Here is a 71,370-nt window from a genome sequence, read left to right as displayed (position 1 = left end):
ACGTGAATCATCTCTGGCTCGGCAGGGCTGACGTGGAGCTACTCAGACTTGGCCAGCATGACGTGAAGAGATTCAGGAACAGCGGCCATCTTAGTATATGGCCCTGGAACGGTGGTCACGGCAAGACCAGATCCTGGGACGGTGGTCTCGGCGGAGCGAGACTCTGTTCGGGCGGCCCTGTTGGCAGTACGTGCTGACATCAGCGGTGGATCTGTCATGTTGGAAATAAGTCCTGGACGCCCATAGACCGATCTGGTGGCAGGCTTTATGGTTGGCGTGATGTGAAGATTCTCAGGCTGGGCAGGCGTGACGTGAAGATCAGGCTGAGGGGATACTGCGGGTTCACAGAGCTCCTTCTCCTCCATGCCCACAGTAAACGGTGAACCGCTCAACAATAGGGTCTGGTCTATATATTGCTCTAATGTCCCATGAGGACCATGGTCGGGCATCAATGACCGGAGCGGTTCAGATAATCCTCCGCGGAAAAAGATCATTAAGCACTTGGTGCTCATTAGCGTGAGATGTGCCAGTTCAATAAAATCTGTGACGTAGTCTTCGATGGACCGATTCAGTTTTCTGTTACGAAACTGCTCCGAGACTAGAAGGTGAGATCCAAATGCAGCTTTATTATATGGGGCAATCCAGACACGTAATCCAAAGAACAGGCAAGAGGTCAAAGCCCAGGTAGGCAGTCCAAACAAACAAACAAACAAAACAGGCAGGGGTCAGAGGCAAAAGAGTAATCCACGGAACAGGCAAGAAATCCAAAAACCAAGAGACATGAAACCAGGGAAAACGCTCGGAAATGCAGTGCAACAACATACAGAACTTCGCAGTGAGTGATGGGGTGAACCAGGCTTATATGGGGTGAACTAAACAAGAAGATGAGATACAGGTGGAATGTGATAACGAGTGCTGATGAGTCCATGCAGAGAATAATGGGAGATGTAGTCTGTGAGTGAACATGAAAGTCTGGTGTGGAGTGCCCTCTGGTGGCTCTCAAGGGCACTCCAGCTAGTGACCATTACAACGCCATTTTGCCTCCTGGGTCTTTCTGGTAGAAATGTTGTGAACAAAATATTCTAGAGCAGGTGTGGGAAAAGTTTTGAGAAAAACAGTAACAAATATACAAATAAATAATAATAAAATAAGATTTAATAAAAAATATATATTTTTAATGAATTAATTGATAATAAATAAATACAATTTTATGTAAATAAAAAATAACTAAATATAAACATTTGATTAAAATAAATAAATTGATAAAATAAATAACATTTGATTTAAATAAAACATAAATCTAACAGAAAAGAATGCAATGTAGCATATGTGTATAAATAAACAGTGATGTGATTGCATGTAGGGGAGAGCCGGGACGATTGAAACGCGGGACGGATGAAACATTGCGATTTTCTTGAAAACCACTCACGTCATGTACGTCATATTTCTTCAGCACGTATAACACGCAATGCCTACCAGACCCGCGAAAACATTTCTTCTTTACGTCATGCCGTTTTGGATTTAAAGCCGGAAAGCTGTTTTTGAGTGCAGTAAGTGAATTCTTTCGTGCGGTACTTTTTTTTGACTGACAAGTTGTATTTATTGTTTCATGTGCCATTGTAATGATAATACGGCAGGTGTATTAGTACTGTAACACACCCTTAAGTGTGCAATATCAAAGTTTTTTAGTTTAAGGGAAAAACAGGTTTAACTGTCGGGATGCGCTGTCGGGACGGTTGAAACAGCGCCTCCTGCCAGTTAAACCTGGTCATAGGAAAACCGCTGTTAAGGCTATTCAACTAGTAAACACTCGATATGACTCAAGGAAGAAGTATAAGATAATTAATTGTAAACGGATTTGTCTGTCTTCGTCAAAATAGCCTATTAGAAAGATTACACAAAATGCGCATAGGCTTATCGTCTATGTTTAATGGGTGATAGAACAAAATGGTTAAAATGAGCCTTTAAATTAAAATAAATGACAAAATATGTTTGTAACAATATGTACACAAGTTACTTGTCAGGTATTGTTCATAAAAACAAGCATTAGATAAATAGTTTCCGTTTAAACTGTTATGTTTCATCCGTCCCACCCCTGTGTTGCAACCGTCCCGCTCAGGCGGGACGATTGAAACAAAGCACAACTACCGATCAAAGTCAATTTTTACTTAAATCATTCTATATTTGTACCGAATAACACATGATACTAAGAGAACACATATGTGAGTTGTTGATCACACACACAAAAAAAATCGATCTGTAACCTTATCGTAGAAAATGACGTTTATCTGAAAAGTGTTTCAACTGTCCCGCCTCTCCCCTACCCTCTAAAAAATGCTGGGTTGTTTTAACCCAATTTTGGGTAAAATATGGACAAACCCAGTCGTTAGGGTACATTTTTACATTACATTTTTAACCCAAACTTTGGGTTTGTCCATATTTTACCCAAAATTGGGTTGAAACAACCCAGCATTTTTTAGAGTGTATATTGATATTATATTTATCAAGAAGTGTCTTTATGCTTATAAAGTTAGTATATTATTCATAATTAACTAGAAAAACTTCATAAGTATGAGAGAGACAAACTTTTGTCACATTTCCATTTCTCCTGCTATTCAGGACTTTTAATCTGTTAGGATTAAACATATTTGGAGTTTGTTTCTCCAAACACTGAATCAGCATGATAAGCAGATGAGTGTTTATCACTGAAACTTCAACATGAGAAGAACTCATTTTGAGGAAGAATGGATCATGACAGACCCTGGAGAAACTCTGTGACAAATAAAGGAGAGCAATAAATAAAAGACGTATAAGGTTTTTTTAATATTTGGGTATTTTCATTGTTCTTTTGTGTTTTATCCAAGGGTTTATGGCAGGGATAGGGAACTCCGGTCCTGGAGGGCCACTGTCCTGCAGAGTTTAGCTTCAGCCCTGATAACAACTCACCTGCCTGTATCTATCTAGTAATCCTGAAAACATTGATTGCCTCGTTCAGGTGTGTTTAGGTTGGAGCTAAACTCTGCAGGACAGTGGCCCTCAAGGACCGGAGTTGCCTATCCCTGGTTTATGATGTTATATCTTAATGTTTCAATGCAACTTCATTTTGAATAGGCTACATTTTGTTAAAGTTTTATATGAAGAAATCCTGATGTTCTTGTTTGACTTGTTTCAACACACCAACTTGATCAGAAGCTCCGCCTCCTTGTTATTTCTGTTTTCTGCCATAATAAATTTGTCTCGACAAAAGCAAAAAAGAAACAGCGATCAGTGGAGTACGAAGGGAAAAACTTCACAGAAGAATTTGAGAAGTTTGTTTCTGAACAAGTTTGTTTCTGATCTTTGTGATTCTCATGGTGATTCATTTTTGAAATCGTCATTCAGAAAGTGAAAGTAAAGTTTAGATTTATGGTGCTCAAGTGATAATGGCTTCGGCAGCTGAAGATGGTTATATTTGTCCTGTGTGCTGTGACATCTTCAAGGCTCCTGTTATTTTATCCTGTAGTCACAGTTTCTGTAAAGAGTGTCTTCAACAGTTCTGGAGAACCAAGGAATCTCAGGAGTGTCCTGTCTGCAGGAGAAGATCCTCAAGAGATCCTCCTCCAGTTAATCTTGCGTTAAAAAACTTGTGTGAGTCGTTCCTGAAGGAGAGAAATGAGAGGCGTTCATCAGGGTCTGAGGAGATCTGCAGTTTACACAGTGAGAAACTCAAGCTCTTCTGTCTGGAGGACAAACAGCCTGTGTGTTTAGTGTGCAGAGATTCAAAACAACATGACAATCATAAATTCAGACCGATCTGCGAAGTGGTCTCATCATATAAGGTAAGACAAATGTTTATTGATTCACATATAAAGAACCGTAACGAGTCATAAATGCAGATCGTTCCGGTTACTAACGTAACCTCGGTTCCCTGAGATAATGAGTATTGTTTCAGTAACTGACGCTTATGGGGAAAACTTAGTTTTTCCCCGAATACTGAAGCCTGATTGGTTCACATCAGTGCACCTGCACAGAAAAATTTCTTTTCAGTCCGCCAAAACGGACGGGTCCGACTGCCTATTTAAGTCCACTGAAAGATATTTTCGTCCGAATTTTTCTACTTAGGAGTGGCAGTGTCGACTTGCGTGCAGGAGCAGTAGCACAACAAACCAGGCAATGGTCGTTCTCGTTATCTCCGGGAACCAAGGTAACTGTAACGCAGGGTGAACTCAAGAAACAAAGGGAGAGCTGGATCCAAATGCAAAATAATTTAATGAAGGAGCAGGGGACCAGGGCGGAGCAGGGGAACAGGGCGGATCAGGGTAACAGGGCGGATCAGGGTAACAGGGCGGAACAGTGGAACAGGGCGGAGCAGGGGAACAGGGCAGAGCAGGGTAACAGGGCGGATCAGGGTAACAGGGCGGAGCAGTGGAACAGGGCGGAGCAGGGGAACAGGGCGGATCAGGGTAACAGGGCGGATCAGGGGAACAGGGCGGATCAGGGGAACAGGGCGGATCAGGGGAACAGGGCGGATCAGGGGAACAGGGCGGAGCAGTGGAACAGGGCGGAGCAGTGGAACAGGGCGGAGCAGGGGAACAGGGCGGATCAGGGTAACAGGGCGGAGCAGTGGAACAGGGCGGAGCAGGGGAACAGGGCGGAGCAGGGGAACAGGGCGGAGCAGGGGAACAGGGCGGATCAGGGGAACAGGGCGGATCAGGGGAACAGGGCGGAGCAGGAGAACAGGGTGTAAAAGGGGAACAGGGTGGAGCAGGCAGAGCAGGGGAACAGGGTGTAAAAGGGGAACAGGGCGGAGCAGGGGAACAGGGTGTAAAAGGGGAACAGGGTGGAGCAGGCAGAGCAGGGGAACAGGGCGGAACAGGGGAACAGGGCGGAGAATGCAGAGCAGGGGGACAGGGTCGAACAGGGGAACATGGCGGAACAGGGGAACAGGGCGGAGCAGGCAGAGCATGGGACCAGGGCGGAACAGGGGAACAGGGCGGAGCAGGGGAACAGGTCGGAGCAGGGGAACAGGGCGGATCAGGGTAACAGGGCGGAGCAGGGGAACAGGGTGTAAAAGGGGAACAGGGCAGAGCAGGGGAACAGGGTGTAAAAGGGGAACAGGGTGGAGCAGGCAGAGCAGGGGAACAGGTCAGAACAGGGGAACATGGCGGAACAGGGGAACAGGGTGGAGCAGGCAGAGCAGGGGAACAGGGCGGAGCAGGCAGAGCAGGGGAACAGGTCGGAACAGGGGAACATGGCGGAACAGGGGAACAGGGCGGAGCAGGCAGAGCAGGGGAACAGGGCGGAGCAGGGGAACAGGGCGGAGCAGGCAGAGCAAGGGAACAGGTCGGAGCAGGGGAACAGGGCGGAGCAGGGGAACAGGGCGGAACAGGCAGAGCAGGGGAACAGGGCGGAGCAGCGGAACAGGGCGGAACAGGCAGAGCAGGGGACCAGGCCGGAACAGGGGAACAGGACGGAGCAGGGTAACAGGGCGGAGCAGGGGAACAGGGTGTAAAAGGGGAACAGGGCAGAGCAGGGGAACAGGGTGTAAAAGGGGAACACGGCGGAGCAGGTAGAGCAGGGGAACAGGTCGGAACAGGGGAACATGGCGGAACAGGGGAACAGGGCGGAGCAGGGGAACAGGGCGGAGCAGGGGAACAGGGCGGAGCAGGCAGAGCAGGGGAACAGGTCGGAGTAGGGGAACAGGGCAGAGCAGGGGAACAGGGTGGAGCAGGCAGAGCAGGGGAACAGGGGAACAGGTCGGAGCAGGGGAACAGGTCGGAGCAGGGGAACAGGGCGGAACAGGCAGAGCAGGGGACCAGGCCGGAACAGGGGAACAGGACGGAGCAGGGGAACTGGGCGGAGCAGGCAGAGCAGGGGACCAGGGCGGAACAGGGGAACAGGTCGGAACAGGGAACAGGGCGGAACAGGCAGAGCAGGGGAACAGGGCGGAGCAGCGGAACAGGCAGAGCAGGGGACCAGGCCGGAACAGGGGAACAGGGCGGAGCAGGGGAACAGGCCGGAACAGGGGAACAGGGCGGAGCAGGGGAACAGGGCGGAGCAGGCAGAACAGGGCGGAACAGGCAGAGCAGGGGACCAGGCCGGAGCAGGGGAACAGGGCGGAGCAGGGGAACAGGGCGGAGCAGGGGAACAGGGCGGAACAGGCAGAGCAGGGGACCAGGCCGGAACAGGGGAACAGGGCGGAGCAGGGGAACAGGGCGGAGCAGGCAGAGCAGGGGACCAGGCCGGAACAGGGGAACAGGGTGGAGCAGGGGAACAGGGCGGAACAGGCAGAGCAGGGGACCAGGCCGGAACAGGGGAACAGGGTGGAGCAGGGGAACAGGGCGGAGCAGGCAGAACAGGGCGGAAAAGGCAGAGCAGGGGAACAGGGCGGAGCAGGCAGAGTAGGGGACCAGGGCGGAACTGCAGGCAGAGCATGGGACCAGGGCGGAACAGGGGAACAGGTCGGAGCAGGGAAACAGGGCGGAGCAGCGGAACAGGCATAGCAGGGTAACAGGGCGGAACAGGGTGAAACAGACGGAGCAGGGAAACAGGGCGGAATAGGGGAACAGGGCGGAACAGGGGAACAGGGCGGAGCAGGCAGAGCAGGGGAACAGGGCGGAGCAGGCAGAGCATGGGACCAGGGCAGAACAGGGGAACATGGCGGAACAGGGGAACAGGGCGGAGCAGGCAGAGCATGGGACCAGGGCGGAACAGGGGAACAGGTCTGAGCAGGGGAACAGGGCGGATCAGGGGAACAGGGCAGAACAGGGTGGAACAGACAGAGCAAGGGACCAGGGAAGGAGCAGGGGAACAGGGCAGAGCAGGGGAACAGGGCGGAACAGGGCAGAGCATGGGACCAGGGAGGAACAGGGGAACAGGTTGGAACATGTAGAGCAGGGGACCAGGGCGGAACAGGCAGAGCAGGGGAAGAGGGTGGAACAGGCAGAGCAGGGGACCAAAGCGGAACAGGGCAGAACAGGGGAACATGGCGGAACAGGGCGGAGCATGGGACCAGGGAGGAACAGGGGAACAGGTCGGAGCATGTAGAGCAGGGGACCAGGCCGGAACAGGCAGAGCAGGGGAACAGGGCGGAGCAGGAGAACAGGGTGTAAAAGGGGAACAGGGTGGAGCAGGCAGAGCAGGGGAACAGGGTGTAAAAGGGGAACAGGGCGGAGCAGGGGAACAGGGTGTAAAAGGGGAACAGGGTGGAGCAGGCAGAGCAGGGGAACAGGGCGGAACAGGGGAACAGGGCGGAGAATGCAGAGCAGGGGGACAGGGTCGAACAGGGGAACATGGCGGAACAGGGGAACAGGGCGGAGCAGGCAGAGCATGGGACCAGGGCGGAACAGGGGAACAGGGCGGAGCAGGGGAACAGGTCGGAGCAGGGGAACAGGGCGGATCAGGGTAACAGGGCGGAGCAGGGGAACAGGGTGTAAAAGGGGAACAGGGCAGAGCAGGGGAACAGGGTGTAAAAGGGGAACAGGGTGGAGCAGGCAGAGCAGGGGAACAGGTCAGAACAGGGGAACATGGCGGAACAGGGGAACAGGGTGGAGCAGGCAGAGCAGGGGAACAGGGCGGAGCAGGCAGAGCAGGGGAACAGGTCGGAACAGGGGAACATGGCGGAACAGGGGAACAGGGCGGAGCAGGCAGAGCAGGGGAACAGGGCGGAGCAGGGGAACAGGGCGGAGCAGGCAGAGCAAGGGAACAGGTCGGAGCAGGGGAACAGGGCGGAGCAGGGGAACAGGGCGGAACAGGCAGAGCAGGGGAACAGGGCGGAGCAGCGGAACAGGGCGGAACAGGCAGAGCAGGGGACCAGGCCGGAACAGGGGAACAGGACGGAGCAGGGTAACAGGGCGGAGCAGGGGAACAGGGTGTAAAAGGGGAACAGGGCAGAGCAGGGGAACAGGGTGTAAAAGGGGAACACGGCGGAGCAGGTAGAGCAGGGGAACAGGTCGGAACAGGGGAACATGGCGGAACAGGGGAACAGGGCGGAGCAGGGGAACAGGGCGGAGCAGGGGAACAGGGCGGAGCAGGCAGAGCAGGGGAACAGGTCGGAGTAGGGGAACAGGGCAGAGCAGGGGAACAGGGTGGAGCAGGCAGAGCAGGGGAACAGGGGAACAGGTCGGAGCAGGGGAACAGGTCGGAGCAGGGGAACAGGGCGGAACAGGCAGAGCAGGGGACCAGGCCGGAACAGGGGAACAGGACGGAGCAGGGGAACTGGGCGGAGCAGGCAGAGCAGGGGACCAGGGCGGAACAGGGGAACAGGTCGGAACAGGGAACAGGGCGGAACAGGCAGAGCAGGGGAACAGGGCGGAGCAGCGGAACAGGCAGAGCAGGGGACCAGGCCGGAACAGGGGAACAGGGCGGAGCAGGGGAACAGGCCGGAACAGGGGAACAGGGCGGAGCAGGGGAACAGGGCGGAGCAGGCAGAACAGGGCGGAACAGGCAGAGCAGGGGACCAGGCCGGAGCAGGGGAACAGGGCGGAGCAGGGGAACAGGGCGGAGCAGGGGAACAGGGCGGAACAGGCAGAGCAGGGGACCAGGCCGGAACAGGGGAACAGGGCGGAGCAGGGGAACAGGGCGGAGCAGGCAGAGCAGGGGACCAGGCCGGAACAGGGGAACAGGGTGGAGCAGGGGAACAGGGCGGAACAGGCAGAGCAGGGGACCAGGCCGGAACAGGGGAACAGGGTGGAGCAGGGGAACAGGGCGGAGCAGGCAGAACAGGGCGGAACAGGCAGAGCAGGGGAACAGGGCGGAGCAGGCAGAGTAGGGGACCAGGGCGGAACTGCAGGCAGAGCATGGGACCAGGGCGGAACAGGGGAACAGGTCGGAGCAGGGAAACAGGGCGGAGCAGCGGAACAGGCATAGCAGGGTAACAGGGCGGAACAGGGTGAAACAGACGGAGCAGGGAAACAGGGCGGAATAGGGGAACAGGGCGGAACAGGGGAACAGGGCGGAGCAGGCAGAGCAGGGGAACAGGGCGGAGCAGGCAGAGCATGGGACCAGGGCAGAACAGGGGAACATGGCGGAACAGGGGAACAGGGCGGAGCAGGCAGAGCATGGGACCAGGGCGGAACAGGGGAACAGGTCTGAGCAGGGGAACAGGGCGGATCAGGGGAACAGGGCAGAACAGGGTGGAACAGACAGAGCAAGGGACCAGGGAAGGAGCAGGGGAACAGGGCAGAGCAGGGGAACAGGGCGGAACAGGGCAGAGCATGGGACCAGGGAGGAACAGGGGAACAGGTTGGAACATGTAGAGCAGGGGACCAGGGCGGAACAGGCAGAGCAGGGGAAGAGGGTGGAACAGGCAGAGCAGGGGACCAAAGCGGAACAGGGCAGAACAGGGGAACATGGCGGAACAGGGCGGAGCATGGGACCAGGGAGGAACAGGGGAACAGGTCGGAGCATGTAGAGCAGGGGACCAGGCCGGAACAGGCAGAGCAGGGGAACAGGGCGGAACAGGCAGAGCAGGGGAACAGGGCGGAGCAGGCAGAGCAGGGGACCAGGGCGGAACAGGGGAACAGGGCGGAGCAGGGGAACAGGGCGGAGCATGTAGAGCAGGGGACCAGGGCGGAACAGAGCAGAACAGGGGAACAAAAAAAATACTTTTTCACTGCATTATATGATCATAACACTGTATTGTCTTCTCTTCACTGTAATCTGGTGTTTTATGTATTTTTGTTCAACTCTAGGAGGAACTCAATACAGCACTGGAGTCCTTACAGGAGAAACTTAAACGCAATGAAAAAATGAAAGGAGAGTTTGAGAAAACAGTTCAACACATCAAGGTGAGGAAACAGAAATGAGAGTCATTTTCATTACAGCTATTGGATCACTATATACAGTTATGATTTGATATAATGGATTCCAGTTTATTATTTCTGTGAATGACTAGCAGCAATCTGCTTCTCGATCCGTTTTATGTCGGGTATCTGAGTTTATCTTGGATATTAATGATGTGTGTCGATTGAGATGATTGAAGTGAATGTAATGTGATTTCAGACTCAAGCTGAGCACACAGAGCGTCAGATTAAACAGCAGTTTGAGAAGCTTCATCAGTTTCTCAGAGATGAAGAAGAAGCTGCAGTCACTGCACTGAGGGAGGAAGAGGAGCAGAAGAAGCAGATGATGAAGGAGAAGCTGGAGGAGATGAACACACACATCTCAGCTCTTTCACACACAATCAAACACATGGAGGAGATGATGGAAGCCAATGACGTCTGCTTTCTGAAGGTCTGATCTCACATCATTGGTTGATTGGTTGATGATTGATTGAGTTCTTGATGATAATGGTGTGTTTGTTCTGCAGGAGTTTCCAGTCTCAATGGAAAGGTGAGTGATCTGCTCCTGTCTCTGGTCTCTCTGGTTCTGACCCAAAGCCACTGCAGTTCTGACTCCTGAATGTTCTTCCAGAGTCCAGAGCTCACAGCCGGATCCACAGATGGCTTCTGGAGCTTTGATTCATGTGCCACGATACTTGGGCAACCTGCCGTTCAGAGTCTGGAAGAAGATGCAGGACATCGTCCAGAACAGTGAGTCTGACTGCAGGAGATCTGAGCTGGACATGATGGAGTTACAGGCTCTTCATGACACACACTGATGATAGATAGATAGATAGATAGATAGATAGATAGATAGATAGATAGATAGATAGATAGATAGATGGATGGATGGATGGATGGATGGATGGATGGATGGATGGATGGATGGATGGATGGATCTCATTGATTTATTGTTGTTTAACTTTCCCAAAGTATCAGTTTCTCTTGATGGACACAAATGTCTGAATCCCATATTTAATGTTTGTAGTTGATGTCGTTAAACACTGATGATAAAAATGAATGTGAAAGCCAGCGCTGACAGTGATCAGAGTAAAATGTATTTGATCAACAGGACGAGAGTCATAATTCATAATAATCTGTGTTGGGTTCACCTTTTGATTAATATATGAAAATCAGAATAAAAGCCTCTGTTGATTGTGTCTCATCAGCTCCAGTGATTCTGGATCCAAACTCGGCTCATCCACGTCTCGTCCTGTCTGATGATCTGACCAGTGTGAGAAACAGCGGGAACTACCAAACTCTTCCTGATAATCCAGAGAGATTTGACTGTAATTGTGTTGTAGGTTCAGAGGGTTTTGACTCAGGAACACACTGCTGGGATGTGGAGGTTAAAGAGAGTTTATGGTGGAGTCTTGGAGTAACTACAGCATCAATCCAGAGGAAGGGAGATGTTTTCTTCAACACTGATGTCTGGAGTGTGCGGTATAATCAGTACGGACGGTCTTTAAGTTCTGATTTCCCTGTTAATCAGAAACTTGATCATGTTAGAGTGAATCTGGACTATGACGAAGGAACGGTGTCTTTCTCTGATCCTGTAACTAACACACATCTACATACATTCACAACCACCTTCACTCACACACTCTTTCCATTCTTCCGGTGTTACTCTGACTCTTTAAAGATCTTACCGGTTAATAGTCATTAAACGTCACTCCTGTAGATCTGGATCTTCCTGCTTTCATCATGTTTCCCACATTTAAACAATATCACATGAGTTAGAGTGCTATTGATCTGAATATCAGTACGGTGGCTGTGATTTGGCCGTGATGATCGGTTCCAAGATGGTGGTGATGTTAGACGCAGCGACCAGGAGCTCTCCCTTTAGCAGCATTAGTAATAGTAGAGTTAAAATTTAAACAAGGATAGAAATCCTGCGTCTAAGGGACTGTTGTTTGGGATGTGCACCCAGTGACTCTGGCCCCATCCCATCAGAGATTATACGGTCAGTGGCATGCACAAAGATCAACAATAGTCCTACCGAGAGGAGATGTGAGAGGAAACAGAAGCGGGGTAGGCATCTTTCTCGCTAACAACCGCTCCCTTTTTAACAAGATGGATGACGTGAGATTGCAGGTTACCAAGAACCGCCTGGACATCTGTACCACAGAGTTTATGGAGACCTGGTTGCATGAAAACATCCCCAACCTAGCCGTCGAGCTACAGGCCACTCCCTTTATCGTGCAGATCGCACAGCCAACTCCGGTAAGGCAAGAGGAGGAGGTGTGTGCGTTTACATTCACAACATTAGGAGCACTGACCCGACTGTTATTGAGAGACATTGTTGCCCGGATTTGGAATTTTTAACGTTTAAATGTAGACCATTTATCTCTCCAGGGAATTCTCAACTGTGTTCATCACTGCTGGTTACGTCCACCCCCGAGCTAATGTTAAGGTAGCCATGGCAAAGCTACATGATGCTATCTGTAAGCAGCAAAACAAACACCCAGAGAGCTTTTTTTATTGTGGCAGGTGATTTTAATCACTCATGTCTATTTTATTTAAGTTTATTTGTATAGGGACAGTACAAAAAAACATGATTCCAGTCAAAAACTGGAAAATATGTATTGCACATCTAAAGGCTGTTCTGCCCAAATTTGTCAAAAATGTGGACATTAAAACACTGGACCAGGTCTACACAAATGTTCCTGCGGCTCATAAAACTCACTGTTCACCTCATCTTGGACAGTTGGATCACATTTCCTTGTTCCTGACTCCAGCCTACAAGCCTCTCATCGGCAGAACAAAACCACAAATCAAGACAGTGCAGATCTGGACTGAGGAGGTTTCTTCAGTCATGCAGGACTGTTTTTAGGATACCAAGTGGTAGCTCTTTGAACAGTCATACCTCAAGCTTTACACCACCACAGTCCTGTTTTAAATCAATTTCTGCACAGACATTGTAACTTTGAAAAAACAAATCAAGGTGTACCCCAATCAAAAGCCTTGGTTCATATGGCACTAGCACTGAGATCACGAGACAGGGAGGTGTACGGGAGGGCTAGGGCCAACCTACACAGAGGCATCATATCAGCAAAGCGGGATTACATGCAACGCATTGCGGACAACTTCAATAAAATTAACCCCTGTGCCACGAGGCAAGGTCTAAGGAACATCACTGACTATAAGCAGAGCAACAGTCATCCTACCTCCACTGACGCCTGCATCCCTCCCTCAGCTAAACACCTTCTTCGCCCACTTTGAGGACAGCCCCAGCTTCAACAGGAGGTCAGACCTAGACCCAGACACCAGCTTTCCAGAGAGCAACCAGCCACTCACTCTCCAAAACTATCAGGTAAAGAGAGCATTATCCAACATCAACTGCAATAAAGCAACGGGACCAGACGGCGTCTCAGGACGAGAACTGAAGGCATGATCAGCTCACAGCAGTATTCACTAATATCTTCAACCTGTCGTTACAGAAAGCCACTTACCCCACCTGTCTAAAAACTGCCACTATAATCCATATTGAACAGCCGTAATCAGAAGAATCAGCTCTCCTCGACTATCCTGGTGAACTTCTATCGCTGCGCAATAGAAAGCATCCTGACCAACTGTGTTACAGTGTGGAGCTGAGCGCAAGGCACTGCAGCGGGTGGTGAAAACCGCCCAGCGCATCACTGGGACTCCACTACCTGCCATCGAGCACATCCAGAGGAAACGCTGTCTGCATCGAGCTCGCAGCATCCTTAAGGACTCCTCTCACCCAGCCCACTGACTGCTTTCTCTCCTGCTCTCCGGCAGGCGTTTCAGGTGCTTCCGGACCAGGACCAGCAGACTAAAAAACAGTCTTTTCCCCAGAGCTGTCTCTTTATTGAACTCTAACCCTCGTTGATCCCACTCCCCTCATATACTGCTAGACTGCCTCATATACTGCTCTCCCTCCTCACATCTGCCTTCATTTTGTTATTTGCAATACTAGAGTGTTCATTTGCACTGCTGACTGTTTATTACAGTAACAACTGTTCACATCTGCATCTTTCACTACTGTTTACATGTGCATTTTGCAATACCGTACTTAACTGTAATATGCAATCACTTGCCACTGCACTTTTACTTGGATAGCTTCTGTCCATACTTTATTTGCACTATTTTAAATTCATTGTTATACTGCTCATCTTAGCCTAACTTAACATTGTATATATCTATCTGTAAATTCATGTCCTGCACTTATGCAACCATTGCTATTGCACTTCTGGTTAGACCTAAACTGCATTTCGTTGCCTTGTACCTGTACTTGTGTAATGACAATAAAGTTGAATCTGATCTGATAATATGACCTCAAGTGTAACGTCTTTCAAATGACCTAGCATGCTATAACATATACGTTCTTTCCCTGGTGTCGTTTGTCGTGTGTTTGATTTAACAAAAACATCAGCTTTTTCTGCATTACTAATTGCATTAGTATCATTACTACATAACACTGGTATTTCCACATTGTTTCTTATTCCACTAATTTTCCTTATTGTTCTCCATATGTCTGACAACTGAGTTTCTCTTCCAATTCTATTACAGAATAGTCTCCAATATTCACGTTTGGCTGTCCTAATTGTTTTCCTAACTACTGCATGCGCCCTTTTGTAGTTAATCATAGTTTCCAGAGTATGGTGGGCTTTAATCTGCTTAAACATTGTATTCCTCTTCTTAATTGCTGTACTACAGCTCTCGTCTCACCATGGCACACTCTTTTAACGTTTACTTCCTGCATTTTTAGGAATTGTTTCTACAGCTGCTTCTATAATTGCTGTAACCACTTTTTCTTTCATTTCTTCTACTTCTGTTATATTTTTATTCAATAATTCTACACACTTAACTTCACTCAGCATTTGAAATGACTGCCAATCAGCTTTATCAAACTTCCATCTTGGTGTTCTCACTTCACTATCCTGATGTGTCTCCACTCCAATCCTGGTTATTATTGGATGATGATCACTACCTACTGTCGACTGGTTTAAAACTTCCCGAGTGCTGATTCCTGCAATTACAGTTGACATTATTGTCAGATCAATGACACTTTCTGTATTCATTGTACCCTTCCCGTTATTCATACATACCACATTTTTATTATCTAAGAATTTTTCTATTATTGATCCATTTGCATCTGTATTCCTACTCCCCCATAATGAACTGTGTGCATTAAAATCCCCACACCATATAATCCCACATTCTGCAGTCAGTATACCAGTGCCCAGTCTGTTACAGGGGTTATAGTAATTTATTATCATTATACTGTCTCTTCTTGTCCATGCTTTGATTACAACAGATTGATGTTCTTTTCCTTTATTGATCATTTTATATTTGATCCCATTTCTTGCAAAACTTGCCACCCCTCCACCTTTTCCTGTTTCCCTATCATTTCTAATTCCAGTATATCCAGATATCACAAAGTCTAACTGTGATTTCAACCATGTCTCCTGTACACATATTGTATGAGGTTTATCTGATAAATCAGAAACAAACTTTATAAGACTCCTAGCACTGCAATATAACTCTATCACACATTGTGCACATTTATCATCTACAGCCAAATCATACATGCAGACTTTAAATCTTAGCGGGTCACAGTCAAATGCGCCTACAAAAAAAAGGTAGTTCTTTAGAATTTTTCGACAATTAAAGCTGGATCTTTAATTACTTTACAATTTACAATAATAATAATCGATAAGGGCAGTGGCTGTAAGATCATATATATAAATACAAACAATTCTGGTGATATTGTCAGAGAAACAGTGATGTGACTGAATGCATATTGAAATTATATTTGTTAAGAAATGTCTGTGCTAAGTGAGTATTTTTCATAATTTACAAGAAATACTACATAAGTATTAATAAATGTGCTGACGGGTGATCCCTGAGAGACAAACTTTTGTCACGTTTCTCCTGTTTATTCAGGACTTTTAATCTGTTGATCTGTTTGTTTCTCCAAACACTGAGAAAGCATGATAAGCAGATGAGTGTTTATTACTGAAACTTAAATCATTTAGATAAAGATTTGATCATGACAGACCCTGGAGAAACTCTGTGACAAATAAAGAAGAGCAAAAAATGAAACACATTTTTAATATTTGAGTATTTTCATTGTTCTTCTGTTCTTTATAGTTTCAATGCAAGTTAATTTTACATGAAGAAATCCTGATGTTGTTGTTTGACTTGTTTCAACACACCAACTTGATCAGAAGCTCCGCCCTCTTACAACACTAACCAGGAAGAGACTGACTTGTTATTTCTCTTTTCTGCCGTACTGACTTTGACTCGACATCAGCAATAAAGAATCAGCGATCAGTGGAGTACGAAGAGGAAAACTTTACAGAAGAATTTGAGAAGTTTCTTTCTGAACAAGTTTGTTTCTGATCTTTGTGATTCTCATGGTGATTCATTTTCAAGACCGTCGTTCAGAAAGTGAAAGTTCAGATTGCTGGAGCTCAAACAGTGAAAATGGATTCACTAAATGTTTCTGCAGAAGAACTTTCTTGTCCCGTGTGCTGTGACATCTTCAAGGCTCCTGTTCTTTTATCCTGTAGTCACAGTTTCTGTAAAGAGTGTCTTCAACAGTTCTGGAGAACCAAGGAATCTCAGGAGTGTCCTGTCTGCAGGAGAAGATCCTCAAGAGATCCTCCTCCAGTTAATCTTGCGTTAAAAAACTTGTGTGAGTCGTTCCTGAAGGAGAGAAATGAGAGGCGTTCATCAGGGTCTGAGGAGATCTGCAGTTTACACAGTGAGAAACTCAAGCTCTTCTGTCTGGAGGACAAACAGCCTGTGTGTATCGTGTGCAGAGATTCAAAACAACATGATGATCATAAATTCAGACCCATCAGTGAAGTGGTCTCATCATATAAGGTAAGACATGTTTCTTGATTCACATATAACAATAATGAGTCATAAACAAAGATCGTTCTGGGTACTAACGTAGCCTCGGGTCCCTGAGATAATGAGCATTGCATCAGTAAATGACTCTTATGAGGAAAACTCAGTTTTTCCCTGAACACTGAAAGAGCCTGCAGATCACCAACTCGCTCGGCCGATGCCGGAGCCGGCAGAACGGCGTCTTTAGCGAGAGAGGCCGAAGGTCGGCTGTTGTGAGCGGCTCAAACGGAGGGCTTCGAAGTGCCTCAGGACTGTGGACAGGTCCCAGGATGGATCCGTGTTGGGGCGAGGCGGGTTCAGCACAGGGACTAGGGCTTTGATACAGTCGTGGAATGAGACGCCCCTCACTCCAGGCTCAAGGTGGGCTGGTCTGCCGTCGCATTGGGCCCACGACTACATGCCGGAGGGGCTATCTGGCTATTAAACTATATGTTCTTCAGATCCACTGATATAAACCAATCAGATCTGTGAGAGGATTTGTTTCAAAGTTAGCAGTCTGAACGGCCGTCTTACCAGAGCGTGGTTCAGACATCTCAAATCGAGGATGAGCCTGAGGCTTCTTTGGAACGAGGAAGAAGCGGCTGTAAAAGCCTGACTCGCCCTTCGCTAGCAGAGCTTGTTCTTCAGCTCGGAGGACGTGAGCGTCGATGTGCGAGACTGAAGTGTTGGTCACACCCCTGAAGCAGGGAGGCCTGCGAGAGAACTGGAGCGAGCAACCGTTTAATCATTTCTAAAACACAATATTACACGCCAGTAAAAGCTTCCCAAGCCTGCAGTTCAAGAGTCGAAACTGTGGTGGGGGGCTGATGCTTGCAATTGGATGAGGAGGAATGCTCTTTTTGTGAAGGTGTTTGTTTTTTATATGAAGTGGTGCATCATCTAGGACGACTTCTGGGCCGCTGTAAAACGCTCAGTGAAGCCGTCCACTGCAGACCCGAGGGAGAGACGGGGAGTCAAGGAGGCGGTCTCGTCTTGATCTCCGTCCGGATCGGCCAAAGGTGGCGCTCGAGAACCACCAAACTGGCCATGGCACGACCAATCGCTTGGGCCGTAGACTTAGTGGCTCGCAGGGCGAGGTCGGTCGCGGTGCACAGCTCTTTGAAGTCCGCCGGGTCAAGACCAGTTTCATCCAAAGTGCAGAGAAGCTTGACCTGCTAGACTTGAAGAACCGCCATTGTATGAGGGGCAGATCCAGCTTGACCACTCGCTGCATAGTCTCTCTGAAATATCTTTCCGCGAGGGCAGATCTAGTTCATGGCTTAGGGCCGTACGCGGGCAGAGATGGTCTCTCCTTTCTCCTTCATATGCAGTCGGCCCGCCGGTTTGGAGTGCAGAATCGCCATTTGTCTGTACAGGAGCACACATGTGAACCAATCAGGCTTCAGTATTCAGTGTTGATTGATTGATTAGGGCTGCAGTGATCAGGACTGGTTGTGTTTAGTCCAGCTGAACTACATTATACATGCAGTTTCATAGATTTGAGGAATTAGTAACTACGGGGGCAAATACACTTTCACACCGGCCCAGTTGGTATTGGATAACTTTTTTTTCAATTTAGTATGAGATGTACACAAAAACAGAAGAAATCAGGATGGGGGGCAAATACTTTTTCACAGCATTATATGATCATATCACTGTATTGTCTTCTCTTCACTTTAATTGGGTTTTTTATGTATTTTTGTTCAACTCTAGGAGGAGCTCAATACAGCACTGGAGTCCTTACAGGAGAAACTTAAACGCAATGAAGAAATGAAAGGAGAGTTTGAGAAAACAGTTCAACACATCAAGGTGAGGAAACAGGAATGAGAGTAATTTTCATGACAGCTGTTGGATCACTATATACAGTTATGATTTGATATAATGGATTCCAGTTTATTATTTCTGTGAATGACTAGCAGCAATCTGCTTCTCGATCCGTTTTATGTCGGGTATCTGAGTTTATCTTGGATATTAATGATGTGTGTCGATTGAGATGATTGAAGTGAATGTGATGTGATTTCAGACTCAAGCTGAGCACACAGAGCGTCAGATTAAACAGCAGTTTGAGAAGCTTCATCAGTTTCTCAGAGATGAAGAAGAAGCTGCAGTCACTGCACTGAGGGAGGAAGAGGAGCAGAAGAAGCAGATGATGAAGGAGAAGCTGGAGGAGATGAACACACACATCTCAGCTCTTTCACACACAATCAAACACATGGAGGAGATGATGGAAGCCAATGACGTCTGCTTTCTGAAGGTCTGATCTCACATCATTGGTTGATTGGTTGATGATTGATTGAGTTCTTGATGATAATGGTGTGTTTGTTCTGCAGGAGTTTCCAGTCTCAATGGAAAGGTGAGTGATCTGCTCCTGTCTCTGGTCTCTCTGGTTCTGACCCAAAGCCACTGCAGTTCTGACTCCTGAATGTTCTTCCAGAGTCCAGAGCTCACAGCCGGATCCACAGATGGCTTCTGGAGCTTTGATTCATGTGCCACGATACTTGGGCAACCTGCCGTTCAGAGTCTGGAAGAAGATGCAGGACATCGTCCAGAACAGTGAGTCTGACTGCAGGAGATCTGAGCTGGACATGATGGAGTTACAGGCTCTTCATGACACACACTGATAGATAGATAGATAGATAGATAGATAGATAGATAGATAGATAGATAGATAGATAGATAGATAGATAGATAGATAGATAGATAGATAGATAGATAGATAGATAGATAGATAGATAGATAGATAGATCCGAGTTTGGTGTTTGTTAGGAGGTTACAATAAAAAAAATTAGTCTCAGAATAATAACAATAATAAGTAGAATGTACATAAAATATGAGTGGTGTTTGCAGTGGCAAAACTCGGAACTAGGCAGATTCTGACACAATTAGCATTTTGCTAACATGATCCTAACACATTTATCATGTTGTTAACACTATTAGCATGTTCTTAGCATGATGCTAACATGATCAGTATTTTGCTAAAAAAATGTTAACGAAATGCTAACAAGATTAGCATGTTGCTAGCATGATGCTAACACAATCACCATGTTTATTGCATGTTTTAGCTTAATATGATTAACATGTTTTTAGCATGGTGTTAACATGAGCGTTAGCACCCATGCTGCTACTGGGTTTCAGTAAGCATTTTTGACATGTTTCAACACTTAGCTAACCGATATTAGCATGAAGCTATTCTGCTAGCATGCATAGCATGATGGAAGACCTGTTTGCTAGCATTAGTCAAAGAAGCCATCAAACATGTCTCTTCGATGTTCTGGTGCAGAGATATATGTCTTGCTGAACAGTTGCTAGGGTACTCTGTTTAGTTGCTAGGCAGCTGCCAATGATGTTACTTCAAAGGCTGCTTGCCAGTATGAATGATATAAACCAACCGCAACTCCTCTATGACATTCAGATTAGAAGATATCCCTCTTTGGATTTGGGTTGCTAGGGTGCTCGACAATGGTTGCTAGGGTGTGGCTAGGAAGTGTTAAAGGTGATTCGTGTTTGTAAGTTTTGACGCTTTACCTTCATTAATAATAATAATACTTTCTCAAGTCAACATAATAAGTCAAACACAACAGACTCATAATAAACTAATGTAAAGCCAAACACAGACTATAAGAGCCAATAAACTGAAGATGATCAGATGCTGGAGATCAGACACACACTTACAGTTTTTCATCTACAGCATAAATCTCAACAGATCTCATTGATTTATTGGTTTTTAACTTTCCCAGAGTATCAGTTTCTCTTGATGGACACACACGTCTGAATGCCATATGATCACACACACACACACACACACACACACACACACACACACACACACACACACACACACACACACACACACACACTCTTGATGTACACACACGTCTGAATGCCATATGTAATGTGTGTAGTTGATGCCGTTAAACACTGATGATGAAGACGAGTGTGGATAATAACAGCGCTGACAGTGATCAGAGGAAAGTGTGTGTGATCGACAGACGAGTGTCATAACTCATAATAATCTGTGTTGGGTTCACTCTTGATCATCATATGAAGATCAGAATAAAAGCCTCTGTTGATTGTGTCTCATCAGCTCCTGTGATTCTGGATCCAAACACTGCGAATCCAGGTCTCGTCCTGTCTGATGATCTGACCGGTGTGAGAATCAGCGGGAACAATCAAACTCTTCCTGATAATCCAGAGAGATTTGACTGTTATCTCTGTGTTCTGGGTTCAGAGGGTTTTGACTCAGGAACACACTGCTGGGATGTGGAGGTTAAAGAAAGTAAATGGTGGACTCTTGGAGTCGCTACAGCATCAAACCAGAGGAAGGGACTCTCTTTCTTCAGCACTGATAACTGGAGTGTGGAGTATGATCAGGACGGAGTGTATTTAGGTTCTGGTTTTCCTGTTAATCAGAAGCTTGATCGTGTGAGAGTGAATCTGGACTATGACGGAGGAACGGTGTCGTTCTCTGATCCTGTAACTCACACACATCTACACACATTCACAGACACCTTCACTCACACACTCTTTCCATTCTTCTGGTGTTCTGACTCTCTGAAGATCTTACTGGTCAATAGTCAGTAACGTCACTCCTGTAGATCTGGATCTTCTGCTTTCATCATGTTTCCAATATTTACTCCATATCACACGAGTAAGAGTGCTGTTGATCTGAGTATCAGTGGCTGTGATTGGGCCGTGATGATCACATGACTGATATCCAGCACTACAGCAACGCTCAGATCAATAAACTTTCAAGTTTTCATTTATATTCCACTTCACACAATTAGACCATTAGAGAGTTTTAGCATTCATGTTTTCAGGATAACTGACATTTACCAGATTATTTCTGTCAATGTGTGTTTATTAATTTCTAGACGTTTTGCATCATAATTATGTGATTATGTATCATATTTTTTTTTTGTATTACATCAAATCACTGAAGCGGTAAATTCTAATACCAACGATCAGAACTACCAGGAGAAGTTTCTGTGTGTCTGTATCAGGGCTCTACAGTGCGAGTGTTTCACTCGCATTTGCGCCTAAAAATAGTTATGTGCGAACTTGAAAAATAATTTACGAGCACAGTGTGCGAGTGACGGGCTGTTCTCAATACACTGAACAACAGCGTGATGAAGCAAAGCATCCCATTGATTTCACATGGAACTGAGCAACATAGACAGTATATAAAAGAGCAAGAGGACGTGACAGCGTCGCGACTGCGCGATGTGAACACATAGACAGTAGGCTATGTGTGAAAATAGCATGATGAGGCGCTTAACTTTATGCAAATGAGAGCGACGATTCGCAACCAAGCCGATCACTGAAATAGTGTGGGAAAGTGCGGGAACTGCTGGATTTTAAGTGAGAGAGTCAAGTGAGGTAAAAACTGGAAAGAAAATATTGGTACAATAGTTAAAAATGAAGAACATAAGTTTTTATTTTAAGCGAAAAAGAGATGAGGAGAAAGAGGAATCAGGTGAGACTATATGGAACAGGGTGTCCGCGGGGTCTTAAAAAGTATTAAAAGTTGATAAATCCATTTTAGGAAAATTAAGGCCCTTAAAAGGTATTAAAAAGTCTTAATCCCGATTTTATGAGGTATTAAATTTTGTTCAAGCTTTGTCCAAAGAATTTTGACTCCAAAAAGTATGCATGAATATATTTATTTTCCTCCCCATTAGCCTACTAATAAAAAACAACGGCTGTCGGTCAGTGATCAGATCGCCGCATACAGGTGAGGTGATGTCACATATTTTGCGAAACGCGCGGTTAGGTGATGTTAAATAAAAAAACTAAAACTATTAGGTGATGTGTCATCCTCTACATGGCACAAACAACTGTTTATTAAGTTAAAGGTTTGTTGCTGATTAGAACTTGAAGTAGGGCTGTGCGATATCTCTTGATCGTGGATGATAAATGTGTCCACGATCTGCTTTTGAAGAAATATCGTAGGATCGTGCATTCTATCAGTTTGCATTTCTGGCGCCTCCGTCTCAACATACTGTACAGCGCGACGTATATCCACATGAAATGCAGAGGAACGGGACACTGTAGTTCATAAAAAATAATTATTTGCATGTGCTTTAAAGCCTTGCCGGTTAAACATGTCATTCGCTGCTGATGCGCTGTTCTAACGAGCGCTTTTCTGAGCGCAATAACATCCGACGCGCACATGCACTAAAGCCTGTTAACAGAGATACTGGACTAAGTTATCTTTCGAGTCGTATTGCGCTAATACTGTCAAATACACACAAGGTTTAGATAAACAAAGTTGGTTATGTCTAAAGTGAAAGAACAGTAGAAAAAAATTAAGAAAAAAATCTGGTTGTAAAATGCCTGTAGACTCGTTGCACGCAGATCTTAAAGTGACAGTAGCCCTAATAGTAAACATGCTGCCGCTTGTCCTTAAAGGGACAGTTACCCAAAAATAAAAATTCTGTCATTATTTACTCTCACTCTAATGTTGTTAAATACCTGTATTCATGTATTTCTTGTGCTGAACACAAAAGAAGATATTTTTAGGAGTGTGGCTAAAAGGAGTGTGGCTACTTTTTTGTACTGTGCTCCTAAATTTCTTTGTGTGCTCCTAAATTTTTTCATTTAGGAGCACATGTACTCCTTGGGAAAAAAGTTAGCGTAGAGCCCTGTGTATGCGGAGTTAAAGATACAATATGTAACAATTTTGTAATAAAAGATCCAAAAATCACTTGGACAGTGTGATATATTTCCTGCAGTTATGTACTTACAATATCCCAAAAGTCTCCAAAGATTTTTTATTTCAGAGAAATTCCAATTTTAAATAATTGTCCGTCCCGGAAAAAAATGTGGCCTGTCAGTGACGCAATACCCGCTCTATCCTTGGTCACCGCAATATCACGTGGACAAATGCGGAAGTGGTGGTTATACTGTTGTGTACATCATGGATCACGGTTACTCTTTGGTGAGTATTGAAGTGCCAACAAAACGTAAGCGTCCATATGGGGATACACACAGAATTTGTGACAAACGGAGGAATAAAACAAGGATAAATATCGGTGTGGCGTTTTCGAGATGGAGAGAGCTTCGCGAGAGAGAAGGGGGACAAAATCAGAAAAGTTGCTCTAGCTGGGACACGAACTCGTTCCTTGTAGTTAATTCATTATCATGACATAAAATTTCGCGTTCGTTTAATGTATAAGTTTGACTTCTACCCGCTCCCTTTCGAGCAACAGTTGGAATTGTGTTGTTAAAGTATGATGAATTTAACTCGTTGTACAGAATAGTCAGAATGCTTCATTATTACTGTTATGTGTCATTATATATTGCTCGAAATAAAAATAAATAAATATTATATATAAATATTTTATATATAAATATTACCAATATTTCTTAAATATATACATGATTGTGTGTTTTTTTATATATCTAAATAATTATACACAGTAAACACAAACTTTTATTTTGGATGCGATTAATCGCGATTAATCTTTTGACAGCCCTAATATATATATATATTATAATATATAAGTTATAGAGGAGAAATGATCATTTGTTCATTGGAATAAATGGATGTAAAGGTTATTGCTGATGATCTCTTGAACTGTGTTTTAAATAAATAAATAATATGTGATTATGTGAGTGAAAGATTAAATGTTTGGGATGATAATTAGGGTTTAAATCATGGAAACAATACTTTACACACGTAACATGTTGTTCATTTTAACTTTCTTTTGCCAGTATTGGAAACCCCAACAGTCTTCCCCCGTTTGACAGACGCCATATTTGTAGATTTGACAAGATTTTCAAGGCGCTATTTTCCTCATCCATTTTGAAACAACATGTTTATGTATATACTATATGTATATATTATATTATATATATCAACATTCTCATGTTCTCTTTGAATGTTCGGGGGCTATGTGACTTAAACAAGTGAAAAGTTTTGTAAATTTGTAAAAAAAAAAAAAAAAGTTTTGTTTTGTAAATCCATGAAAAGGGACATCTATTTTTTCAAGAGACACTCTATAAACGCTGAAAACTTCTGGTGTAATCAGTTGGGGACTATTTCTTTCTGTCATAAATCTTCTATAAAAGATTATAGAAACGCTTTCTTCAGGGATTGGACGGTGGATTATCTCAGTTGTTCACTTGGATAGCAATTTTTTAAATGATGATTAACATTTTCAACAGTTCTTCAAACTACACAATTCTACCAGATAGTATAGTCATTTATATAAGTCATTTAAAACCTAAATATCCCTCTGCCTTTATTATTTGGTGGCGATTTCAACGAGGCGCCAGATTTAGTTGCTGATAGATTTCCTTCTAGAAATGTGTCTAATAGCGTCAACCTCCAAATAGCAAATCTCTGTCAATGTCTGAACCTGGTCGATGCACATAGATATCTAAACCCCGATATATACACTTGTGCACTTGGTTTAAATCAGATTTTTCTCAAAAATCACGAAGGCTATAGACCTGTGGCTGATATTATCCAAAAGAAATGTATTATCAAAGTTAACTGGATTAAGTATTGTATTTCTAATGATGGATTACCCTGGTTTTTGGATCCTTAAATGCAGCAAATTACCTATTATACTCTCAGATTTTGATAAACAAGCTCTTCTCCCCACACACGTGTCTTATTTGGAATAATGAAAATGTATGGTAACAAATCACCTTTTTCAAGGAATGGGTGGATCAAAATATAATTTTTGTTTCTTTATTCAGTGCTCTGAGACCTTAATTCTTTCTTTTTCTGATTTTATGTCTCTGAAGGTGCTGCAAATTCAGTAAGAGATATTAATAAGGTGACTAAAAGTATTCCTGTCAGTTTAGCCTTGATTAAAGCGCATTTAAGATACGACTGTTTAAACAATAAAAACTGCAACAACTTCTTTATTAGAAATGCTCTTTCTTCAACCCAGGAACTCCCTAAAGCACGATCTAAATGCAGTATCTGTGATCCGAACTCTGGTTTTAATAACTTATGGACTTTACCCTCACAAACATTTTAACCCTAATAAAATTACAGAACTCCATTTCACACTCGTTCATATATTACACTTGTAATTTATTTTTGAGCAGGTTTTCTGAGAATGTGTCTTATGTTCCTTTTGCAATATTGAAGAAGAATCAATTCTACATGTGTATGATCAGTGTCCATTCTCTAAATCTTTCTGGTCAGAAGTTGTTAGTTTTCTTGTTACAAATTGATAATTTTTTTTGTCAGGTTTTCATTGCAAGGGTGTTAATTTTGAATATACTGTATTATTACTTTGTCTTCTGGGTAAGTTTGATCTTCACAAAGCCAGAATCAAAGTAATCCTGATTTTAGAATATTCTCCTCTGATATAAAGTCCCTTTTTACTTCCCTTAAGAAAATATCAAAACTCAACGGTGTTTAAAACATGAGTCTGTTTTAAGGAACCTTTAATTTTTCAAATGACAAAATGTAATATTGTATTGATTCGTGTAGCCTAATTTATTCTCTTATGATGTCACATAATTTGTTTTTCTTCTCACTGTTAATAACCTTTAACTTGCAATAATAATAATAAAAAATCCAACTTCCGCATTTTGACGTTCATGTAGTTTTTCCAGTCAAAGCTGCGCTCCAAGTGCGCAGAGCGATTGAAAACAAAAGCATTTCCTCTTTGTTACACTGCGCAGAGTCACGCAGCTAAAGCACACACATCAGGAAAAGAGGATCAGTGCAGTGAAGACGTGTCGATAGATCCCGATCCTCATGATCTCACCTGAACTTCAGCCACTGCTTCCATGAGGGAATGTGAAAGAGCTCCGAACATGAAGCGTTTCGATGCGGATTAAATGTCTCGGATGAACACATTGGGTAGAGTATCATGTTTCTATTTAACAGTCTCACTTCATCCTGTTGTTTGTTCGTGCAGATATGCCTTGACTGATCTTTGTTCTTTATTTGTAATGTATTGCTTTGGAGAAATAATAGCATAAACATATAGGCTTTTATGTCCTTTAAATAATCATAACCCAAATGAAACAAATCGATTAGACGAGCAAGCATACAATACATAAGTAAATAAACCAGCACACAACATTCATAAATACTCAAAAAGTATTTGAACACTGACTTAAAGACACTCGTAAAAAAGTAACTCCGCAAGGTCCTACTTATTGTCTTTAACTTTTATGTGCTACGATTTAAATGAGTCATATCATAGTCTACAATGCGGTTACCCGTAGCCTACATGTTTTTACTTGTTAGCTGACATGATTACATTTCAGGTACAAACCGGTCTCTGAGAACACACAGGCTAATTCATGCTATTTGTCACTTATTAATTTATGTGCCTACATTATATGCTTTTGTGTTCATACACTCATCTGCTTGACCTAATATTTGGACTAGATCCGTTTAATTAAGGTGTGGCTTGAAAGGGCAGTTTACGATCGTCTTTTCTCCTCTATTGTGTCGTATATCCAGTGAAACGCTTACCGAACAAGAACAAATGTGGGCGGGGCTTGATTGAGATCCTAAGCCCCGCCCCTCCGCTTCCGGCTCATGGGACCTGAATTCGGAATAAATCTGTATGGTAGTCAATGGCGAGAGACAACTTATCTTTTTATTCCGTCCGAACTGTGCCCTGAATTACACGATGTTTGTCAATTTAAAAGATAATTATGAAAGTCAAGAAACTCGCAGTTTGTCATAAAACAGAAGAGTAACATTTAGTTTTATGTGAAAATCGCTCAATGAACTACATCTCTCGTCTCGTACGATACGTCACCGTTGCTCGTGTGTGTGCGGTCTGGTACAACACACTCCGGCATCACTGCGTAACGTTACGATTATAACTATAAGACTATAGAGGACAGACAGTAAAGTTAGCTTCAGTAAAGTTAGCCTCAGTAAAGTTAGCCTCAGTAAAGTTAGCTTCAGTAAAGTTAGCCTCAGTAAAGTTTGCTTCAGTAAAGTTAGCCTCAGTAAAGTTAGCCTCAGTAAAGTTAGCTTCAGTAAAGTTAGCCTCAGTAAAGTTAGCTTCAGTAAAGTTAGCCTCAGTAAAGTTAGCCTCAGTAAAGTTAGCTTCAGTAAAGTTAGCTTCAGTAGAGTTAGCTTCAGTAGAGTTAGCTTCAGTAAAGTTAGCTTCAATAAGTTAGCTTCAGTAAAGTTAGCCTCAGTAGAGTTAGCTTCAGTAAAGTTAGCCTCAGTAGAGTTAGCTTCAGTAAAGTTAGCTTCAGTAAAGTTATCTTCAGTAGAGTTAGCTTTAGTAAAGTTATCTTCAGTAGAGTTATCTTCAGTAGAGTTATCTTCAGTAGAGTTATCTTCAGTAGAGTTATCTTCAGTAGAGTTAGCTTCAGTAGAGTTAGCTTCAGTAGAGTTAGCTTCAGTAGAGTTAGCTTCAGTAAAGTTAGCTTCAATAAGTTAGCTTCAGTAAAGTTAGCTTCAGTAGAGTTAGCTTCAGTAAAGTTAGCCTCAATAAGTTAGCTTCAGTAAAGTTAGCTTCAGTAAAGTTAGCTTCAGTAAAGTTAGCTTCAGTAAAGTTAGTTAGCTTCAGTAAAGTTAGCTTCAGTAAAGTTAGCTTCAGTAGAGTTAGCTTCAGTAGAGTTAGCTTCAGTAGAGTTAGCTTCAGTAGAGTTAGCTTCAGTAGAGTTAGCTTCAGTAGAGTTAGCTTCAGTAAAGTTAGCTTCAGTAAAGTTAGCTTCAGTAAAGTTAGCTTCAGTAAAGTTAGCTTCAGTAAAGTTAGCCTCAGTAAAGTTAGCTTCAGTAAAGTTAGCTTCAGTAAAGTTAAGCTTCAGTAAAGTTAAGCCTCAGTAAAGTTAGCTTCAGTAAAGTTAGCTTCAGTAGAGTTAGCTTCAGTAAAGTTAGCTTCAGTAGAGTTAGCTTCAGTAGAGTTAGCTTCAGTAAAGTTAGCTTCAGTAGAGTTAGCTTCATTCATTGAGAGAAAAGGTATGACGTCACATGTGCGCCTTTTGGGTTTGTAGTCTTTGTAATGACGTATGTTCACAGTCTTATACCTCAACAGTTTTACATCAAACTGCGACTTTCTTGACTTTAAAATGTATCTTTTAAATTGACAAACATCATGTGTGTAATTCAGGGCACAATTCAAACGAGATCAAAATATTTGTTGTTTCTCGCCATTGACTACCATACGATATTTTTCCGAAATAAGGTCCCATGGTCCACCGGAAGGGGCGGGACTTAGGCTCTCTATTGATTGGATGGTTGTGGTTTGCTATTGGCTGATCTCATGTGATTGACAGGTTTCTCTGCCTGAGATGCTGCAAGAAGAACTTATTCTGATTTAATGATGTGCACCAATAAATCATTTATAATAAACACTGTGATATTCCATGAATAAAATTCTGGAGTTTCGGAGTCGAATGGTGAGTGAGCTTCTCTTCCTGTGTTTGCAGATGTCCTTCTCATGTGTTGTCACTGCTCCATTACTCCTGGAGTTTGCCACCGTCGTCCCGCACCATGGCCGGCAGCGAGCGCTCAGGGAAGTCCTCGTTCTGGCCCGCGTTCGGCAGCTTCCGGCCGCGCCAGGAGCGGGTGATGCTGTCCCGCAGCGAGAGCATGCCGGGAGAGCCGGTCCTGAAGATCACCATCACCGAGACCACGGTGATCGAGGCCGACGCCGGCGTGTGGAACTCCAGGGCTCTGACGTACCTGGCGCTCTGGTACTTCTTCAGCTTCTGCACGCTCTTCCTCAACAAGTACATACTCTCTCTGCTGGAGGGAGAGCCGAGCATGCTGGGTAGGTTTCCCAGATGCGTCTTTCCCGCTCTGATTTAGCCGCTTGTAAACGCTGATTCTCAAACAAAGATAAGTGCAGTAAACCTCTGTCTTGGCAAACAAAGCATGTAAGTGAACTTGGCCTCTATTCAGGCGATGGGGGAAGAACACGATCTGATCGAACTTCACCACAAAATAAAAATAATGATATTTCCAGGTTCCCACGTGAGATAGGATTACAGTCCCCCTGCAGTCAATCATTTCATCCCTTAAAACTCACCTTTGATCTTCAAAAGTACATATTTAAACATTTTTATCTTGAAAAAAATGGAATGTAACCTGACACCCTTGCCTCATTTAGTATGCGCGGTTCTATGAATATGCAAATGAGCCCCGCCTCCACTCACTCACTCACTCAGAGATCCACTGGTGGGCGATCACACGTTGATCTGATTGGTTACAAGGTAGTGTGTGACGTCAGAAACACCAGCGATTTCAAACCGTGTGTTTGAGACTGTCTTTGGTTCACTGCAGTTTTAAGCAGAAAATACTCAGCAATGCTGTCCACTTATGAACTTACACATGTGTGTGTGTTAAAGCAGATTAATAACACCACATACACACATAAACTACATTTAAAAGCTGGGGGGGACTTTAAATTTCAAGGCCTGGAAAAGTTTATCGATGAAGAGGTTTGAGTTCATAGTAAAAAACGGTTTGCACTGAGACATTATTCGAGCACATTTTATCTCCATACTCTCAGGACAGGAAAAAATCATATCTCTGTATTTTGGCTGAATGGTGATATCTCAGTATTTTCTACTTTTTTCTATTTGGATAATAAAACATCTTGCCCAATGTGTTCATACAAACTATGAAGGCTATGAAAACAAATGAAGTGAATGTGACCATGCGCATATTATGGGCAAAAAACGTTACAATAGCATTACATTCTAATATTGTAACAACATATATTTGGCATATGGCATATTTAATGTCCAAAAAATCTAATTTATTATATAAATATATTCCAAATAAAAAAATGAAATGACTTAAGTTTAAACCTTTCAAGCACAAGTAGACTCGCACGCTGTTTTCTGTTTTTTTGTTGAGAAATAAAACGTGTGTGTATCAGTATATTGGATCGGTGCAGCTCTTAAAGGAACACGCCGACTTTTTGTGACTTGATCTTATTCCCCGTATCCCCCAGAGTTAGATAAGCAGTGTTGGGAACGTTACTTTAAAAAAGTAATTAGTTATAGTTACTCACTACTTGTTCCAAAAAGTAACTGAGTTAGTAACTGAATTACTCTATAATAAAAGTAACTCGTTACCAGGGAAAGTAACATAGACAGTATGTAAGATGGACACAGCGACCCCATAGATTTCAACGGAGAAAAGTGAAGCCCATTTGAAGCACTCACTTCCTGATCGCCAGGCGAACTGCGCAGACTCAAACTGAGCTTGGTGACGTAGATGTGACGTGAGTCTGACAGCTGTCAGTCTTCTAGTAGCTGTGCGGAGAGAAATCTGAATCATTCCCTTCCGAATCTCGCAGAGACGGAGAGCGTGATTATTAGTTGTCAATGAGCTAGCAGCAGGAGCAACTTTATCACTTCTCGCTTCACTTTATCAGATGTTATGCTCAACGTCTCCCCGATTGCTTGCGAGCTTCTCCGTCGGTCTATACGGTAGTTTCTCGACTGTGCGACAGAGAGTCACGTGGTTATGACGCAATCGTTAGCCTATATTTTACAAAAACAGCTTCTACGAAGTCATAACGTAAGATACAAAGTAATGGAGCCTTTTATACATTGTCGAGTTTCTTTAGAAATAAATAATGGACAAATGGAGTCTTTGGACGCTTCAGATGTAAAGTTATTCGCTGTCAAAGTGACGCCAAAATGAATGGGAGTCGATGGAATGCTAACAGCAGGTGAAGTTCTGCTACAATGGCGGCTCCCGCGGAGGCTTCAGTTTCCGGCGGATGGATTACCCGCTTGGAAAGTAACTATCTGCGTTACTGTTTAAAAAAAAGTTGCTATAATCCAAAGAATTTGGATTTTTGTGAGCAGTTTTCACAAGTCAGTTGAAATGAGTAGAACAGACGGTGTTTGTACATAACTTTCGATATTTATTGCACGTCGACAGACAGCAAGAGGTTTATCCTGCACTTCAAGTATTAATTTATCTTTGTAAGAAAAGTAAACAGTTACACCATATAAAGTGCATAACTCTAGCAAACTAAATCAAACTCTCTCAACCAGAGACAACTGGCGAACTCGCATCTGTGCTGGAGGTATCTGTGTTTTTTGCCACTAGCTTAGTAGATGCGCGTGTCAATGTGAGATGCTTCATTAAATTAGAGTTGCTTACAACGGATGTCGACAAAGTCTTCGCTCCTGGACATAATGTACACATTACATGCACGTTCTTGCCTTTGACCACAATTAATTTGAAGTAGTGCTTATATCTCCACCAACTTTTCATCGGATTGCTCCTGACTCGCCATCTCTGCTGCTCCGTCAAATCTGTTTAGCTGTTGTGTGTGTGTGTGGCGCCTGGCGCGTGTGCTGGCATGTGTGTAAAAAAAAACATTGGCTCTGATTGGCTACCATGAAACATGACTCTGCCTTAGCCAATCATAATCGCTTGCATCGTTATTAACCCACCTCCTCACTAGCTGTGAGCCAGGGGTGCGTTCGGAATCGGATTACACAGTTTATTCAATCAATGCATATAACGCACCGCATTTAACATCCAGTAACGTTAACGGCGTTGTAACGACGGGAAAAGTAATTAGTTAGATTACCCAGTTACTGAAAAAATAACGTCGTTACCTAACGCCGTTATTTTAAACGCCGTTATTCCAAACACTGTAGATAAGTCCACACACTTCTCATCTCCGCGCGTGCCGTAACTCTGTCTGACGCACCCGCCGCTAGCCTAGCTTAGCACAAAGACTGAAGGTAAATGGCTCCAGCTAGCATACTGCTCCCAATAAGTGACAAAATAACGCAAACATTTTCCTGTTTACATGTTGTGATGTGTCACAGCGTGTACAAGTAACAAGGTCACATGAGACACAGCCATCTTCTAACCGTATACACACTGGAACTATATTCTCAGAAGCCGAAGCACTGCTACGTCTGCGGAGGGATCTGCTCACAGCGCCTGAGACGCCCCGCGGTGAGGAGACGAGAGTTCGCTCAGTGTTGCGCTAATCCCTCCGCAGAAATAGCAGTGCTTCGCCTTCTGAGAATATAGTGGCAGTTTAATATTTAATATTTTCTCTGAATTCTGACCTGAAATGTTCTCATGAGATTAACTAGATTTAACTCAAACATAATGTATTAGTCTGTACCTCAAGTTCTTTGTGCATTGAATGTGTTCTTGTGTTTGTTAGGGGCCGTCCAGATGCTCTCCACGACTGTGATCGGCTGTGGTAAAATGTTGGTGCCGTGTCCGCTTTACCAGCACAAGTCCCGCGCCGAATACCCCTCCAACTTCATCATGATCATGCTGTTTGTGGGACTCATGAGGTGTGTGTGTGTTCACGTGTACGTGTGTGCAACACACAACTCTATAAAGCAGTAGCTCACTTCAGAAGTAAAATCTCCTGATAGTTTACTCTCCCGCACGTCATCCGAGATGTTCATGTGTTTCTTTCTTCAGTGGAACAGAAATGCAGGTTTGTGAGGAACACACTCCAGATGTTCTCCATATAGTGTCTTCAATGGTCCAGCGGGTCGAAAGTCCAGATGTGAGTTTCAGCTTCAAAGTCTCTCACGATCCAGCCGAGGAATAAGAGTCTCATCTCGACACACCAGCGCACATTTATAACAAAATAAACATTTATATACTTTTATAACCACAAATGCTGGTGTTGCACTCGCTGTGATGCGACACACATTACATCATCAGGTTGAAAGGTCAAGCGTGTTCCGGTTCAGACATGTAGAGTAGGGGGAAAAACTCATCCCAAAATCGTTGTTTTACCTTTTATTTATTAATTTAATGTAATTGAGGTTGGATTTAGTCTTTGTACATTCGCTTTATAAACACTGGGTCCAACGGGTCGAAGGTCCAGATGTCTTGCACTGGCTGTGATGCGTCACACATTACATCATCAGGTTGAAAGGTCAACCGTGTTCCGGTTCAGAAATGTAGGATAGGGGGAAAAACTCCCTCTCAATTTCTCACCTGACTTCAAAATCATCCGTCATCGTTGTTTTACCTTTTATTTTTTTGTAAATGGCGTTTGACTTAGTCTTTGTACGTTTGCTTAGTAAACTCTAGGTCGGTCTTTCCACCGATGTCACGCTTGACCTTTCAACCTGATGACGTAATGTGTGTCGCATCACAGCCAGTGCGAGACGAGCATTTGTGGTTAAAAAGTATATAAATGTTTATTTTGTTATAAGATGTCCGCTGGTGTGTCTAGATGAGACTCTTATTCCTCGGCTGGATCGTGAGAGACTTTGAAGCTGAAACTCACATCTGGACCTTCGACCCGCTGGACTCCATTGAAGTCACTATATGGAGAACATCTGGAGTGTGTTCCTCACACACCTGCATTTCTGTTCCACTGAAGAAAGACAGACATGAAGGTCTCGGATGATGTGCGGGAGAGTAAACTATCAGGAGATTTTACTTCTGAAGTGAACTACTGCTTTAGTGCCGTTTAGTGTGGGATGTGAGGATTCTCTACACAAAGTATAGGTGATGTGATGTTGTGTAGAATGTTTGAGTGGTTGAGGAGCTGGAAGGATGAAGGAAAAGCAAGCGGTGGAACTAGTTTTACGGGCCCGGCGGCTCATTCTCCTCTGTGTGTGTGTGTGTGTGTGTGTGTGTGTGTGTGTGTGTGTGTGTGTGTGTGTGTGTGTGTGTGTGTGTGTGTCAGGTTCACGACTGTAGTGCTGGGGCTGGTCAGTCTGAAGAACGTGGCCGTGTCGTTCGCGGAGACCGTGAAGAGTTCGGCTCCCATCTTCACCGTCATCATGTCCCGCCTCATACTGGGAGAATACACAGGTGAATACACACACGACGGCAACCACGAGATCCTGCACACGACTGACCGTGCAAACACACACACACACACACACACACACACACACACACACACACACACTGCTGTAACGCTTCTGTGAGATCGCACTTAGAGTCAGACGGATAAATAAAACGGGACTAAACTCCCACAGACTTGCACTTGGGACCACAGTATGGAAGCTTGTTTTAATTAAAAAATTTGTACCGTATGTAGTCGGTCATCAGTCATAAAATGCGTCATGAAGAGGAAAAAAACATATATAAGTCGCACTGGACTATAAGTCGCATTTATTTAGAAATGTATTTCACAAAATCCAAGACCAAGAACAGACATTTAATCTGGAAAGGTTATTCAGCTGCACAACAGCACACAGAACAACAGCTGAATAGTGTCCGGTGTGTTAGCGTAACACATTAACAGTTATTCAGCTACACAACAGCATAAAGAACATATACCTGAGGCTGAATAGATTAACATTAGCCAGCGAGTCCAGCAAGTTACCGGTCAGCAAGTTCACCAAGCTCCCGATCTCACTCCTCAACACTGAATACATTGAGTTCTTCCTCGGTGTCGCTTCTGAACGACTCCGCTAACTAGAGCGCCCTCTCGCGGCTGTAGACGGTAATGTTTTCTCTTGGTTCATCTCAGTCAGTATGAGTTCATTTTGATATATAAGTCGCACCTGACTGTAAGTCGCAGGACTAGCCAAACTATGAAAAACTGTGACTTATAGTCTGGAAAATACGGTATATAGATTCTCGGAATTCAAATGACCTTTTTTCATGTTTATCCAGTGGCAGAAACAAGCGTCCACACTCGGCTCAATCTAGTAAGGATGTAACGATACACTCGAACATGAGGACTCGCTCCTGGTCCATAATGCACAGGGCAATAGGAATATTCATCATTCTGCTCAGCTAAAAAATACAGAATTATGTCAGACACAAAAGCTTACACTGTCCCTGACGTCCAGAAGTGACTCGACAAGTTCGATTAAACATCAAAATATGAGGAAAATATTTAATATTTTTTAAATATGATGAAAGAACAAAATTCTAAACTTGCTTAAGGTCTTTATCATTATATTAAATGCATAGAAAACTAAAAGCTGACAGGAAAAAGCAAACATAATCAGTTATTAATATTTAGTTGGTTCTCTCTTGTTTCTGCATGTCCTCATAATTTCTTTGTATGACAGTCTGGATAAAAATTATGTCTGCACAAGTTATGTTTCTCTGAGTTATAATCACAAATAAAACCATAAACTATTTCATAAACTAATATTAAATAAAATATCAGCGAACGTGGTTTCTCCCGCCCCGCCTCGACACTCACACGGGGCACTGGCCAGTTTGAGGAAACGCAACAGGAACGAGCGCAATGAACAATGAACATAAAAACAAACATTCCGGCCTGGAAACACACATTCACAGTGAATAACTGCTGTGGAGTGTGTGTCAGGGACTCGAGCACGACTGCGCATGTTTCCTCAGTGTCTGCACACATGCTCGGCTCATGCTTTAGTGGAGCTTACATACAGCACCTTTAATATAAAGCGGAATAACTCGAGCCAGTAATCAGTCGTCTAGAAGCCTGATCGTGTGTGTGTGTGTGTGTGTGTGTGTGTCAGGTTTCTGGGTGAACATGTCTCTGATTCCTGTGATGTTGGGTCTGGCGCTCTGCACTGCCACTGAGATCAGCTTTAACATGCTGGGATTCTCCGCCGCGCTCTCCACCAACATCATGGACTGGTACTACACACACTCTCACACACTCTCACACACACACACACACACACACGCACACACACACTCTCACACACTGCTCACAAACACAGCTCACACACACGCACACTCACACTGCTCACAAACACAGCTGACACACACACACACACGCACACACACACTCTCACACTGCTCACAAACACAGCTTACACACACGCACACTCACACTGCTCACAAACACAGCTGACACACACACACGCACACACACACTCTCACACACTGCTCACAAACACAGCTTACACACACGCACACTCACACGCACGCACAAACACACACTGCTCACAAACACAGCTGACACACACACACACACACTCTTCCTTCACATACACGCATGGACATACGCTCACACACTCTTCCTTCACACACACAGCTCATACACACACTCTCACACACAGCTTATACACACTCGCACACACACACACACACACACTCTTCCTACACACACACACACACACACACACACACTCTCACACACTGCTCACAAACACAGCTTACACACACGCACACTCACACGCACGCACAAACACACACTGCTCACAAACACAGCTGACACACACACACACACACTCTTCCTTCACATACACGCATGCACATACGCTCACACACTCTTCCTTCACACACACAGCTCATACACACACTCTCACACACAGCTTATACACACTCGCACACACACACACACACACTCTTCCTACACACACACACACACACACACACACACACACACACACAGTCTTCCTTCACACACACACAGCTCATACACACCCTCTCACACACAGCTCATACACACTCGCACACACACACACACACACACACACACACACACACACGCCACAGTAAACCTCATCTAATGCACACTCTCCCTCTCTCAGCTTACAGAATGTGTTTTCCAAGAAGCTGCTGAGTGGGGACAAGTACAAGTTCAGGTGAGTGCTGTTGGTGTGTGTGTGTGTTCAGTGTGGTACGATAGGGGGCACTATCACGCCTCTTCTGGAAGAATAGAGACTTTTAAATCCTAACACGGGTGAAGAAACATGAAGGTCCGAGCAATAGAAACGTGTGTGTGTGTGTGTGTGTGTGTGTGTGTGTGTGTTTCTAGTCCTCCAGAGCTGCAGTTTTACACCAGTGCCGCTGCTATGATCATGCTCGTTCCCGCCTGGATCTTCCTGATGGTCAGTCCCTGCAAACACGCACCGAGTTTTAAATAAAAAATAATAAAAACGCATAATAAAAACATTTAATTAAAATAAATAAATACAAATTATTAGTATAAATAATATTTGATTTAAATACAAATAAAAAATAACTACATTTAAAGCTGCAGTCCGGCACTTTTTTGGGTTTAAAAATATCAAAAAAAACATTTTTGAAAAAAAACATAACCAGCCAGTGTTCAAAACGATCTGCTTGCCTTACCTCGATTCAAAACGGTAATCTTGTAATAATGATTTTAATTCCAGTGGTACTGGTGGATTTCCGCTGGAATTTCGAGCATGTCTTTGCGTCATTACGTCACTTCTGTACACATAGAGAAGGAGTCCCCGGCTAGCGTGTGTGGATGATGGAGGTGGAGATTTAGCTTAGCACTTGGTATGGCGGATCCCGAAAGTTTAAAGCGACAATCACCAGTGACAACTGGAGATTCACCAGTTGTAAAACCCAAAGACTTCGGACTTCAGAGTGGCTACAGAAAATATATATTTTTCACGTTTTGACGTGATATAAGCAATCATTAGATTTAATCAGCATGATAACGTTATAGCTACTGCAATGCTTCCCCCCACCCCCCGAATTTGGTCAGAACAAAAGTGAATGTTACTTACTTGTTCAGATGAGATTTACCGATGAAAATTCTAATGTTGACACTTTCAAAAAGTATACTCTGACATTGCTGATGACAGTACAGTTTCCACAGCGACGCGACAGGTTCTCCTCAATACATTGTGTTCATCCGCGCTGTTTCATGCCGATTTACTATGACGTGGTTTTTTTTATTTTATTATTATGTTCCCTTAGGTGCAATTATAGTATTACTATAGTTTTTTTTACAAAAAACTTTTAAAATGTAGTGATTTATGACCTTTTCCCACCCTGTTTCTCATCCTCTGACTCACACAGTCTGTTTTGGGGGTGTTTCCCCTTTAAGAGTTCAGTGTTAACGCCCACTGTTATGATTGGCTAACGTCAGTGCCTATGCATCAATTATTAACGCCCCCAGCCAGAACATTTGCAGATTCAGCGTATTTAAAAAGTAGTTTAAAGTTTTAAATACATTACTTACAGTTTGCGTTGTCGTTGTTGAGCCCAGAATAGTCGGCACGGACTTATCTTTGAGCAACAGTTTTCTGGCAAAGCCAGCATCATTTTGGGATTTGTTCTCAAAACAGTCATGCTTCAAATGTATAGAACAAACGCTTAAACTAACACTGCCGTGACTGGGACGTCCGCAAAAAATAAAGTGCATCCATTTTTCCCTGACGACTGGATCTTTCTGCAGCGTATTCAAAGATGTTGTTTGTCCACAGCCAGGAACAGCACATCTGCGGTATCGTCATTTCCCTGTACACACAGACCCACTCGCTGTCCGTCGACTGAACACTTGTGAGGCAACGATACGAAATGAGCGTAGTTGTCTTGCGCTGGAGGCGGTCATATGCAAACGCTGGTACGTCACTTCGTACCGTGACGTCACTTCTTACCATGGATCCAGAACGAGCTGTATTTAGAGCTTGATTAAATAAATGATTCGTTTATAATGGGGAGGACGTCTTAAGCTATGAAACTTGCAGGACGTTTTAATGGCACAAAGACCTCTTATATACCAAAAGATCAAGGCAAATTTGGTTTCTCATATCATGACCCCTTTAAAATAAATACAGTTTGGTATAAATTAATACAAGCGATTAAAATGAATTTAATAAATAAAATGTGATATTTGATTGAAACAAAAGTAAATAACTACATAAACAAAAACATTTAATTAAAAAGAAACAAGCAATAAATACATTTTAATTTAAATGAAAAAAGTAAATAACGATATAAATAAAACATTTAATTTAAATAAATAATGATTTAAATAAAAAAGTAAATAACTATATAAATAAAACATTTAATTTAAATAAATAATGATTAAAATAAATATAAAGTAAAATAAATGAATGATTAATGATTTAAGTAAAAAAAAATACATTAGATAAAACTGAATAAATAACATTTTATTTAAATAAAAAGAAAAGCAGTGTAAAAATAAATAAAATTAAACTAGGGAACTAATTAAATAAATAGATTGATTAAAATTAAAATATATAAAGGAAATTTTATACATGAGAATCTGTAGTGTTAGTGAGGCATGTGAAGGCAGAAATTATTACACATGATTGAAATAATTTGATTAAAGTAAATACATGAATACACTTACATCTACCAGAACAGCACTACATTGAGTCAGAGAAAAAAAACACACAAAATGATGTAAAAAAATTTCATAGTAATACTCTGGACGTTATGCATGCTGATGTGTGTGTGTGTGTGTGTGTGTGTGTGTGTCCCGCAGGATCTGCCGGCGATCGGGAAGAGCGAGCACAGCTTCAGTCTCTCTCAGGACGTGGTTCTGCTTCTGCTGTTCGACGGCGTCCTCTTCCACTTGCAGAGCGTCACGGCCTACGCACTCATGGGCCGCATCTCACCCGTAACATTCAGGTGCTCCTCCTTCACACGCTCTCTCCCGTAACATTCAGGTGCTCCTCCTCCACACGCTCTCACCCGTAACATTCAGGTGCTCCTCCTTCACACGCTCTCACCCGTAACATTCAGGTGCTCCTCCTTCACACGCTCTCACCCGTAACATTCAGGTGCGCCTCCTTCACACGCTCTCACCCGTAACATTCAGGTGCTCCTCCTTCACACGCTCTCACCCGTAACATTCAGGTGCTCCTCCTTCACACGCTCTCACCCGTAACATTCAGGTGCGCCTCCTTCACACGCTCTCACCCGTAACATTCAGGTGCGCCTCCTTCACACGCTCTCACCCGTAACATTCAGGTGCGCCTCCTTCACACGCTCTCACCCGTAACATTCATGTGCTCCTCCTCCACACGCTCTCACCCGTAACATTCAGGTGCTCCTCCTTCACACGCTCTCACCCGTAACATTCAGGTGCTCCTCCTCCACACGCTCTCACCCGTAACATTCAGGTGCGCCTCCTTCACACGCTCTCACCCGTAACATTCAGGTGCTCCTCCTTCACACGCTCTCACCCGTAACATTCAGGTGCGCCTCCTTCACACGCTCTCACCCGTAACATTCAGGTGCGCCTCCTTCACACGCTCTCACCCGTAACATTCAGGTGCTCCTCCTTCACACGCTCTCACCCGTAACATTCAGGTGCTCCTCCTCCACACGCTCTCACCCGTAACATTCAGGTGCTCCTCCTCCACACGCTCTCACCCGTAACATTCAGGTGCTCCTCCTTCACACGCTCTCACCCGTAACATTCAGGTGCTCCTCCTTCACACGCTCTCACCCGTAACATTCAGGTGTGCCTCCTTCACACGCTCTCACCCGTAACATTCAGGTGCGCCTCCTTCACACGCTCTCACCCGTAACATTCAGGTGCTCCTCCTTCACACGCTCTCACCCGTAACATTCAGGTGCGCCTCCTTCACACGCTCTCACCCGTAACATTCAGGTGCTCCTCCTCCACACGCTCTCACCCGTAACATTCAGGTGTGCCTCCTTCACACGCTCTCACCCGTAACATTCAGGTGCGCCTCCTTCACACGCTCTCACCCGTAACATTCAGGTGCTCCTCCTTCACACGCTCTCACCCGTAACATTCAGGTGCTCCTCCTTCACACGCTCTCACCCGTAACATTCAGGTGCTCCTCCTTCACACGCTCTCACCCGTAACATTCAGGTGCTCCTCCTTCACACGCTCTCACCCGTAACATTCAGGTGCTCCTCCTTCACACGCTCTCACCCGTAACATTCAGGTGCGCCTCTTTCACACGCTCTCACCCGTAACATTCAGGTGCTCCTCCTTCACACGCTCTCACCCGTAACATTCAGGTGCTCCTCCTTCACACGCTCTCACCCGTAACATTCAGGTGCTCCTCCTCCACACGCTCTCACCCGTAACATTCAGGTGCTCCTCCTTCACACGCTCTCACCCGTAACATTCAGGTGCTCCTCCTTCACACGCTCTCACCCGTAACATTCAGGTGCGCCTCCTTCACACGCTCTCACCCGTAACATTCAGGTGCTCCTCCTTCACACGCTCTCACCCGTAACATTCAGGTGCGCCTCCTTCACACGCTCTCACCCGTAACATTCAGGTGCTCCTCCTTCACACGCTCTCACCCGTAACATTCAGGTGCTCCTCCTTCACACGCTCTCACCCGTAACATTCAGGTGCTCCTCCTTCACACGCTCTCACCCGTAACATTCAGGTGCTCCTCCTTCACACGCTCTCACCCGTAACATTCAGGTGCTCCTCCTTCACACGCTCTCACCCGTAACATTCAGGCGCTCCTCCTTCACACGCTCTCACCCGTAACATTCAGGTGCTCCTCCTTCACACGCTCTCACCCGTAACATTCAGGTGCTCCTCCTCCACACGCTCTCACCCGTAACATTCAGGTGCTCCTCCTTCACACGCTCTCACCCGTAACATTCAGGTGCTCCTCCTCCACACGCTCTCACCCGTAACATTCAGGTGCGCCTCCTTCACACGCTCTCACCCGTAACATTCAGGTGCTCCTCCTCCACACGCTCTCACCCGTAACATTCAGGTGCTCCTCCTTCACACGCTCTCACCCGTAACACTCAGGTGCTCCTCCTTCACACGCTCTCACCCGTAACATTCAGGTGCTCCTCCTTCACACGCTCTCACCCGTAACATTCAGGTGCGCCTCCTTCACACGCTCTCACCCGTAACATTCAGGTGCTCCTCCTTCACACGCTCTCACCCGTAACATTCAGGTGCTCCTCCTTCACACGCTCTCACCCGTAACATTCAGGTGCGCCTCCTTCACACGCTCTCACCCGTAACATTCAGGTGCGCCTCCTTCACACGCTCTCACCCGTAACATTCAGGTGCTCCTCCTTCACACGCTCTCACCCGTAACATTCAGGTGCGCCTCCTTCACACGCTCTCACCCGTAACATTCAGGTGCTCCTCCTTCACACGCTCTCACCCGTAACATTCAGGTGCTCCTCCTTCACACGCTCTCACCCGTAACATTCAGGTGCTCCTCCTTCACACGCTCTCACCCGTAACATTCAGGTGCTCCTCCTTCACACGCTCTCACCCGTAACATTCAGGTGCGCCTCCTTCACACGCTCTCACCCGTAACATTCAGGTGCGCCTCCTTCACACGCTCTCACCCGTAACATTCAGGTGCTCCTCCTTCACACGCTCTCACCCGTAACATTCAGGTGCGCCTCCTTCACACGCTCTCACCCGTAACATTCAGGTGCTCCTCCTTCACACGCTCTCACCCGTAACATTCAGGTGCTCCTCCTTCACACGCTCTCACCCGTAACATTCAGGTGCGCCTCCTTCACACGCTCTCACCCGTAACATTCAGGCGCTCCTCCTTCACACGCTCTCACCCGTAACATTCAGGTGCGCCTCCTTCACACGCTCTCACCCGTAACATTCAGGTGCGCCTCCTTCACACGCTCTCACCCGTAACATTCAGGTGCGCCTCCTTCACACGCTCTCACACGTAACATTCAGGTGCTCCTCCTTCACACGCTCTCACCCGTAACATTCAGGTGCGCCTCCTTCACACGCTCTCACCCGTAACATTCAGGTGCGCCTCCTTCACACGCTCTCACCCGTAACATTCAGGTGCGCCTCCTTCACACGCTCTCACCCGTAACATTCAGGTGCTCCTCCTTCACACGCTCTCACCCGTAACATTCAGGTGCGCCTCCTTCACACGCTCTCTCCCGTAACATTCAGGTGCTCCTCCTTCACACGCTCTCACCCGTAACATTCAGGTGCGCCTCCTTCACACGCTCTCACCCGTAACATTCAGGTGCTCCTCCTTCACACGCTCTCACCCGTAACATTCAGGTGCTCCTCCTTCACACGCTCTCACCCGTAACATTCAGGTGCGCCTCCTTCACACGCTCTCACCCGTAACATTCAGGTGCTCCTCCTTCACACGCTCTCACCCGTAACATTCAGGTGCGCCTCTTTCACACGCTCTCACCCGTAACATTCAGGTGCTCCTCCTTCACACGCTCTCACCCGTAACATTCAGGTGCTCCTCCTTCACACGCTCTCACCCGTAACATTCAGGTGCGCCTCTTTCACACGCTCTCACCCGTAACATTCAGGTGCTCCTCCTTCACACGCTCTCACCCGTAACATTCAGGTGCTCCTCCTTCACACGCTCTCACCCGTAACATTCAGGTGCTCCTCCTTCACACGCTCTCACCCGTAACATTCAGGTGCGCCTCTTTCACACGCTCTCACCCGTAACATTCAGGTGCTCCTCCTTCACACGCTCTCACCCGTAACATTCAGGTGCGCCTCCTTCACACGCTCTCACCCGTAACATTCAGGTGCGCCTCCTTCACACGCTCTCACCCGTAACATTCAGGTGCTCCTCCTTCACACGCTCTCACCCGTAACATTCAGGTGCGCCTCCTTCACACGCTCTCACCCGTAACATTCAGGTGCTCCTCCTTCACACGCTCTCACCCGTAACATTCAGGTGCGCCTCCTTCACACGCTCTCACCCGTAACATTCAGGTGCTCCTCCTTCACACGCTCTCAGCCGTAACATTCAGGTGCTCCTCCTCCACACGCTCTCACCCGTAACATTCAGGTGCGCCTCCTCCACACGCTCTCACCCGTAACATTCAGGTGCTCCTCCTTCACACGCTCTCACCCGTAACATTCAGGTGCTCCTCCTTCACACGCTCTCACCCGTAACATTCAGTTGCTCCTCCTTCACACGCTCTCACCCGTAACATTCATGTGCTCCTCCTCCACACGCTCTCACCCGTAACATTCAGGTGCTCCTCCTTCACACGCTCTCACCCGTAACATTCAGGTGCTCCTCCTCCACACGCTCTCACCCGTAACATTCAGGTGCTCCTCCTTCACACGCTCTCTCCTGTAACATTCAGGTGCTCCTCCTCCACACGCTCTCACCCGTAACATTCAGGTGCTCCTCCTTCACACGCTCTCACCCGTAACATTCAGTTGCTCCTCCTTCACACGCTCTCACCCGTAACATTCAGGTGCTCCTCCTCCACACGCTCTCACCCGTAACATTCATGTGCTCCTCCTCCACACGCTCTCACCCGTAACATTCAGGTGCTCCTCCTTCACACGCTCTCACCCGTAACATTCAGGTGCTCCTCCTCCACACGCTCTCACCCGTAACATTCATGTGCTCCTCCTCCACACGCTCTCACCCGTAACATTCAGGTGCTCCTCCTTCACACGCTCTCACCCGTAACATTCAGGTGCTCCTCCTCCACACGCTCTCACCCGTAACATTCAGGTGCTCCTCCTTCACACGCTCTCACCCGTAACATTCAGTTGCTCCTCCTTCACACGCTCTCACCCGTAACATTCATGTGCTCCTCCTCCACACGCTCTCACCCGTAACATTCAGGTGCTCCTCCTTCACACGCTCTCACCCGTAACATTCAGGTGCTCCTCCTCCACACGCTCTCACCCGTAACATTCAGGTGCTCCTCCTTCACACGCTCTCACCCGTAACATTCAGGTGCTCCTCCTCCACACGCTCTCACCCGTAACATTCAGGTGCTCCTCCTCCACACTGTTACACCTGGCCTGTGCCGGGCCGTGCAACAGAGAGGGGAGACCACGCGGATTAGTTTGATTTAAAGAAAATATGTTTATTAAAGATAAAGAATGAACAACGTAAAGTAAATAAAGTCAGTATATGTGTTAGTCAGGAGAAATAAAAACGTATGCAATCAGGGTATATGAAGAGTAATGCCAAAAGGAAACAAAATCAGCAAAACGGTGCGGGAGAGAAGGAGAAATCGGCGACCCCTCGATCCGGTCTGGAGAACTTTTTAAAGCCCAAGATGCTGGAGGCAAATCACACGCGATATGCCACACCTGTGCTCCGCTCACCTGTAGGGGAGACATAATTAACAGAGGAGGAGCCGATAGATCCGTAACACCCCCTCCCTTAAGACAGAGGCCCCTAAAAGGCCTCTGCAAAAAAAAAACACCCACAACAAAATTACAAACATTTCTTAATTTTTAAAATAATTTCTATAAACTAAAAGTGAGCACTTAACTTTGGTTCAGGGATGTTGACAGCCCATATACATGGACAAGCCAGACGAACCCTTTTGTCCACAGGCCCAACCCCTCTACCCTCCAGCAGCTCCAACCGCCCTCCCCCATACCAAGAACTCCAGAAATGTGGCTGGAGCGTTTCGTAACCCGAAACTCATAACAGAGTAAGAATATAGCCCAGATGGTGTTATAAAGGCTGAAACTTCCTGAGCTCGAAGTGACAAAGGGACTTGGTAATATCCTTTCAACAAGTCAAATTTACTCACAAACCTTGCGGATCCTACCCGGTCAACACAATCTTCAACCCTTGGGAGTGGAAAAGAATCTGATTTCGTGATGTTATTCAATTTACGATAATCAGTACAGAACCTATGTGTCCCATCAGGTTTACTGACCAATATACAGGGTGAAGCCCAACTCGAATAGGAAGGCTTAGCCAACCCATTTTCCAACAGGTACTTCACCTCTGCCTCTAGATGTTGCTGTTTGTCTTGTGACACCCGATAGAACCGCTGTCTTATTGGTTCTGCATCACCAACATCAATATCATGCTCAATTAAATGAGTACGTGATGGTGTATCTGAAAATAAAGAAGGAAAATCAGACAACAAAGATGACAGTTCTGATGCACGCTCCTCTGGCAAATGTCCAAACAATGTATTCAACTCCGCCAGTTTTTCAGAGTTCCTCAAACGAGGTTTCAGCACACAGTCATCAGGACCTACCACATCCTCACCAGTACTTGCTGCCACCATGTAGGGAGTCTCAAAGGCCCTAGGAGCCTCAACAGCTGCGGCTAAAGAAACACTCACAGCCAGGTCACCAGACTCTGCAGCCCCAGAGACTGAAAACCTGCTATAATAGGACTTCAACAGATTTATGTGACAGAGCTGAGTGGAACGCCTACGATTTGGTGTAGAAAGTAAATAATTCAGGTCTGACACCTGTCTAACAACCCTATAAGGACCTGTGTATTTGGCAAGGAAAGGAGAATTTGCTATCGGCAATAAAGCCAACACCTGATCACCAGGACTAAACACCCTTTTCTCAGCTCGACGGTCATACCAACTCTTCATTTTCTGTTGGGCTTTAGTTAGGTTGTCAGTCGCCATCTCACAGGCTAAAAACAGCCTACGACGAAAACCATTTACATAGTCCAACAAGTTAAGAGGAGACTCAGGACACTTCAGCTCCGCCTGCAAAACGGCTAGAGGCCCACGAACTCTATGGCCAAAGACCAAATCATTAGGCGAGAACCCTGTACTCTCCTGAGTTACCTCTCGTGCCGCCAACATTAGCCACGGGAGCCCTTCCTCCCAGTCTCGGTTAAGCTCAACACAATAACCCCTGTGAAGCGACTTCAATGTCTGATGAAAACGCTCCAGAGCACCTTGGCTCTGGGCGTGATAAGCACTACTACGCTGATGTTTTACACGCAACTGCTCGAGCACCTCTCTGAACATGCGTGACGTAAAGTTAGAGCCTCTATCACTCTGTATAGTGTGAGGGATACCGAAGATGGAAATAAACTGTGAAAGAGCCTTCACCACAGATCTAGTTGTGATTGTACGCAAAGCATAAGCAGCAGGATATCGGGTAGCCTGACACATCACCGTCAGCATGTAAACACACCCTGACTTAGATGAAGGCAATGGTCCTACACAATCAATTAACAAATGTTCAAATGGTTTTCCTATAGCTGGAATAGGGTAAAGGGGAGCTGGCTTTAACACCTGATTAGGCTTCCCCGTTAACTGGCATACATGACACGTCTTAATGAAGGATGCCACATCCTTCTTTAGGCGGGGCCAATAGAAGTACTTCATAAGACGGTCATAGGTCTTTCTTACCCCCAAGTGTCCAGCTACATCCCCATGAGCTGTTTGTAGGACCAAGTCTCTAAACTTAACTGGCACTATCACTTGAAACACTGGATCCTCGACTCCTTCGTCAGTGTGAGAAGACCACTTCCGAATCAACAACCCCTCCTGAACCAAATAACCACTTGCTGCATTGCGCAACTCCTCAGGTGGTAACACCCCACCGAACAGATCTTTTAATGTCACATCCTCCTTTTGAGCAGCATCAAAATCACTATAGGAGAGAGAAGATGGTAGATTAGGCAAAACAACAGACTTTAACTCCCCGGCCTGAGAAACATCATCATTAGAGGCACGGCTCATAGCCCGTGTCACTGCACAAGCTGTAAAGACAGACAAATTCTGACGACTAACATCACTATCAGCTGGAATAGAGGGAAAATTCTTAACAATTACAGGGGGTGGTACATCACGCCAGACACGCTCTCCAGCCAGGTTATTTCCCAAAAGAAGATGGACGCCCTCTACAGGTAAGGAAGGACGGACTGCTATGGTTACCTCCCCCTGCACCAATTCAGACTGCAGATTAATCCTGTGCAATGGAACAGAGACAACCTGTAACCCAATCCCCCGGACTAAAACATTGTTCCCAGTACTCGAGTCCGCCGAAAAAGGCAAAACGGACTCCAAGATAAAAGACTCTGATGCCCCTGTGTCCCTAAGTATCTTAACTGGCACCCGGTTGGAACTACCCACCAGTGAAACTAAACCATCTGTAACGAAAGGAAAGTAACCACTTCCACCCGTTACCACTGAATCAGCTCCACAGTTTCTCCCACCAGCCCCAGCAGCGCTCAGGCCTGATAGCTGAGATGACGTCACAACGCCTTCAGGTTTAACCTCAGTCTCACCCACCAAAACTTTAGCAGGTATAACTGACTCAGATACGGCAAGAGTAACACCTCGAACAACCTCAGTACCCTTTCTCTGACTTTTCCCCTTTAACACCGGACAGTCTTTCTTCCAATGCCCCCTTTCCAAGCAATATCGACACACATCAGCATCATTCTTAGCCTGACTAGCAGGTGTAGATGCAGAAAACCTAGAATCTCTGCGGAAACTTACAGCACCTCTGTGTGACTGATTAGAGTGTAAATCTATTCTACTCTGAGTAGGTGACTCGATTGAACCTAACGAAGACCCCAAAACTCTATGAGAACGTCCAAAACGTTGTTCCTGATAGACCTTACCTGTATGGTTTTCTTTTAAACTATACTTGTGTGTCAAAGCAAAATCGTCAGCCATTACTGCGGCTTCCGCTGCAGTTTTCATCTTATGCTCAAATACATAGGTAGCAACACGCTCAGGAAGAATATTTCTGAACTGTTCTAAAACAATCAGGTTAGACAATTCTTCAAAAGTAGTGACTCCCACTGCAGAGCACCAACGATTAAAGTGACTGTTCAATTCCCTCGCTACCTCTGTATATGTCTGTTTATCCCCCTTTCTCCAACTGCGGAATCGCAAACGATAAGCTTCAGGAACTAATTCATAAATTTTAAGCACTGCTTCTTTTACTTTAACATATTTTTTCCTATCTGGTACAGACAACGCAATAAACGCTTCTTGTGCTCTACCTACAAGAACACTTTGGAGTAACAACGTTCTCTCGGAGTCAGACCAGCCACGGTCATCAGCCACACTCTCAAATAAAGAAAAGAAAACCTCTGGATCTCTCTCATTAAATTTCGGCAGCAACCTAACCATGTTACATATATCAGGGGGACGCACAAACCCCCTAGGAGCAGTATCCTCACCCCCATCTGCTGAAAGCCTACCTTCAGCAACCAGTCTCAGCCGTTCTAAAGCCACATCACGTTCACTTCTTATTCTTTCCATTTCCAATTGACGCTCAGCTTCTCTTTCATTCCGGTCTGCCTCACGTTGAGCATCTCTTTCCTTACGGTCTGCCTCACGTTGAGCTTCTCTCTCTTTCTGTTGCATTTCTATTAACACTTTTTGTTGCTCAAATGTAAGTGACATTTTAGAAAACTCTGTCGAAAGAGGTGTCGACGTTGCTTCTCCTAATTCTAACTCCTCCATAATTAGAGATGCAGGTGATGACAGAATATTCCTAACCACCAATTCCGCCTGTACTGACACTTTAATCTGGGCTAATTTCGCTGTTCTGGGTAAACCCAAATCAAAGTTATAATGTTCACAAACTTGACGCAACTGATCCTTTGTCAAAGTATTCAAAACCTCCACAGATGGAGCTACGAAAAAATCTTCCAAACTAGCCATACAAATGGAACAAATTCTACAGCATACAATTTTTTCCTTTTACAGAAAATAAAGAAAAATGAGCTCACCTTTTCAAATGCAAGTGTGGCCACAACAGCGCGTATAGGACGAGAGAGAAAAAACGGAGCTGCCCTGTAAAACTAGAAAAACAGCGATCCTCTTCATGCATATCCCAAGGACAGAGATTTTTATTACACGATATCAGCGGAGCCTTAACTCCCCCGACAAAATGCCGTTAAAGCAGGCTTCCACGACTGTGCCCTCTGCCCAGGATAGCACAAAAATAACAAACTAAAATAACAAAACAAGATAACAAACATTAATGCTTTACGGGCACTCCTAAAGCTCCGATAATTATTTTATCGAGTACTTTACCAACAAACTCAATCCTAAACGCGCAGTGCTGACCCACACCTAAACAATAGCTCACCGCCGATTCTTCAACCTGGCTCACTTCAACACCCCAGGCACAATTAACAAAATGTTCTCCTCCTCTCACGCACCAACAACGAAAGAAAAATAAATAAATTTAACTGATTTCAAACGCAATTTATCTACAAACTAATCCACATGCATCTTCCCAATGATTCAAAACTACAACCGTTCAACTCAATGAACTATCAAAGCACTTTCCAAATCAAACGCACTTAAACGAAACGGTCTAAATACTTACAGCTTCTAATACTTAGGCTTAACCTAGTTATAAGCAAAAAATATATATAAATATTTACCGATGTCGTTTCGAATCCTTATTTTTCTTTAACGAGCCCCCACAATCTGTTTGTCGTTTCCGATCCCGATCGTTCAAATCCCTTGACGAGCCACCAATCTGTTACACCTGGCCTGTGCCGGGCCGTGCAACAGAGAGGGGAGACCACGCGGATTAGTTTGATTTAAAGAAAATATGTTTATTAAAGATAAAGAATGAACAACGTAAAGTAAATAAAGTCAGTATATGTGTTAGTCAGGAGAAATAAAAACGTATGCAATCAGGGTATATGAAGAGTAATGCCAAAAGGAAACAAAATCAGCAAAACGGTGCGGGAGAGAAGGAGAAATCGGCGACCCCTCGATCCGGTCTGGAGAACTTTTTAAAGCCCAAGATGCTGGAGGCAAATCACACGCGATATGCCACACCTGTGCTCCGCTCACCTGTAGGGGAGACATAATTAACAGAGGAGGAGCCGATAGATCCGTAACAACACGCTCTCACCCGTAACATTCAGGTGCTCCTCCTTCACACGCTCTCACCCGTAACATTCAGGTGCGCCTCCTTCACACGCTCTCACCCGTAACATTCAGGTGCGCCTCCTTCACACGCTCTCACCCGTAACATTCAGGTGCTCCTCCTTCACACGCTCTCACCCGTAACATTCAGGTGCGCCTCCTTCACACGCTCTCACCCGTAACATTCAGGTGCTCCTCCTTCACACGCTCTCACCCGTAACATTCAGGTGCGCCTCCTTCACACGCTCTCACCCGTAACATTCAGGTGCTCCTCCTTCACACGCTCTCACCCGTAACATTCAGGTGCGCCTCCTTCACACGCTCTCACCCGTAACATTCAGGTGCTCCTCCTTCACACGCTCTCACCCGTAACATTCAGGTGCTCCTCCTCCACACGCTCTCACCCGTAACATTCAGGTGCTCCTCCTTCACACGCTCTCACCCGTAACATTCAGGTGCGCCTCCTTCACACGCTCTCACCCGTAACATTCAGGTGCTCCTCCTCCACACGCTCTCACCCGTAACATTCAGGTGCGCCTCCTTCACACGCTCTCACCCGTAACATTCAGGTGCTCCTCCTTCACACGCTCTCACCCGTAACATTCAGGTGCGCCTCCTCCACACGCTCTCACACGTAACATTCAGGTGCGCCTCCTTCACACGCTCTCACCCGTAACATTCAGGTGCTCCTCCTTCACACGCTCTCACCCGTAACATTCAGGTGCGCCTCCTCCACACGCTCTCACACGTAACATTCAGGTGCGCCTCCTTCACACGCTCTCACCCGTAACATTCAGGTGCTCCTCCTCCACACGCTCTCACCCGTAACATTCAGGTGCGCCTCCTTCACACGCTCTCACCCGTAACATTCAGGTGCTCCTCCTTCACACGCTCTCACCCGTAACATTCAGGTGCGCCTCCTCCACACGCTCTCACACGTAACATTCAGGTGCGCCTCCTTCACACGCTCTCACCCGTAACATTCAGGTGCGCCTCCTTCACACGCTCTCACCCGTAACATTCAGGTGCTCCTCCTTCACACGCTCTCACCCGTAACATTCAGGTGCTCCTCCTTCACACGCTCTCACCCGTAACATTCAGGTGCTCCTCCTTCACACGCTCTCACACGTAACATTCAGGTGCTCCTCCTTCACACGCTCTCACCCGTAACATTCAGGTGCGCCTCCTTCACACGCTCTCACCCGTAACATTCAGGTGCTCCTCCTTCACACGCTCTCACCCGTAACATTCAGGTGCTCCTCCTTCACACGCTCTCACACGTAACATTCAGGTGCGCCTCCTTCACACGCTCTCACCCGTAACATTCAGGTGCGCCTCCTTCACACGCTCTCACCCGTAACATTCAGGTGCTCCTCCTTCACACGCTCTCACCCGTAACATTCAGGTGCTCCTCCTTCACACGCTCTCACCCGTAACATTCAGGTGCTCCTCCTTCACACGCTCTCACACGTAACATTCAGGTGCTCCTCCTTCACACGCTCTCACCCGTAACATTCAGGTGCGCCTCCTTCACACGCTCTCACCCGTAACATTCAGGTGCTCCTCCTTCACACGCTCTCACCCGTAACATTCAGGTGCGCCTCCTTCACACGCTCTCACCCGTAACATTCAGGCGCTCCTCCTTCACACGCTCTCACCCGTAACATTCAGGCGCTCCTCCTTCACACGCTCTCACCCGTAACATTCAGGTGCTCCTCCTTCACACGCTCTCACCCGTAACATTCAGGTGCTCCTCCTCCACACGCTCTCACCCGTAACATTCAGGTGCGCCTCCTTCACACGCTCTCACCCGTAACATTCAGGTGCTCCTCCTTCACACGCTCTCACCCGTAACATTCAGGTGCTCCTCCTCCACACGCTCTCACCCGTAACATTCAGGCGCTCCTCCTTCACACGCTCTCACCCGTAACATTCAGGTGCTCCTCCTTCACACGCTCTCACCCGTAACATTCAGGTGCTCCTCCTTCACACGCTCTCACCCATAACATTCAGGTGCTCCTCCTTCACACGCTCTCACCCGTAACATTCAGGTGCGCCTCCTTCACACGCTCTCACCCGTAACATTCAGGTGCGCCTCCTTCACACGCTCTCACCCGTAACATTCAGGTGCGCCTCCTCCACACGCTCTCACCCGTAACATTCAGGTGCTCCTCCTCCACACGCTCTCACCCGTAACATTCAGGTGCTCCTCCTCCACACGCTCTCACCCGTAACACTCAGGTGCGCCTCCTTCACACGCTCTCACCCGTAACATTCAGGTGCGCCTCCTCCACACGCTCTCACCCGTAACATTCAGGTGCTCCTCCTCCACACGCTCTCACCCGTAACATTCAGGTGCTCCTCCTCCACACGCTCTCACCCGTAACATTCAGGTGCTCCTCCTCCACACGCTCTCACCCGTAACATTCAGGTGCGCCTCCTCCACACGCTCTCACCCGTAACATTCAGGTGCTCCTCCTCCACACGCTCTCACCCGTAACATTCAGGTGCTCCTCCTCCACACGCTCTCACCCGTAACACTCAGGTGCTCCTCCTTCACACGCTCTCACCCGTAACATTCAGGTGCTCCTCCTTCACACGCTCTCACCCGTAACATTCAGGTGCTCCTCCTTCACACGCTCTCACCCGTAACATTCAGGTGCGCCTCCTTCACACGCTCTCACCCGTAACATTCAGGTGCTCCTCCTTCACACGCTCTCACCCGTAACATTCAGGTGCGCCTCCTTCACACGCTCTCACCCGTAACATTCAGGTGCTCCTCCTTCACACGCTCTCACCCGTAACATTCAGGTGCTCCTCCTCCACACGCTCTCACCCGTAACATTCAGGTGCTCCTCCTTCACACGCTCTCACCCGTAACATTCAGGTGCTCCTCCTTCACACGCTCTCACCCGTAACATTCAGGCGCTCCTCCTTCACACGCTCTCACCCGTAACATTCAGGTGCTCCTCCTTCACACGCTCTCACCCGTAACATTCAGGTGCGCCTCCTTCACACGCTCTCACCCGTAACATTCAGGTGCTCCTCCTTCACACGCTCTCACCCGTAACATTCAGGTGCTCCTCCTCCACACGCTCTCACCCGTAACATTCAGGTGCGCCTCCTTCACACGCTCTCACCCGTAACATTCAGGCGCTCCTCCTTCACACGCTCTCACCCGTAACATTCAGGTGCTCCTCCTTCACACGCTCTCACCCGTAACATTCAGGTGCTCCTCCTCCACACGCTCTCACCCGTAACATTCAGGTGCGCCTCCTTCACACGCTCTCACCCGTAACATTCAGGTGCGCCTCCTTCACACGCTCTCACCCGTAACATTCAGGTGCTCCTCCTTCACACGCTCTCACCCGTAACATTCAGGTGCGCCTCCTTCACACGCTCTCACCCGTAACATTCAGGTGCGCCTCCTTCACACGCTCTCACCCGTAACATTCAGGTGCTCCTCCTTCACACGCTCTCACCCGTAACATTCAGGTGCGCCTCCTTCACACGCTCTCACCCGTAACATTCAGGTGCTCCTCCTTCACACGCTCTCACCCGTAACATTCAGGTGCTCCTCCTTCACACGCTCTCACCCGTAACATTCAGGTGCTCCTCCTTCACACGCTCTCACCCGTAACATTCAGGTGCGCCTCCTTCACACGCTCTCACCCGTAACATTCAGGTGCTCCTCCTTCACACGCTCTCACCCGTAACATTCAGGTGCGCCTCCTTCACACGCTCTCACCCGTAACATTCAGGTGCGCCTCCTTCACACGCTCTCACCCGTAACATTCAGGTGCGCCTCCTTCACACGCTCTCACCCGTAACATTCAGGTGCTCCTCCTTCACACGCTCTCACCCGTAACATTCAGGTGCTCCTCCTTCACACGCTCTCACCCGTAACATTCAGGTGCTCCTCCTTCACACGCTCTCACCCGTAACATTCAGGTGCTCCTCCTTCACACGCTCTCACCCGTAACATTCAGGTGCGCCTCCTCCACACGCTCTCACCCGTAACATTCATGTGCTCCTGAATAAATGCTTTTCTTTTCAACTTTCTATTTATGGAAGGGAAGGAGGATGTGATGTGAACTGCAGTGATGTGATGTGTGTGTGTGTGTATAGTGTGGCGAGCACCGTGAAGCACGCGCTGTCGATCTGGCTGAGCATCATCGTGTTCAATAACTCCATCACCCTGGTGTCTGCGGGCGGGACGGTGCTGGTGTTCATGGGAGTCCTGCTGTATAACAAGGCCAAGCAGATGCAGAGAGACACGTTCGTCCAGTACGCTCTCGGCCAATCAGCGGAGGCCGAGCTCAAGCACATGACTCACGACGGCGACATCACTTCCTCTAAATGAACCTGCGTTCCTGTGGGTCAGAATGCAGGAATCAATAATCAAAGCATCACACTGCACAAAAAATGCTTTTCTTACTTAGTATTTGTGTCTTGTTTCCAGTCCAAATATCAAAAAATTCTTAAATCAAGATGCATTTGCTAAAGTAGCAAAATGCTATATTGTATTATGTCTTGTTTTATAAGGGGGGGAAATCCAAAGGAACTGAGTTTTAATACCTTATAGCATTTTACTCATCTGGTAAATGCATCTTGATTTTAAGAATTTGATATTTGGACTGGAAACAAGACATAAATCCTGAGTAAGATCAGCATGTTTTGCCGTGCAGGGTTCACAGGGATCATGCCTCACTGTACATAAAACGGTGGTTTTGGGACCCAATAATTCTGCTTTTTGATGGTTTACTGACAACCAAAAGAGACTTAAAGAAACGCTGCAATATCGTATGGTGTTTCTACATGTGAGCGAGTGACTCTCACCAGCAAATCTCCAGCTCGTATTTTACCTTAAAATCAAAAAATTAGAAATTATATTTTGCCTTAAGTCTGTTTTTAAGGCCACTTCTTCTTTTAATTCCTAATGGTTCATTGTCAAGAAAATAATGTAAAAAATCTTCTCGAAATTAGGCTTTGCGCAAAAAAATGTTTTGATTTAAGGTGAAATGACGGACATTTCTCCAAGAGTATTTTGTAAAGGCACTATTTCTTATAATTTTCATTTACTGGTCTCTCATTCCACAAAAGACAAGCAGGTTTTGTATATTTTAAATGCAATGATTGTAGCGAGCCACTATCTTCGTCCAGCCTGTGTTTGATCATGTTTAATCGCCTGTTTTCTTACAGGGAACTGACAGAATTGTTTTCCTCCTTGTCTCTGGCCCTTCAGAGATGTACTTGTTCGAGCAGTTTTTAGATTGTGTCCAGAATATCAAATGACTTGAAGTTTCCCTGTGTTTTTCTGCCTTATGGATGAGAGGGTTTATTCCATGTGTTCTCCCTTTTATCTCCGTGAAGCAGAAGATTTGTCAAATACTTGATGAAATGACAAGGTTATGTCTAAACTGTGGTGGCTTGATATGAATGATGTACTGTACGTTTTGATAATGTACAATAACCACTAATGGGAATTGTCTGTATGATTTTGGTCTTTATTTGTGCACTGATAACATTTTGATTCAAATTAATTTTGCATTTCTTTATTAAATGTATACAGTGCAACATTTGTGCATTTCTGCAGCTTAAAGACCAACTAAACCCCAGCTAAGTTTTAGCATTTCTCCCCCAGCAGTGATTCATAGTTGCCGTTTTTATATTAGTTATAAAGACATACATGATCGCTGCACTGTTCTTGGTAACAAAGTGGGCTATATTTTCCATTACAATATTATTATTGTACTCGGGTTTATTTCACACAAGGCCTTACTTATTATGCTATATTTGCCTATTTTAATTGTAGGCCGATAACATTTTGATCGACTACATTTTGTGATGATTATACATTAAATATGTAGTATTATTTTACATAATTTGAAGAACAAGAAATATAAACGAGTAACTAAAGAAATAAACGTTAAAAAAATAAAATAAAGATCAACATAATGCCTGAGGCGCTAGTGTAACGGGTTGTATATAGTTGTTAAATTCCTGCATAAATGGGGCCATCTGCTGGCGTCACTTGGTATTGCGCCACGGTGCTGAAAATAGCGAATTCTGGGTAATCCACAGCAGAACTTTTGATAATTGCTGTGGTAAGTCGCATGTTAAACGCTGCAGAGACAATAATTGCCTAAGTGCTTTAATTCTCATTACACAATGTTTTATTTCACTGTATTTTTGTTTTGATGTAACTAAGATATGAACGCTGTTTGTTTGATGTCGAGTGAGTCAGTTTTAGAAGTTGAATGTTAAATGTAGCACATGTTGCATGGCTGCTGCTAATGCTATTCCTCGTCTGATTTACTGTGTGTAGTGAAGGGCTGTTCTATTCTCTGTCTGCGATGTCATGCCATTCCTGATTCGTTTTGGTTTTCCCTTGTGCAGGTAATATAATTGAATTTGATGTTTATTTTTGTTGTATGAAAAATGTATGTTATAACAGCAATATTCCTGTTGAAAACAATTTGCTGTTTTAGATACTGTGTTTCCATATAGCAGAAGTGATTTAGAAGCTGGAGATTTTATTTATTTTATTTTATTTCACATTTTACTGTGGAAAAGACAAAGAATTGTGAAACATGTATATTTTTATTTTTGTTAAAAAACTATACGATCACTATACGATCACATTTGAACCAGTTTAATAAAAAAGAGCAGAACTTTTGATAATTGCTGTGTGAAGGGCTGTTCTATTCTCTGTCTGCGATGTCATGCCATTCCTGATTCGTTTTGGTTTTCCCTTGTGCAGATGCTCCACATACACAACGAGACTGGTACATAGAGAACCGTCACATTGGTGCCGTAACCGCGAGTGAGTGGACGTCTGCCTGCCATTGACGGACCGCTGTAGCTGTGGCTTCGTTCGGACATCGTGGACCGTAGTTTCCTGAAGAGGACATCTTTATGTTATCCTTTGCACATAAAAAAGGACTCTAAATGCTCTGATTTTTTTAAATAATTTTGATTATTTTGGGTCAGTTTTCTCTTGTTAGTTGATCTGTTTATTTTTTTTTCCTGATCTTATTGTTTTGAAGTGTCATAATGAGCGCATCAGGACTTGATTCGCCGACTCGTACTCCAGCTTCTGTTGGTAGGGGGAGGGGTGTACTGCAGATACCTGCTTCCTTTCTTGGTAGTCCTGTTGTTGGCAGTAACGTTGCGTTAGGAGTGAATAGGGTTGACTTTTCAATTGATCCCCCTGACATTACTGATATGCGTAACCCACATAGGCAACCAGTCACTAGTTCAACACCACACTCTGAACATGTTGCCCCCGACTTGTTCGATCAAGTAGGCTCAATTGCTCTAATGATTGGGGAGCAGATAGCCGACAGTATTATATCTCGTCTTAATCCACCTAGCCTGAAATCAGACACACACAGCAACCCGCATACTGGCAGTACCACTCTGACCCGACCCTCCAACACTGTGGATATATCTCAGGCTCACTTGGTCACACACAGGAATGTCAAAGAGCCTCTTTCCTTCAGAGGGGACGGATCTGACTCAGTTGACATAGAGGAGTGGGAAGACCTGATGAGGGCCTTTGTTAAGAAGGGAAACATGAATACTGCTGAACATGTTGAGGAGATACTTGTTCATTTGCGGGGCAGAGCAAAAGACGTTGTCAAATTTTGGATTAGGAACAGCGAGTCTGACACCCAAGCCAGTCCCAATGCTATTTACAGTCTGCTACGGAAGCATTTCAGTTGCAGTCAGTACTCACCAGTTCCCCTCTCTGACTTTTATACCACTTTGCCTAATGACAATGAGGAGCCTTACGATTACTGGTTGAGGCTAAACAAAGCAGCAGATGTAGCCTCTGAATGTCTGAAGGAGCAAGGCAAATCATTTGATAATCCAGGAACAGAGATTGCACACATGTTCATCCGCCATTGTCCCAGTAAAGATTTGGCTCTGACCTTTCGATCCAAGTCCATTGACAAGTGGTCAGCCCATGAAGTGCAAGCTGTGTTAAATGCCCATAAATCAGAGTCCAGCTTCAAACCTGCTAGTTCGACATGTTGTGTTAGGACTGATAAGGCAAATGTTTGCAAAGTTGATGTTCATGCAACCTCTGTCACTTGCCATGACTCTGGATTACAGCGGTGTGGATCTACAGACCAGGCTAATCTAGAGAGAGTGATCGACATGCTGGAGAAAGTTTTACTGCGCAATTCATTCGTACGACAGCCTAACTCAGGTCGACGTAATGCCAGACTCCCAAGAATTGATGGCTTAGATGCCTTACCTTGTGCTATCTGTAACGATGGAGCTCACTCTGCCCTAGCCCACTGCCGTGAGCATCGCCTGTGTTTTCAGTGCCTGTCACCCGGCCATTCCCGACGCAACTGTCCTGTGTCACGGGCTACTCTACCTCCGTCCAATCAGGGAAACTAACAGATCTGCGCGAGGGGGAGGGCAGTGTAGATCTAATTAGTCAGCCTCCCATTTGTGATACTGAGGATTATGAGTCTGTATATGAGGTACAAAAAAGTATTGCCCCTTCTGACAAGACTGTTATTTTTCAATCCTTACAGCACGTCCCTATGACTGACAGTCTGTTCTATACTCCTGTGTCTGTAGAAAATGGCCCTACACTGAAAGCACTGATTGACAGCGGCTCTATGGCATGCACCATAAGCAAAGCAGCTGAAGCTAACCTGTTGAAAGCCAATCCTAACTTGATAAAGACTTCAGCTGATAATATCGTTGTTGTTGGATGTGGAGGTCACAGAGTTACCCCCAAAGGGATATATGATGTCACAGTCTCCGTTTATGGATGTAAAATGATGATCCCTGTTTTGGTTGTGCCAGGTCAGACAGAAGAACTGATTCTTGGTAGCAATGCCATCAAATCGCTGTTGACTTTACTGAGGACCACCGACGGTTACTGGAAGTTGATGACCATGCCAAGCGGAGATGGGATGAATGAATCCTTTCAGTTTTTTTCATTACTCGCTAACACAGATAGGTGGAAAGGTGATAGTGTGCCAGACAAAGTGGGTACTGCCAAACTTACAGGTAGTGTAACATTGCAGCCACAGAGTGAATATCTAGTTTGGGGTAAACTCCCTAGCAAGGCCATGGTGTCTGTGGGTAGTACCGTAGTCATAGAGCCCACTCAGTCTAACTCCAGGCCTAAACAGATCTTGGTCGGCCGAGTCATAGCACCATTATTTGGTGATGGCTTAGTTCCAGTTAAACTAGTTAACCCCACTAATCGCCCTGTGACACTGAGAAGGAATGCAAAAATCGCTGATGTATCCCCATGTATTGCAGTAGAGGATTTCCCAGAGGTTGAAAGTGTCCAGTGTAACGTCCAGTCAAGTGCCCAGTCCTGTCACCTACCCGAGCAACCTCTACAGTCAGAAGAGGAGTTGACCAACATTCTGAGGGACTTGGGATTGAACGATTTAGACCTAAGTGCATGTGAAGTGTCTCTCGAGTGGAAGAACAAACTAATCAACATCATCACAGCATATGAGTCTATATTCTCGAAGAATAAGATGGACTGTGGTCTGGCAAAAGATTTTGTTCACAGGATCCGTCTGGTTGACGACAAACCGTTTCGTCTACCTTATCGCAGGATACCACCAAGTCACTATGAGAAGCTACGGACAGCTCTGAATGACATGGAGGAGAGTGGCATAATAAGAAAGTCTAACAGTGAGTACGCATCACCTTTAGTACTTGTGTGGAAGAAAAATGGCGACCTCAGGATCTGTAATGATTTCAGATGGCTCAACGCCAGGACAGTAAAAGATGCTCATCCTCTCCCACACCAGTCGGATGCACTTGCTGCTCTAGGTGGAAATGCTTTCTTCTCCACTATGGACCTGACATCCGGTTTCTACAATGTGCCACTACATGAGGGAGACAAAAAGTATACAGCATTCTCATCTCCATTCGGACTCCACGAATACAATCGCATGCCCCAAGGCCTCACAAACAGTCCCGCTACATTTATGCGGATGATGATGTCGATTTTCGGTGACAAGAACTTCACCAGTCTGTTGTGTTACCTTGACGATCTTTTGGTCTTTGCTCCCACAGAGCAGCTTGCACTCGAACGGCTGGAGATGGTGTTTTCCAGGTTGAAGACTCAGAATTTGAAGCTCTCGCCAAAGAAATGTCATTTTCTGAGAAGGTCTGTGAAATTCCTGGGCCACATTGTAGGTGAAGATGGAATTTGTACTGACCCTGAGAAAGTTCAGGCCATCACTGATGTGCAAGTGTCTGATTTAATGGACTCCGATGGCGTTACTCCTTGTCCTAAGCTAATCAGATCATTTCTGGGTATGGTGTTGTATTATCAACATTTTATTGAGCAATGTTCAGCCAAGGCTAAGCCCCTCTTCAAGCTCATCTCCCAGCCAGACACGCAGTGCTTTAAAAAGAGAGGGAGATATCCGAAAAAGAAAGTTGTAAATGTTAAACTCACACAATCAGACTGGACTGAAGGATGTAAATGTGCATTTGAGACTTTAAAGCATGACTTGCTTACAAGTGTAACATTAGCTCACCCTGATTTTGATGACCATTTCATATTAGCCGTGGATGCGTCTTTCGATGGGTTGGGAGCAGTACTCTCTCAGATCCCCAGAGGCAGTGACATGGCGAGGCCAGTGGCTTTTGCGAGCAAGACGCTTTCACGCTCCCAGATGAACTACCCCGCTCACAGGCTTGAGTTTTTAGCCTTAAAATGGGCAGTATGTGACAAATTCCATTACTGGTTGAAAGGTCGTCATTTTACAGCTTGGACTGACAACAACCCTCTCACATACATACTCACCAAACCAAGGCTTGATGCATGTGAACAGCGTTGGGTAGCGAAGCTGGCATCCTATAGTTTCGATCTGAAGTATGTGCCAGGAGCTAAGAACGTAGTAGCAGATGCACTCAGCAGAGAGCCCTTTGTCCAGTCAAGTGTCAGTCATCGCCTTGTGACAGAGCCATACCATGCTTTGTTAAATCAACTGAATGGTGTGATGGATGAAACAGTTCAGGATGCTTTCAGATACACAAACAACTGTCAACTCGTGAACACAGATGTTGAACCAAGCTCTGATCTCTCCCACCCACTTTCCCAGGGCAAGTTAACATCTCAGGAAATCTCCGCCCTCTTGGATGCACACTGCTCTGGTGGGACAAGCCGTGTACTGGGGACGGGAGTCATCCCTCATTTGGAGAAGGAGGATTGTGCCACTGCTCTGCCTAAAAGCACTCTTCTGACTATGCAGGAGCAGGACAGCACCGTGAGTAGAGTGGTTTACTATGTCCGGAGACACAAGAGACCTGACAAACGTGAGCGTGTAAAGGAGCCTCGTAGTGTAATCAAGCTGCTCAAGCACTGGAACAAACTCACATTGCAAGATGGAATGCTATTTAAAGTGAAAAGAGATCACAACATGAACAACAAGCTCTATCAGTTCATTGTACCAGATTGCTTAAAACAACAAGTTCTTCATGGCATACACGATGCCGCAGGTCACCAAGGACGCTCGCGTACACTCTCCCTGGCCAGACACCGTTTTTTTTGGACAGGTATGGCGCATGATATTGTGCATTATGTCAGAAATTGCAAACGTTGCATTGTTGGTAAGACGCCGGAGCCTAATGCTCGTGCTCCTTTGGAGAACATTCACACCACAGAGCCCATGGAATTGATTTGCATTGATTTCTGGTCGGCAGAGCAGGGAGATAATAAGTCTGTTGATGTTCTCGTAGCGACGGATCATTTCACCAAGATGGCCTTTGCTTTTCCTTGTAAGAACCAGTCAGCAAAACAAGTGGCCCGCCGTTTATGGGATGATATTTTCTGCATATATGGCTTTCCGAAGCGTGTGCATTCTGACCAGGGGGCTAATTTCGAGAGTAAGCTCATCAAGGAACTGTTGGATATGGCTGAGATAAAGAAATCGCACACTACCCCTTACCACCCGATGGGTAACGGGATCACAGAGCGTTTCAACAGGACCTTGGGGAGCATGATCAGAGCCTTACCCCCCAAGTCCAAAGCAAAGTGGCCGCAGGCATTAAGAGTGCTGACTTTCTGTTATAACTGCACTGTCCATGAAACAACCGGCTTTGCACCATTTTACCTCATGTTTGGGAGGATTCCCAGACTTCCAATTGATGTAATGTTTCAACATGTTCTAAAGAATGATCTTGTCATTACCCATTCAGAGTTCGTGTCCCACCTTAGAAGAGACCTGAGTGAGGCAGCAGAGGTTGCTCAGAGGCACAGTTCAGCTGAACAGGCTCGTCATGCCAAGCTCTACGACCGCAAGGTAAAAGGTTCTCCATTGACTGTTGGTGACAGGGTTTTGTTGGCAAACAGAGGTGAAAGAGGGAAACGGAAAGTCGCAGACAAATGGGAGTCAATTCCTTACGAAGTGTTGTCAGTAAGATCAGCAATCAATGTCTATCGTGTGAAGGACACAATCACTGGCAAAGAAAAAACAGTTCACCGAAACCTACTCCTTCCTGTTAGTTTCCTGTTGAGAAACAATGATGCTGACCTGTTGTCTGATTCCCTGTCAGTTGGTGCTGGAACTGATCATGGTGATGCTCTGCCTCATGACCTACTTGACAGTGATGAAAAAAACATTGCAGTGGATTTTGCAATCTGGAAAGAATGCTGGACCTGGTGAAGTTGTTGTTGACTTACCCAGTTCATCCAATGCAGTAGACAATTCATTCGATGCAGAAGAGACTACTCCTCATGTGGATGATGTTGTCGACGACAGTCATGGATGTACTGGCTGGGACAGGGATGTGAGTCAGTCCTCATTTCTAGACGATCAGTCTGCCATCAGTCACCCCATACAGCTCCTCACAGACTCGCCAGCTGATGCACACTCACATGTTCCCAGTAGTGTAGACTCAGAATCAGTTGAGCCTGTAATTCACCAGCCAAGGCGAGGCATGACTATGACTAGGATTGGTAGGACCATTAAACCTCCAAAGAGATTAATTTGTGAGATGAATGACCAGGTTGTGGAAGATTCAGGATCTTCAGTGAGTTCTTTTGTTACTCTTATGAGACATGTTTTTGCAGTGTAGCCTGAGACTTTATAATGTGCCGTTTGAGTAATTCTGTTCCTGAGTGTAGACAGATACTCCAGTTTTTGAGCTGTGTCAATTGGGAGAGGTGTAAACGGCATCTCTTGTGTCTATGTCAAGGTTTAGGTTTTGGTACCACCCTAGCCTTGCATATCTCTGTAGGAGGAGTTTTGTAACTGACTATAAGGCAGTAACGCTCAATGTAATTCATATTTATATACTTTTTTTTTTTTCTTCTGTTTTGGTTGCGCTTCCCTGATTTAGCAGAAATTTAGGGGGGTGTATGTAACGGGTTGTATATAGTTGTTAAATTCCTGCATAAATGGGGCCATCTGCTGGCGTCACTTGGTATTGCGCCACGGTGCTGAAAATAGCGAATTCTGGGTAATCCACAGCAGAACTTTTGATAATTGCTGTGGTAAGTCGCATGTTAAACGCTGCAGAGACAATAATTGCCTAAGTGCTTTAATTCTCATTACACAATGTTTTATTTCACTGTATTTTTGTTTTGATGTAACTAAGATATGAACGCTGTTTGTTTGATGTCGAGTGAGTCAGTTTTAGAAGTTGAATGTTAAATGTAGCACATGTTGCATGGCTGCTGCTAATGCTATTCCTCGTCTGATTTACTGTGTGTAGTGAAGGGCTGTTCTATTCTCTGTCTGCGATGTCATGCCATTCCTGATTCGTTTTGGTTTTCCCTTGTGCAGGTAATATAATTGAATTTGATGTTTATTTTTGTTGTATGAAAAATGTATGTTATAACAGCAATATTCCTGTTGAAAACAATTTGCTGTTTTAGATACTGTGTTTCCATATAGCAGAAGTGATTTAGAAGCTGGAGATTTTATTTATTTTATTTTATTTCACATTTTACTGTGGAAAAGACAAAGAATTGTGAAACATGTATATTTTTATTTTTGTTAAAAAACTATACGATCACTATACGATCACATTTGAACCAGTTTAATAAAAAAGAGCAGAACTTTTGATAATTGCTGTGTGAAGGGCTGTTCTATTCTCTGTCTGCGATGTCATGCCATTCCTGATTCGTTTTGGTTTTCCCTTGTGCAGATGCTCCACATACACAACGAGACTGGTACATAGAGAACCGTCACACTAGCTGCGTAGTCACGTGGTACATGACGTTTCTCAGCGCTGGTGATGAACGACCAATCACATTCTTCTGTGATTACGGCGGAATGTGAAATATTCAAAATATAATGTAAATTATTATATTTGATTACACAAGTAAAAAAAAAACTGTTTTATTGACATGTAAAGGTGATTTTGTAATAAGAACAAAAAAAATATTAAATAAAATCCTTAAATAAATTAAATCGTGTTTAAGCGTATGTGTTTTTATTGCATTCGTTTTTCTATCAACCAAAGCGCCGACAGGGGGCAGTGTGACGTCATCGAGATTTGCGCACGCTTCGACCTGGAAGTAATTGGCCGGAAGTAGGAGGAAGTGAATTGTTTTTCCGGTGTTGTGAAAACGCGCCGAATAAATCACAGGTGAGTAAAGAAATATAGAAAAATCTTCTACAGAGTTAATATAAGTGTGTAAGCGCGCTACTGTTTAAAGTACAAGTGCGCGTGCTGTTTCTTTTGTTGTTAGAGTGCACGAGAGCTCCCGGACGCGCGCGTGAAGTTCATGTGAATCTGACGCTCGTGATCTGCTTAAACACACTCAAATAATTTTGTATTCCGTGATTTTTTTATTAATTCTGCGGGAACATCCTTTACAAACAGTGCGGTGGTGAATCACCGAAGCATTACAATATTGCTATTGTGTTTATTACCACATGGTACGTTTCCAAAACATAGTTTTACACATTGGGTCTTTTTCTGAACTTGTTAACACGAAGATCCTCCAGAACTGTTTTCTGGAACTCGACGACAGAATAAAGCGAGACAATGAGCGAGGGAGTTCAGAGGGAGCTCACGTGACGCGATCTAGCCATTTTATAAGATTGTGGTATCAACTTTATCAAGCTTTACTGAATGTGTGTGTGTGAGAGAGAGAGATAACGAGTGTGTGTGTGTGTGTGTGAGAGAGAGAGAGAGAACGAGTGTGTGTGTCTGTATGTGAGAGAGCATGTGAGTGTGTGTGTGTGTGTGTGTGTGTGTGTATGTATGTATGTGAGAGAGAGAAGAGAGTGTGTGTGTGTGTGTGTGTGTGAGAGAGAGGGAGAGAGAGCATGTGAGTGTGTGTGTCTGTGAGAGAGCGTATGTGTGTGAGAGAGGGAGAGAGAGAGTGTGTGTGTGAGAGAGAGAGAGATAACGAGTGTGTGTGTCTGTATGTGAGAGAGAATGTGAGTGTGTGTGTGAGAGAGAGAGAGCATGTGAGTGTGTGTCTGTGAGAGAGCGTGTGTGTGAGAGAGGGAGAGAGAGAGAGAGAAAACGAGTGTGTGTGTGTGTGAGAGAGACTAGAGAGAGAGAACGTGTGTGTGTTTGTTTGTGAGAGTTAGTGTATCTGTCAAAGAGTGTGTGTGTGTGTGTATGTGAGAGTGCGAGCGAGTGTGTGTTTGTTTGTGAGAGTTAGTGTATCTGTCAAAGAGTGTGTGTGTGTGAGAGAGTACGAGCGAGTGTGTGTGTGAGAGACTAGAGAGAGAGAACGTGTGTGTGTGTTTGTTTGTGAGAGTTAGTGTATCTGTCAAAGAGTGTGTGTGTGTGTGTGTGTGAGAGAGAGTGCGAGCGAGTGTGTGTGTGAGAGAGTACGAGCGAGTGTGTGTGAGAGAGACTAGAGAGAGAGAACGTGTGTGTGTGTTTGTTTGTGAGAGTTAGTGTATCTGTCAAAGAGTGTGTGTGTGTGTGTGAGAGAGTACGAGCGAGTGTCTGTGTGAGTGCGAGCGAGTGTGAGTGTGTGTGTGTTTGTTTGTGAGAGTTAGTGTATTTGTCTCAGTGAGTGTGTGTGTATGTGAGAGCGAGTGTGTGTCTGTGAGAGAGCGAGCGCATGTGTGTGAGAGCGAGTGTGTGTGTGTCTATGTGAGAGAGCGTGTGTGTGTGTGTGTGTGAGAGAGCGAGTGTGTGTGTGTGTGTCTGTATGTGAGAGAGCGAGTGTGTGTGTGTGTGTGTGTGTGTGTGTGTGTGAGAGCGCACCTGTAATGCTCTCTGCTCTGGTTGCAGTGGAGGTGATTTGGAGCTGATGGGGGACGAAAAGGAAACCTGGAAAGTTAAAACGTTAGACGAGATCCTGCAAGAGAAGAAGCGCAGACGCGAGCTGGAGGAGAAGAGCGACCCTAAACGAGCGAAGAACGTAAGAGAGTCAGTTCCTCATCATACGCTTCGATCGACTCATGAACATCATAATCCTGGGGTCTTCAAACCGAGATTAGAGAGGGGTCAGAGGTCAGGGGTCGCATGAGGATGCACGATTCGATCCTTACGATTCAGAGATGCGATGCTAAACCGATTATCGATGCGTGTGTGTGTGTGTGACTACTTGCTACTATGGCTTTTTTTAAAGCAAAGTATTTATAATGACCCATAAATAATTTACTTCCAATATCTTTTATCAATAAAACAAATGGAAGTGGTTTGGCAAGTCGACTGTAAGCCAGCGTATGTCCCAACATTGCAAAGAACCAAAAGCATCGTGTCCCGTACTAGTGTATCTTTGTTCTTAATTTTTAATAACAAAGAAAATTACAAAGATTTTTTTTTTTCGCCACATTGGCCTAAATGTCTGTCATTCTTTTTTATTTTATATTGTGTTACCTAAGGCTTTGTTTTTAAAATAGGGACATTAGTTTGGCTGTGATGCTCAGTCACTTGCAAAATAGTAAATCCAACATGAAAAGGAATCGTGATAAAATCGTGATATGATATTTTTGCCATATCGCCCGACCCCTAGTTGAAGCTCAAGATGGCTGCGCCCTCATAACAAAGCAACAAACTGATATCACTGTTCCCCCTTGTAGGAATGGGCGATATAAACGATACAAAATTGGCCTACGATAGAGATTTTAATTCTATCGCGATAATGCATGTTGATGATGCAATCTACCCGCGAAATTTAGAGCCGCGAGCTGCAACCGGCTGAAGCGCATCATACTCGTCGTCATCGTGAGTAAACATGGCCGACAGCGAAACACAGGAGCTGGTGAAAAAGATCGGTGCAACATCCATTATTTGGACTTGGTTCGGATTTAAGCCGTCCGACGAGCTGCAGCAAACTATACAGAGTGTGTGGGGCAACAGTTCGGGGTAACACACACGACTAATCTGTTCTACCACCTCAACACGAAACATGTCACTGAATACCAGCGCGTATTCACGAAATAGTGTAAACACAACATCTCTGTGTGTGCCGGATTTAAAGATTCCTTATTGTGTTGCTTTTTAACTGAGAAGACATCCGTTTTTCTGCTCTTTGCATCTTTTGTGTCCTTTAAAAAAAATAGCCAAACTAAAACTACATTTGATTTGGAGTGCCTTCTGAACTGTTCTGCACTCTTTACTGTCTCTGGCACGGCACTACTGTAAACAACCTTTTATACTTGAAGCATTTGCTTTAGGTGACGTTAGGGCTGTAACGATACAGCAAACCCACGATTCGGTTCGTATCCCGATTTCTGACCCACGATTCGATACAAACCGCGATTCTTGCGAGGAGGGAGGATTTTAAAAGCCAAATAAATAAATAAATAGCTAAAGCTAACTCTGTTTTCTTGTAACAAAATACTTGTTAAACAAACAGAACTATACTCCATTGTGGAGATGATTCGAGCATGTTAAAAATTCTTCTGAGGTAACCGAGGCTTACTGTCTGTGCTGTAAACCACAAATAATATATTGCCTATTCCGCATGACCCGCATCTCAAGCGCAGGAATAACGCTTGCCACAAAGTGAACGCGCCTATATAGAGAAATGCACACTTCCTACGAATTAGCCTAAGCAGCCATTTCTTTATGTTTTGAATTAACGTTAAATCAAGTAAAAGTATTTCAAGCTTTCTAAGTTTTGATTCGTTTATGAGGTGAGCTCCAGTTCACGCGCGCGCCGGTGCCACACACACACACACACACACACACACATACAAGCAAACACCGCGCGCTTTGCTCACTTGCTCTGGTGTTTGCTTGTGTGTGTGTGCTCGCGCGCGCGCATGTGTGTGTGTGCTCGCGCGCGCGCATGTGTGCGTGTGGGGGAGAGGTGCGATTTTTGAATAATAACGTTAATCAAATGATACCCAGCGATCTTCGAATATTATTTTTGCTTGAAATTCCCATACCTAATATGTAAAAGACCCCGTCACAGCCCTAGGATCTATTCTGGACGAGAAAGATAAGTCTGGGAAGGGGTGTGTCGATCGCGATCTGCCTTCTCACACCGCGACACAGGTTCGTGGATCTGAGTGTCGCGATTTCGGTTTAATATCGCAAATCGTTACAGCCCTAGTTGACGTATAACAGGAGAAACTCGAAAAATGAGAATATCATGCAAAAGTGAAACTAATATATAGACTTATATGCAAAGTGAGATATTACAAGCCTTTATTTGTTATAATTTTGATTATGGCTTACAGCTTATGAAAACCTTTTTAGAATTTGGGGTTTAATAAGCTTCTAGCATAATATAAACATTAGGGCTACTTAAAGTCTAGTGTTCTTGAATTTGATTTATCTGCAACATTATGTTGTATAATTACAGTTTTGCACAATAAATGTTCTCAAAACGACATACACTGTTTCTTTCTTTCTTAAAAAAAACAAAAACATTTAGCAGTTGTTTGGCTTTCCTCAGGGTCTGTGTAACCTGTTCTGAAATGGTTTTATTATAATGTATATATTGTGATATATATCGTTATCGCAAGAGGCTGCAATGTATATCGCAATATGGCTTTTAGGCCATATCGCCCATCCCTAGCCCCTTGTGACTACTTCAGCAGTTTAAGTGTCTTACCACAAATAACAGCAACACATGTTATATCACCTGTACTTCCTGTTGTGTTTCAGTTCCCCCTGAAGGATCAGCATATCTGCGGTCTAAAGGTTTGAAACCCCTGCTATAATTCATGTGCAAGTAGCGTGATGTGGTTTAATCAGGGCTCCACATCGAGCCTTCTCGTGTGCTCGTGCTTCCAGCAAGTACATCTCGTCCCAGAGGAAAAGTGAAAAAAAAAACTGTTCTCATCAGTGTTCAATCAGCTTTGATATATTAAATCTGCATATTGTCATATCTGCACTTTTAAAGGGCCCCCTCCCCCCCTAATCTTATTAAATATTATGCTTCATCTTTCATTTTAAATTCCTAAATTTGATCAATAAATTAAATTAGGATAATAAGACGCTATAGAGCTGTTACCCTATAGTAGGGCTGATCAAATTACATCATTTACACTGACAAATTACAACTGCGTTAAATAATGTTATGAGATTGTTTTAAATAGTTTTTAAATATACAAATAAGAAAAGTTGGAAAGAACGATACTTTTAAACATGAAACTAAACCGCCAGTAGGAGGCGGCAGAGGACCGTCTTAACGAGCGAGTCATTTATTCAAACGATTTATTCCAATGACTGATTCATTCATGAAGAAAGATGTTTATGAATGAGTCATTGAATCGTTGACTCAACCGATTCGTTCAAAACGCTGAATCATTCAGTAATGAACACAGGGCTGAGTGTTCCTGTGAGATGTTCTTTGTTTGGATCTATTTTCGCTGCTGAAACTGAACAAAAACAGCCAATATTGCATCTAAAGTGTAAGTGACTTAATTTAAAGTGTTTATGGAACTGTTGTATGAAATCAGTGTCACGGTTTCAGTCGTGATGGCGTTCAGGAAACATCACTTGTGTGTGAGATTGCTAAACATGTTAAAAATATAAAACTCCACATTGAGTCTCAACTGCACAACCTTGTTACGTCAGTGATACAGTTATTATCCACTATCGATCGCAACTTACAATAAATGTAAGAAAATCAGAATCATTCTCGGTTTAGTGATTCAATGGTTATTTGTTTGTTATTGAGGTTTTAATCCGGATACTTGACCAGTCGGGCAAGCCAATCCTCTTTTACTCGTCCCGGACGAGAGTTAATGTGGAGCCCTGCTTTAATCATCATCAAGCAATATGAATTGACTGATTATGAGCATGCAAGTTAATTGTCAAATATTTAGTCTCTCTGTACATTTGCTGCCATTTCCAGTCCGATGTGTTTTGTGTGACAGACGGATGATCGGGAATCCAAACGGGACACTCCGGAGGAAGGAGAGCTACGAGACCACAAGATGGAAATAACGATAAGGAACTCACCCTACATGCGGGAAGACTCGACTGAAGACAGGTCTCCGTTTGAAACTCGTTTGGGGATTTTTATTTAAATAGTGTTCATCAACTCTAGGACTTTAGTCACACTTGAACCACGAATTCGAGGAGTTTTGTGTTTGAAATGTAAAAAAGTAACAAATCTTTCCCTCAATTTGAGCCCTCAGG

At 45.1% G+C, this 71,370-nt stretch overlaps 4 protein-coding genes across 14 annotated transcripts in view; all 4 read left to right on the top strand.

Annotated features, from left to right (window-relative positions):
- Positions 1-3,259: 3,259 nt before the first annotated feature.
- On the top strand, positions 3,260-14,090 carry LOC307011412 (nuclear factor 7, ovary-like). 2 transcript variants are annotated; one of them, XM_079637040.1, is made up of 7 exons: positions 3,633-3,818; positions 4,102-4,183; positions 9,672-9,767; positions 9,982-10,212; positions 10,289-10,311; positions 10,393-10,511; positions 10,970-14,090. In XM_079637040.1, exons 1-7 carry the CDS (start codon positions 3,769-3,771, stop codon positions 11,464-11,466), a joined length of 1,098 nt encoding a protein of 365 aa, XP_079493166.1. In that variant the 5' UTR covers positions 3,633-3,768; the 3' UTR covers positions 11,467-14,090. The 2 variants fall into 2 exon arrangements, with proteins under 2 accessions (XP_079493165.1, XP_079493166.1); XM_079637039.1 differs by lacking the exon at positions 4,102-4,183 and having other exon boundaries at positions 3,260-3,818.
- Positions 14,091-16,001: 1,911 nt separating this feature from the next.
- LOC307011411 (nuclear factor 7, ovary-like) lies at positions 16,002-23,470 on the top strand. Its single transcript, XM_079637038.1, has 6 exons — positions 16,002-16,655; positions 18,375-18,470; positions 18,685-18,915; positions 18,992-19,014; positions 19,096-19,214; positions 20,746-23,470. Exons 1-6 carry the CDS (start codon positions 16,254-16,256, stop codon positions 21,240-21,242), a joined length of 1,368 nt encoding a protein of 455 aa, XP_079493164.1. The 5' UTR covers positions 16,002-16,253; the 3' UTR covers positions 21,243-23,470.
- A 2,785-nt stretch (positions 23,471-26,255) lies between these two features.
- Positions 26,256-57,523, top strand: LOC307011410 (solute carrier family 35 member E2A). Its single transcript, XM_079637037.1, has 9 exons — positions 26,256-26,490; positions 29,037-29,380; positions 32,765-32,900; positions 34,262-34,389; positions 36,039-36,159; positions 37,062-37,115; positions 37,289-37,361; positions 39,743-39,888; positions 54,970-57,523. The coding sequence occupies exons 2-9, from the start codon at positions 29,101-29,103 to the stop codon at positions 55,202-55,204; spliced, it is 1,173 nt and encodes a 390-aa protein (XP_079493163.1). The 5' UTR covers positions 26,256-26,490; positions 29,037-29,100; the 3' UTR covers positions 55,205-57,523.
- Positions 57,524-65,305: 7,782 nt separating this feature from the next.
- The window catches only part of cdk11b (cyclin dependent kinase 11B), a 41,511-nt gene continuing 35,446 nt past the window's right edge, over positions 65,306-71,370 (top strand). For 5 of the 10 annotated variants that reach the window (XM_079637016.1, XM_079637022.1, XM_079637021.1 and 2 more), the window contains exons 1-4: positions 65,318-65,442; positions 67,057-67,186; positions 69,889-69,924; positions 71,106-71,221. In XM_079637016.1, coding sequence (XP_079493142.1) covers positions 67,076-67,186; positions 69,889-69,924; positions 71,106-71,221 — 263 coding nt within the window. In that variant the 5' untranslated portion in view covers positions 65,318-65,442; positions 67,057-67,075. Of the gene's footprint in view, positions 65,906-67,056; positions 67,187-69,888; positions 69,925-71,105; positions 71,222-71,370 lie in introns of all 10 variants that reach the window. The other 5 variants (XM_079637020.1, XM_079637019.1, XM_079637018.1 and 2 more) reach the window with 4 other exon arrangements.

The sequence above is a fragment of the Phoxinus phoxinus genome (genome assembly GCF_949152265.1).
Source record: "Phoxinus phoxinus genome assembly, chromosome: 15".
NCBI lineage: Eukaryota > Metazoa > Chordata > Actinopteri > Cypriniformes > Leuciscidae > Phoxinus > Phoxinus phoxinus.
This window is presented reverse-complemented; position numbering and strand designations above follow the sequence as displayed.

What these genes read in the sequence shown, in the direction of transcription:
- LOC307011411 (XM_079637038.1), top strand. Translation starts at nt 16,254, where the DNA reads ATGGATTCACTAAATGTTTCTGCAGAAGAACTTTCTTGTCCCGTGTGC. An exon ending in AAGTGGTCTCATCATATAAG is followed by an intron (nt 16,656 to 18,374) that starts GTAAGACATGTT and finishes GTTCAACTCTAG; the next exon opens with GAGGAGCTCAATACAGCACT. An exon ending in AAACAGTTCAACACATCAAG is followed by an intron (nt 18,471 to 18,684) that starts GTGAGGAAACAG and finishes ATGTGATTTCAG; the next exon opens with ACTCAAGCTGAGCACACAGA.
- LOC307011410 (XM_079637037.1), top strand. Translation starts at nt 29,101, where the DNA reads ATGGCCGGCAGCGAGCGCTCAGGGAAGTCCTCGTTCTGGCCCGCGTTC. An exon ending in GGGAGAGCCGAGCATGCTGG is followed by an intron (nt 29,381 to 32,764) that starts GTAGGTTTCCCA and finishes TGTGTTTGTTAG; the next exon opens with GGGCCGTCCAGATGCTCTCC. An exon ending in CATACTGGGAGAATACACAG is followed by an intron (nt 34,390 to 36,038) that starts GTGAATACACAC and finishes TGTGTGTGTCAG; the next exon opens with GTTTCTGGGTGAACATGTCT.
- LOC307011412 (XM_079637039.1), top strand. Translation starts at nt 3,423, where the DNA reads ATGGCTTCGGCAGCTGAAGATGGTTATATTTGTCCTGTGTGCTGTGAC. An exon ending in AAGTGGTCTCATCATATAAG is followed by an intron (nt 3,819 to 9,671) that starts GTAAGACAAATG and finishes GTTCAACTCTAG; the next exon opens with GAGGAACTCAATACAGCACT. An exon ending in ATGACGTCTGCTTTCTGAAG is followed by an intron (nt 10,213 to 10,288) that starts GTCTGATCTCAC and finishes TTTGTTCTGCAG; the next exon opens with GAGTTTCCAGTCTCAATGGA.